General features: G+C 41.1%; 1 protein-coding gene across 1 annotated transcript; it reads left to right on the top strand.

The window, feature by feature from the left end:
- The first annotated feature begins 23,097 nt into the window (after positions 1–23,097).
- Positions 23,098–49,487, top strand: chek1 (checkpoint kinase 1). The gene is made up of 13 exons (XM_036973388.1): positions 23,098–23,457; positions 25,044–25,109; positions 28,030–28,144; positions 29,614–29,722; positions 29,836–29,900; positions 30,513–30,582; positions 31,780–31,968; positions 32,246–32,350; positions 37,208–37,361; positions 37,642–37,804; positions 42,527–42,658; positions 48,573–48,674; positions 48,788–49,487. The coding sequence occupies exons 2-13, from the start codon at positions 25,045–25,047 to the stop codon at positions 48,881–48,883; spliced, it is 1,365 nt and encodes a 454-aa protein (XP_036829283.1). The 5' UTR covers positions 23,098–23,457; position 25,044; the 3' UTR covers positions 48,884–49,487.
- The last annotated feature ends 22,602 nt before the right edge of the window (positions 49,488–72,089 follow it).

The following is a 72,089-nucleotide window of genomic DNA, read 5'->3' as shown; positions in this document are numbered from 1 at the left end:
TGGTCTGTTATAATACAATAGAGACAGTAGATCTAGCTGGTATCTCATAATACAATAGAGACAGTAGATCTAGCTGTTCTGTCATAATATAATAGAGACAGTAAATCTAGCTGGTCTGTCATAATATAATAGAGACAAAGAGAAAGTAGATCGAGCTGGTTTTTCATATTATAATAGAGACAGTAGATCTAGCTGGTCTGTCATAATATAATAGAGACAGTATATCTATCTGGCCTGTCATAATATAATAGAGACAAAGAGACAGTAGATCAAGCTGGTCTGTCATATTATAATAGAGACAGTAGATCTAGCTGGTCTGTCATATTATGATAGAGACAGTAGATCTAGCTGGTCTGTCATAATATAATAGAGACACAGAGACAGTAGATCTAGCTGGTCTGTCATAATATAATAGAGACAGTATATTTAGCTGGTCTGTCATGATATAATATAATAGAGACAGTAGATCTCGCTGGTCAGTCATAATATAAAAGAGACACAGAGACAGTAGATCTAGCTGGTCTGTGATAATATAATAGAGACAGTATATCTAGCTGGTCTGTCATGATATAATATAATAGAGACAGTAGATCTAGCTGGTCTGTCATAATATAACAGACACAGTAGATCAAGCTGGACTGTCATAATTCAATAGAGACAGTAGATCTAGCTCGTCTGTCATAATATAATAGAGGCAGTAGATCTCGCTGGTCTGTCATAATATAGTAGAGACACAGAGACAGTAGATCTAGCTGGTCTGTCATAATATTATAGAGACAGTAGATCTAGCTGTTCTGCCATAATACAATAGAGAAAGTAGATCTAGCTGGTCTGTCATAACATAATAGAGACAGTAAATCTAGCTGGTCTGTCATAATATAATAGAGACAGTAGATCTAGCTGGTCTGTCATAATATAATAGAGACTGCCGATCTAGCTGGTCTGTCATAATATAATGGAGACAGTAGATTTAGCTGGTCTGTCATAATATAATAGAGACAGTAGATGTAGCTGTTCTGTCTTAATATAATAGAGACAAAGAGACAGTAGATCAAGCTGGTCTGTCTTATTATAATAGAGACAGTAGATCTAGCTGGTCTGTCATGATATAACATAATAGAGACAGTAGATCTAGCTGGTCTGTCATGATATAACATAATAGAGACAGTAGATCTCGCTGGTCTGTCATAATATAAAAGAGACACAGAGACAGTAGATCTAGCAGGTCTGTCATAATATAATAGAGACAGTAGATCTAGCTGGTCTGTCATAATATAATAGAGAGAGTAGATGAAGCAGGTCTGTCATAATACAATAGAGACACAGAAACAGTAGATCTAGCTGGCCTGTCATAATATGAGACAAAGAGAAAGTAGATCTAGCTGGTTTTTCATTTTATAATAGAGACAGTAGATCTAGCTGGTCTGTCATAATATAATAGAGACAGTATATCCATCCGGTCTGTCATAACATAATATAGTCAGTAGGTCTAGCTGGTTTGTCATAATATAATTGAGACAGTAGATCAAGCTGGTCCGTCATATTATAAAAGAGACAGTAGATCTAGCTGGTCTGTCATAATATAATAGAGACATTAGATCTAGCTGGTCTGTCATATTATGATAGCGACAGTAGATCTAGCTGGTCTGTCATAATATAATAGAGACACAGAGACAGTAGATCTAGCTGGTCTGTCATAATATAATAGAGACAGTAGATTTAGCTTTTCTGTCATAATATCATACAGATAGCAGATCTAGCTCGTCTGTCATCATATAATAGAGACAGTAGATCTAGCTGGTTTTTCATAATATAATAGAGACACAGAGACAGTAGATCTAGCTGGTCTGTCAAAATATAATAGAGACAGTATATCTAGCTGGTCTCTCATAATATAATATAATAGAGACAGTAGATCTATCTGGCCTGTCATAATATAATAGAGACAAAGAGACAGTAGATCAAGCTGGTCTGTCATATTATAATAGAGACAGTAGATCTAGCTGGTCTGTCATATTATGATAGAGACAGTAGATCTAGCTGGTCTGTCATAATATAATAGAGACACAGAGACAGTAGATCTAGCTGGTCTGTCATAATATAATAGAGACAGTATATTTAGCTGGTCTGTCATGATATAATATAATAGAGACAGTAGATCTCGCTGGTCAGACATAATATAAAAGAGACAACAGTTCTAGCTGGTCTGTTATAATACAATAGAGACAGTAGATCTAGCTGGTATCTCATAATACAATAGAGACAGTAGATCTAGCTGGTCTGTCATATTATGATAGAGACAGTAGATCTAGCTGGTCTGTCATAATATAATAGAGACACAGAGACAGTAGATCTAGCTGGTCTGTCATAATATAATAGAGACAGTAGATCTAGCTGGTCTGTCATAATACAATAGAGACAGTAGATCTAGCTGGTCTGTCATAATATAATAGAGACAGTAGATCTAGCTGTTCTGTCATAATATAATAGAGACAGTAAATCTAGCTCGTCTGTCATAATATAATAGAGACAGTAGATCTAGCTGGTCTGTCATATTATAATAGAGACAGTAGATCTAGCTGGTCTGTCATAATACAATAGAGACAGTAAATGCAGCAGGTCTGTCAAAATATAATAGATACAGTAAATGTAGCTGTTCTGTCATAATGTAGTAGAGACAGTAGATCTAGCTCGTCTGTCATAATATAATAGAGACAGTAGATCTAGCTGGTCTGTCATATTAAAATAGAGACGGTAGATCTAGCTGGTCTGTCATAATACAATGGAGACAGTAGATCTAACTGGTCTGTCATAATACAAAAGAGACAGTAGATCTAGCTGGTCTGTCATAATATAATAGAGACAGTAGATGTAGCTGGTCTGTCAAAATATAATAGAGATAGCCGATCTAGCTGGTCTGTCATAATATAATAGAGACAGTAGATCAAGCTGGTCTGTCATAATACAATAGAGACACATAGACAGTAGATCTAGCTGGTCTGTCATAATATAATAGAAACCACAGTTCTAGCTGGTCTGTTATAATACAATAGAGACAGTAGATCTAGCTGGTATCTCATAATACAATAGAGACAGTAGATCTAGCTGGTCTGTCATAATATAATAGAGACAGTAGATGTAGCTGGTCTGTCAAAATATAATAGAGATAGCCGATCTAGCTGGTCTGTCATAATATAATAGAGACAGTAGATCAAGCTGGTCTGTCATAATACAATAGAGACACATAGACAGTAGATCTAGCTGGTCTGTCATAATATAATAGAAACAACAGTTCTAGCTGGTCTGTTATAATACAATAGAGACAGTAGATCTATATGGTATCTCATAATACAATAGAGACAGTAGATCTAGCTGGTCTGTCATAATATAATAGAGACAGTATATCTAGCTGTTCTGTCATAATATAATAGAGACAGTAGATCTAGCTGGTCTGTCATATTATAATAGAGACAGTAGATCTAGCTGGTCTGTCATAATACAATAGAGACAGTAAATGCAGCAGGTCTGTCAAAATATAATAGATACAGTAAATGTAGCTGTTCTGTCATAATGTAGTAGAGACAGTAGATCTAGCTCGTCTGTCATAATATAATAGAGACAGTAGATCTAGCTGGTCTGTCATATTAAAATAGAGACGGTAGATCTAGCTGGTCTGTCATAATACAATGGAGACAGTAGATCTAACTGGTCTGTCATAATACAAAAGAGACAGTAGATCTAGCTGGTCTGTCATAATATAATAGAGACAGTAGATGTAGCTGGTCTGTCAAAATATAATAGAGATAGCCGATCTAGCTGGTCTGTCATAATATAATAGAGACAGTAGATCAAGCTGGTCTGTCATAATACAATAGAGACACATAGACAGTAGATCTAGCTGGTCTGTCATAATATAATAGAAACCACAGTTCTAGCTGGTCTGTTATAATACAATAGAGACAGTAGATCTAGCTGGTATCTCATAATACAATAGAGACAGTAGATCTAGCTGGTCTGTCATAATATAATAGAGACAGTAGATGTAGCTGGTCTGTCAAAATATAATAGAGATAGCCGATCTAGCTGGTCTGTCATAATATAATAGAGACAGTAGATCAAGCTGGTCTGTCATAATACAATAGAGACACATAGACAGTAGATCTAGCTGGTCTGTCATAATATAATAGAAACAACAGTTCTAGCTGGTCTGTTATAATACAATAGAGACAGTAGATCTATATGGTATCTCATAATACAATAGAGACAGTAGATCTAGCTGGTCTGTCATAATATAATAGAGACAGTATATCTAGCTGTTCTGTCATAATATAATAGAGACAGTAAATCTATCTGGCCTGTCATAATATAATAGAGACAAAGAGACAGTAGATCAAGCTGGTCTGTCATATTATAATAGAGACAGTAGATCTAGCTGGTCTGTTATAATATAATAGAGACATTAGATCTAGCTGGTCTGTCATATTATGATAGAGACAGTAGATCTAGCTGGTCTGTCATAATACAATAGAGACAGTAGATCTAGCTGGTCTGTCATAATATAATAGAGACAGTAGATCAAGCTGGTCTGTCATAATACAATAGAGACACATAGACAGTAGATCTAGCTGGTCTGTCATAATATAATAGAAACAACAGTTCTAGCTGGTCTGTTATAATACAATAGAGACAGTAGATCTAGCTGGTATCTCATAATACAATAGAGACAGTAGATCTAGCTGGTCTGTCATAATATAATAGAGACTGTATATCTAGCTGTTCTGTCATAATATAATAGAGACAAAGAGAAAGAAGATCGAGCTGGTTTTTCATATTATAATAGAGACAGTAGATCTAGCTGGTCTGTCATGAAATAATAGAGACAGTATATCTATCTGGCCTGTCATAATATAATAGAGACAAAGAGACAGTAGATCAAGCTGGTATGTCATATTATAATAGAGACAGTAGATCTAGCTGGTCTGTTATAATATAATAGAGACATTAGATCTAGCTGGTCTGTCATATTATGATAGAGACAGAAGATCTAGCTGGCCTGTCATAATATAATAGAGCCACAGAGACAGTAGATCTAGCTGGTTTTTCATATTTTAATAGAGACAGTATATCTATCTGGCCTGTCATAATATAATAGTGACAAAGAGACAGTATATCAAGCTGGTCTGTCATATTATAATAGAGACAGTAGATCTAGCTGGTCTGTCATAATATAATAGAGACAGTAGATCTAGCTGGTCTGTCATAATATCATAGAGACACAGAGACAGTAGATCTAGCTGGTCTGTCATAATATAATAGATACACAGAGACAGTATCTAGCTGGTCTGTCATAATATAATAAAGACAGTATATCTAGCTGGTCTGTCATGATATAATATAATAGAGATAGTAGGTCTAGCTGGTCTGTCATAATATAATACACACAGTAGATCTAGCTGGTCTGTCATAATATAATAGAGACAGTATATCTAGCTGGTCTGTCATGATATAATATAATAGAGACAGTAGGTCTAGCAGGTCTGTCATAATACAATACACACAGTAGATCTAGCTGGTCTGTCATAATACAATAGAGAAAGTACATCTAGCTGGTCTGTCATATTATCATAGAGACAGTATATCTAGCTGGTCTGTCATATTATCATAGACACAGTAGGTCTAGCTGGTCTGTCATGATACAATAGAGACAGTAGATCTAGCTGGTCTGTCATAATATAATAGAGACAGTAGATCAAGCTGGTCTGTGATAATATAATAGAGACAGTAGATCTATCTGGTCCGTCATAATACAATAGAGACACAGAGACAGTAGATCTAGCTGGTCTGTCATAATATATTAGAAACAGCAGTTCTAGATGGTCTGTTATAATACAATAGAGACAGTAGATCTAGCTGGTATCTCATAATACAATAGAGACAGTAGATCTAGCTGTTCTGTCATAATATAATAGAGACAGTAAATCTAGCTGGTCTGTCATAATATAATAGAGACAAAGAGAAAGTAGATCGAGCTGGTTTTTCATATTATAATAGAGACAGTAGATCTAGCTGGTCTGTCATAATATAATAGAGACAGTATATCTATCTGGCCTGTCATAATATAATAGAGACAAAGAGACAGTAGATCAAGCTGGTCTGTCATATTATAATAGAGACAGTAGATCTAGCTGGTCTGTCATATTATGATAGAGACAGTAGATCTAGCTGGTCTGTCATAATATAATAGAGACACAGAGACAGTAGATCTAGCTGGTCTGTCATAATATAATAGAGACAGTATATTTAGCTGGTCTGTCATGATATAATATAATAGAGACAGTAGATCTCGCTGGTCAGTCATAATATAAAAGAGACACAGAGACAGTAGATCTAGCTGGTCTGTGATAATATAATAGAGACAGTATATCTAGCTGGTCTGTCATGATATAATATAATAGAGACAGTAGATCTAGCTGGTCTGTCATAATATAACAGACACAGTAGATCAAGCTGGACTGTCATAATTCAATAGAGACAGTAGATCTAGCTCGTCTGTCATAATATAATAGAGGCAGTAGATCTCGCTGGTCTGTCATAATATAGTAGAGACACAGAGACAGTAGATCTAGCTGGTCTGTCATAATATTATAGAGACAGTAGATCTAGCTGTTCTGCCATAATACAATAGAGAAAGTAGATCTAGCTGGTCTGTCATAACATAATAGAGACAGTAAATCTAGCTGGTCTGTCATAATATAATAGAGACAGTAGATCTAGCTGGTCTGTCATAATATAATAGAGACTGCCGATCTAGCTGGTCTGTCATAATATAATGGAGACAGTAGATTTAACTGGTCTGTCATAATATAATAGAGACAGTAGATGTAGCTGTTCTGTCTTAATATAATAGAGACAAAGAGACAGTAGATCAAGCTGGTCTGTCTTATTATAATAGAGACAGTAGATCTAGCTGGTCTGTCATGATATAACATAATAGAGACAGTAGATCTAGCTGGTCTGTCATGATATAACATAATAGAGACAGTAGATCTCGCTGGTCTGTCATAATATAAAAGAGACACAGAGACAGTAGATCTAGCTGGTCTGTCATAATATAATAGAGACAGTAGATCTAGCTGGTCTGTCATAATATAATAGAGAGAGTAGATGAAGCAGGTCTGTCATAATACAATAGAGACACAGAAACAGTAGATCTAGCTGGCCTGTCATAATATGAGACAAAGAGAAAGTAGATCTAGCTGGTTTTTCATTTTATAATAGAGACAGTAGATCTAGCTGGTCTGTCATAATATAATAGAGACAGTATATCCATCCGGTCTGTCATAACATAATATAGTCAGTAGGTCTAGCTGGTTTGTCATAATATAATTGAGACAGTAGATCAAGCTGGTCCGTCATATTATAAAAGAGACAGTAGATCTAGCTGGTCTGTCATAATATAATAGAGACATTAGATCTAGCTGGTCTGTCATATTATGATAGCGACAGTAGATCTAGCTGGTCTGTCATAATATAATAGAGACACAGAGACAGTAGATCTAGCTGGTCTGTCATAATATAATAGAGACAGTAGATTTAGCTTTTCTGTCATAATATCATACAGATAGCAGATCTAGCTCGTCTGTCATAATATAATAGAGACAGTAGATCTAGCTGGTTTTTCATAATATAATAGAGACACAGAGACAGTAGATCTAGCTGGTCTGTCAAAATATAATAGAGACAGTATATCTAGCTGGTCTCTCATAATATAATATAATAGAGACAGTAGATCTAGCTGGTTTTTCATAATATAATAGAGATAGTAGATGTAGCTAGTCTGTCAAAGATATAATAGATACAGTAAATGTAGCTGTTCTGTCATAATGTAGTAGAGACAGTAGAACAATCTGGTCTGCCATAATATAATTGAGACAGTAAGTCTAGCTGGTCTATCATAAAATATTAGAGACTAGATCCATCAGGTCTGTCGTAATCTGATAGAGACAGTAGATCTAGCTTTTCTACCATAATATAATAGAGACAGTAGATTTAGAAAGAATGCCATAATATAATAGAGACAGTAGATCTAGCTGGTCTGTCATAATATCATAGAGACAAAGAAACAGTAGATCTAGCTGGTCTGTCATAATCTAATAGATACACAGAGACAGTATCTAGCTGGTCTGTCATAATATAATAGAGACAGTATATCTAGCTGGTCTGTCATGATATAATATAAAAGAGACAGTAGGTCTAGCTGGTCTGTCATAATATAATACACACAGTAGATCTAGCTGTCTGTCATAATATAATAGAGACAGTAGATCTAGCTGGTCTGTCATAATATAATAGAGACAGTATATCTAGCTGGTCTGTCATGATATAATATAAAAGAGACAGTAGGTCTAGCTGGTCTGTCATAATATAATAGAGACAGTAGATCTAGCTGGTCTGTCATATTATCATAGAGACAGTATATCTAGCTGGTATGTCATAATATAATAGACACAGTAGGTCTAGCTGGTCTGTCATAATATATTACACACAGTAGATCTAGCTGGCCTGTCATAATACAATAGAGAAAGTAGATCTAGCTGGTCTGTCATAATATAATAGAGACAGTAGATCTAGCTGGTCTGTCATATTATAATAGTGACAGTATATCTAGCTGGTATGTCATGATATAATATAATAGAGACAGTAGGTCTAGCTGGTCTGTCATAATATAATACACACAGTAGATCTAGCTGGTCTGTCATAATATAATAGAGACAGTATATCTAGCTGGTCTGTCATGATATAATATAATAGAGACAGTAGGTCTAGCTGGTCTGTCATAATACAATAGAGAAAGTACATCTAGCTGGTCTGTCATAATATAATAGAGACAGTAGATCTAGCTGGTCTGTCATATTATCATAGAGACAGTATATCTAGCTGGTCTGTCATGATATAATATAATAGAGACAGTAGATCTAGCTGGTCTGTCATAATATAACAGACACAGTAGATCAAGCTGGACTGTCATAATTCAATAGAGAAAGTAGATCTAGCTGGTCTGTCATAATATAATAGAGACAGTAGATCTCGCTGGTCTGTCATAATATAGTAGAGACACAGAGACAGTAGATCTAGCTGGTCTGTCATAATATTATAGAGACAGTAGATATAGCTGTTCTGCCATAATACAATAGAGAAAGTAGATCTAGCTGGTCTTTCATAACATAATAGAGACAGTAAATCTAGCTGGTCTGTCATAATATAATAGAGACAGTAGATCTAGCTGGTCTGTCATAATATAATAGAGACTGCCGATCTAGCTGGTCTGTCATAATATAATGGAGACAGTAGATTTAGCTGGTCTGTCATAATATAATAGAGACAGTAGAACTAGCTGGTCTGTCATAATATAATGGAGACAGTAGATTTAGCTGGTCTGTCATATTATAATAGAGACAGTAGATGTAGCTGGTCTGTCAAATATATAATAGATACAGTAAATGTAGCTGTTCTGTCTTAATATAATAGAGACAAAGAGACAGTAGATCAAGCTGGTCTGTCTTATTATAATAGAGACAGTAGATCTAGCTGGTCTGTCATGATATAACATAATAGAGACAGTAGATCTAGCTGGTCTGTCATAATATAATAGAGACAGTAGATCAAGCAGGTCTGTCATAATACAATAGAGACACAGAAACAGTAGATCTAGCTGGCCTGTCATAATATGAGACAAAGAGAAAGTAGATCTAGCTGGTTTTTCATATTATAATAGAGACAGTAAATCTAGCTGGTCTGTCATAATAAAATAGAGACAGTAGATCTAGCTTGTTTGTCATAATATAATAGAGACAGTAGATCAAGCTGGTCCGTCATATTATAATAGAGACAGTAGATCTAGCTGGTCTGTCATAATATAATAGAGACATTAGATCTAGCTGGTCTGTCATATTATGATAGCGACAGTAGATCTAGCTGGTCTGTCATAATATAATAGAGACACAGAGACAGATTTAGCTTTTCTGTCATAATATCATACAGATAGCAGATCTAGCTCGTCTGTCATAATATAATAGATACAGTAAATGTAGCTGGTCTGTCAAATATATAATAGATACAGTAAATGTAGCTGTTCTGTCATAATGTAGTAGAGACAGTAGATCAATCTGGTCTGCCATAATATAATTGAGACAGTAAGTCTAGCTGGTCTATCATAAAATATTAGAGACTAGATCCATCAGGTCTGTCGTAATCTGATAGAGACAGTAGATCTAGCTTTTCTACCATAATATAATAGAGAGAGTAGATTTGGAAAGAACGCCATAATATAATAGAGACAGTAGATCTAGCTGGTGTGTCATAAAATATTTGAGGCAGTAGATATTGCAGGTCTGTCATTCTATAAAAGAGACAGTAGATCTAGCTGGTCTGCCATAATATAATTGAGACAGTAAATCTAGCTGGTCTGTCATAATATAATAGAGACAAAGAGACAGTAGATCAAGCTGGTCTGTCATATTATAATAGAGACAGTAGATCTAGCTGGTCTGTCATATTATGATAGAGACAGTAGATCTAGCTGGTCTGTCATAATATAAAAGAGACACAGAGACAGTAGATCTAGCTGGTCTGTCATAATATAATAGAGACAGTATATCTAGCTGGTCTGTCATGATATAATATAATAGAGACAGTAGATCTAGCTGGTCTGTCATAATATAACAGACACAGTAGATCAAGCTGGACTGTCATAATTCAATAGAGAAAGTAGATCTAGCTGGTCTGTCATAATATAATAGAGACAGTAGATCTCGCTGGTCTGTCATAATATAGTAGAGACACAGAGACAGTAGATCTAGCTGGTCTGTCATAATATTATAGAGACAGTAGATCTAGCTGTTCTGCCATAATACAATAGAGAAAGTAGATCTAGCTGGTCTTTCATAACATAATAGAGACAGTAAATCTAGCTGGTCTGTCATAACATAACAGAGACAGTAGATCTAGCTGGTCTGTCATAATATAATAGAGACTGCCGATCTAGCTGGTCTGTCATAATATAATGGAGACAGTAGATTTAGCTGGTCTGTCATAATATAATAGAGACAGTAGATGTAGCTGTTCTGTCTTAATATAATAGAGACAAAGAGACAGTAGATCAAGCTGGTCTGTCTTATTATAATAGAGACAGTAGATCTAGCTGGTCTGTCATGATATAACATAATAGAGACAGTAGATCTCGCTGGTCTGTCATAATATAAAAGAGACACAGAGACAGTAGATCTAGCTGGTCTGTCATGATACAATAGAGACAGTATATCTAGCTGGTCTGTCATAATATAATAGAGACAGTAGATCAAGCAGGTCTGTCATAATACAATAGAGACACAGAAACAGTAGATCTAGCTGGCCTGTCATATTATGAGACAAAGAGAAAGTAGATCTAGCTGGTTTTTCATATTATAATAGAGACAGTAGATCTAGCTGGTCTGTCATAATATAATAGAGACAGTATATCCATCCGGTCTGTCATAACATAATATAGTCAGTAAATCTAGCTGGTCTGTCATAATAAAATAGAGACAGTAGATCTAGCTGGTTTGTCATAATATAATAGAGACAGTAGATCAAGCTGGTCCGTCATATTATAATAGAGACAGTAGATCTAGCTGGTCTGTCATAATATAATAGAGACATTAGATCTAGCTGGTCTGTCATATTATGATAGCGCCAGTAGATCTAGCTGGTCTGTCATAATATAATAGAGACACAGAGACAGTAGATCTAGCTGGTCTGTCATATTATGATAGCGCCAGTAGATCAAGCTGGTCCGTCATATTATAATAGAGACAGTAGATCTAGCTGGTCTGTCATAATATAATAGAGACAGTAGATCTAACTGGTCTGTCATAATACAGTAGAGACAGTAGATTTAGCTGGTCTGTCATAATATAATAGAGACAGTAGATCTCGCTGGTCTGCCATAATATAATTGAGACAGTAAGTCTAGCTGGTCTATCATAAAATATTAGAGACTAGATCCATCAGGTCTGTCGTAATCTGATAGAGACAGTAGATCTAGCTTTTCTACCATAATATAATAGAGAGAGTAGATTTGGAAAGAACGCCATAATATAATAGAGACAGTAGATCTAGCTGGTGTGTCATAAAATATTTGAGGCAGTAGATATTGCAGGTCTGTCATTCTATAAAAGAGACAGTAGATCTAGCTGGTCTGCCATAATATAATTGAGACAGTAAATCTAGCTGGTCTGTCGTAATATAATAGAGACACAGAGACAGTAGATCTAGCTGGTCTGTCATAATATAATAGAGACACAGAGACAGTAGATCTAGCTGGTCTGTCATAATATAATAGAGACAGTATATCTAGCTGGTCTCTCATGATATAATATAATGGAGACAGTAGATCTAGCTGGTCTGTCATAATATAATAGAGACAGTAGATCTCGCTGGTCTGTCATAATACAATAGAGACACAGAGACAGTAGATCAAGCTGGTCTGTCTTATTATAATAGAGACAGTAGATCAAGCTGGTCTGTCTTATTATAATAGAGACAGTAGATCTAGCTGGTCTGTCATAATATAATAGAGACAGTAGATCTAGCTGGTCTGTCATAATATAATAGAGACATTAGATCTAGCTGGTCTGTCATATTATGATAGCGACAGTAGATCTAGCTGGTCTGTCATAATATAATAGAGACACAGAGACAGTAGATCTAGCTGGTCTGTCATAAGATAATAGAGACACAGAGACAGTAGATCTAGCTGGTCTGTCAAAATATAATAGAGACAGTATATCTAGCTGGTCTCTCATAATATAATATAATAGAGACAGTAGATCTAGCTGGTTTTTCATAATATAATAGAGATAGTAGATGTAGCTAGTCTGTCAAATATATAATAGATACAGTAAATGTAGCTGTTCTGTCATAATGGAGTAGAGACAGTAGATCAATGGTCTGCCATAATATAATTGAGACAGTAAGTCTAGCTGGTCTATCATAAAATATTAGAGACTAGATCCATCAGGTCTGTAGTAATCTGATAGAGACAGTAGATCTAGCTTTTCTACCATAATAATAATAGAGACAGTAGATTTAGAAAGAATGCCATAATATAATTGAGACAGTAAATCTAGCTGGTCTGTCGTAATATAATAGAGACACAGAGAGAGTAGATCTAGCTGGTCTGTCATAATATAATAGAGACACAGAGACAGTAGATCTAGCTGGTCTGTCATAATATAATAGAGACAGTATATCTAGCTGGTCTCTCATGATATAATATAATAGAGACAGTAGATCTAGCTGGTCTGTCATAATATAATAGAGACAGTAGATCTCGCTGGTCTGTCATAATACAATAGAGACACAGAGACAGTAGATCAAGCTGGTCTGTCTTATTATAATAGAGACAGTAGATCTAGCTGGTCTGTCATAATATAATAGAGACAGTAGATCTAGCTGGTCTGTCATAATATAATAGAGACATTAGATCTAGCTGGTCTGTCATATTATGATAGCGACAGTAGATCTAGCTGGTCTGTCATAATATAATAGAGACACAGAGACAGTAGATCTAGCTGGTCTGTCATAATATAATAGAGACACAGAGACAGTAGATCTAGCTGGTCTGTCAAAATATAATAGAGACAGTATATCTAGCTGGTCTCTCATAATATAATATAATAGAGACAGTAGATCTAGCTGGTTTTTCATAATATAATAGAGACAGTAGATCTAGCTGGTCTGTCATAATATAATAGATATAGTAGATGTAGCTAGTCTGTCAAATATATAATAGATACAGTAAATGTAGCTGTTCTGTCATAATGTAGTAGAGACAGTAGATCAATGGTCTGCCATAATATAATTGAGACAGTAAGTCTAGCTGGTCTATCATAAAATATTAGAGACTAGATCCATCAGGTATGTCGTAATCTGATAGAGACAGTAGATCTAGCTTTTCTACCATAATAATAATAGAGACAGTAGATTTAGAAAGAATGCCATAATATAATAGAGACAGTAGATCTAGCTGGTGTGTCATAAAATATTTGAGGCAGTAGATATTGCAGGTCTGTCATTCTATAAAAGAGACAGTAGATCTAGCTGGTCTGCCATAATATAATTGAGACAGTAAATCTAGCTGGTCTGTCGTAATATAATTAAGACACAAAGACAGTAGATCTAGCTGGTCTGTCATAATATAATAGAGACACAGAGACAGTAGATCTAGCTGGTCTGTCATAATACAATAGAGACAGTATATCTAGCTGGTCTCTCATGATATAATATAATAGAGACAGTAGATCTAGCTGGTCTGTCATAATATAATAGAGACAGTAGATCTCGCTGGTCTGTCATAATACAATAGAGACACAGAGACAGTAGATCAAGCTGGTCTGTCTTATTATAATAGAGACAGTAGATCTAGCTGGTCTGTCATAATATAATAGAGACAGTAGATCTAGCTGGTCTGTCATAATATAATAGGTGACAGTAGATCTAGCTGGTTTTTCATAATATAATAGAGACAGTAAATGCAGCTGGTCTGTCAAAATATAATAGATACAGTAAATGTAGCTGTTCTGTCATAATGTAGTAGAGACAGTAGATCAATCTGGTCTGCCATAATATAATTGAGACAGTAAATCTAGCTGGTCTATCATAAAATATTAGAGACTAGATCCATCAGGTCTGTCGTAATCTGATAGAGACAGTAGATCTAGCTTTTCTACCATAATATAATAGAGACAGTAGATTTAGAAAGAATGCCATAATATAATAGAGACAGTAGATCTAGCTGGTGTGTCATAAAATATTTGAGGCAGTAGATATTGCAGGTCTGTAATTCTATAAAAGAGACAGTAGATCTAGCTGGTCTGCCATAATATAATAGAGACAGTTTATCTAGCTGCTATGTCATAATATAATTGAGACAGTAAATCTAGCTGGTCTGTCGTAATATAATAGAGACAGATGATCTAGCTGGTCTGTCATAATATAATATAAACATTAGATCTAGCTGGTCTGTCAATACAAAATAGAGAAAGTAGATCTAGCTGGTCTGTCGTAATATAATAGAGTGGGCATCGAGGCAAGTGCCATGAAGCCGGCTCTACGCATCTGGTCTCCAGTGCGTCTCCTTGGGCCAGCTTACATGACACCAGCAGATAGATCTAGCTGGTCTGTCATAATATTATGGAGACAGTAGATCTAGCTGGTCTGTCATATTATAATAGAGACAGTAGATCTATCTGGTCGGTCATGATATAATAGAGACAGCAGTTCTAGCTGGTCTGTCATAATATAATTGAGACAGTAGATCTAGCTGGTCTGTCATATTATAATAGAGACAGTAGATCTATCTGGTCGGTCATGATATAATAGAGACAGTAGATCTAGCTGGTCTGTCATAATATAATAGAGACAGTAGATCAAGCAGGTCTGTCATAATACAATAGAGACATTAGATCTAGCTGGCCTGTCATAATATGAGACAAAGAGAAAGTAGATCTAGCTGGTCTGTCATAATATAATAGAGACAGTATATCTATCTGGTCTGTCATAACATAATATAGTCAGTAAATCTAGCTGGTCTGTCATAATATAATAGAGACAGTAGATCTAGCTGGTTTGTCATAATATAATAGAGACAGTAGATCAAGCTGGTCCGTCATATTATAATAGAGACAGTAGATCTAGCTGGTCTGTCATAATATAATAGAGACATTAGATCTAGCTGGTCTGTCATATTATGATAGCGACAGTAGATCTAGCTGGTCTGTCATAATATAATAGAGACACAGAGACAGTAGATCTAGCTGGTCCGTCATAATATAATAGAGACACAGAGACAGTAGATCTAGCTGGTCTGTCAAAATATAGCAGAGACAGTATATCTAGCTGGTCTCTCATAATATAATATAATAGAGACAGTAGATCTAGCTGGTCTGTCATATTATGATAGCGACAGTAGATCTAGCTGGTCTGTCATAATATAATAGAGACACAGAGACAGTAGATCTAGCTGGTCTGTCATAATATAATAGAGACACAGAGACAGTAGATCTAGCTGGTCTGTCAAAATATAGCAGAGACGGTATATCTAGCTGGTCTCTCATAATATAATATAATAGAGACAGTAGATCTAGCTGGTTTTTCATAATATAATAGAGATAGTAGATGTAGCTGTTCTGTCAAATATATAATAGATACAGTAAATGTAGCTGGTCTGTCATAATGTAGTAGAGACAGTAGATCAATGGTCTGCCATAATATAATTGAGACAGTAAGTCTAGCTGGTCTATCATAAAATATTAGAGACTAGATCCATCAGGTCTGTCGTAATCTGATAGAGACAGTAGATCTAGCTTTTCTACCATAATATAATAGAGACAGTAGATTTAGAAAGAATGCCATAATATAATAGAGACAGTAGATCTAGCTGGTGTGTCATAAAATATTTGAGGCAGTAGATATTGCAGGTCTGTAATTCTATAAAAGAGACAGTAGATCTAGCTGGTCTGCCATAATATAATAGAGACAGTTTATCTAGCTGCTATGTCATAATATAATTGAGACAGTAAATCTAGCTGGTCTGTCGTAATATAATAGAGACAGATGATCTAGCTGGTCTGTCATAATATAATATAAACATTAGATCTAGCTGGTCTGTCAATACAAAATAGAGAAAGTAGATCTAGCTGGTCTGTCGTAATATAATAGAGTGGGCATCGAGGCAAGTGCCATGAAGCCGGCTCTACGCATCTGGTCTCCAGTGCGTCTCCTTGGGCCAGCTTACATGACACCAGCAGATAGATCTAGCTGGTCTGTCATAATATTATGGAGACAGTAGATCTAGCTGGTCTGTCATATTATAATAGAGACAGTAGATCTATCTGGTCGGTCATGATATAATAGAGACAGCAGTTCTAGCTGGTCTGTCATAATATAATTGAGACAGTAGATCTAGCTGGTCTGTCATATTATAATAGAGACAGTAGATCTATCTGGTCGGTCATGATATAATAGAGACAGTAGATCTAGCTGGTCTGTCATAATATAATAGAGACAGTAGATCAAGCAGGTCTGTCATAATACAATAGAGACATTAGATCTAGCTGGCCTGTCATAATATGAGACAAAGAGAAAGTAGATCTAGCTGGTCTGTCATAATATAATAGAGACAGTATATCTATCTGGTCTGTCATAACATAATATAGTCAGTAAATCTAGCTGGTCTGTCATAATATAATAGAGACAGTAGATCTAGCTGGTTTGTCATAATATAATAGAGACAGTAGATCAAGCTGGTCCGTCATATTATAATAGAGACAGTAGATCTAGCTGGTCTGTCATAATATAATAGAGACATTAGATCTAGCTGGTCTGTCATATTATGATAGCGACAGTAGATCTAGCTGGTCTGTCATAATATAATAGAGACACAGAGACAGTAGATCTAGCTGGTCCGTCATAATATAATAGAGACACAGAGACAGTAGATCTAGCTGGTCTGTCAAAATATAGCAGAGACAGTATATCTAGCTGGTCTCTCATAATATAATATAATAGAGACAGTAGATCTAGCTGGTCTGTCATATTATGATAGCGACAGTAGATCTAGCTGGTCTGTCATAATATAATAGAGACACAGAGACAGTAGATCTAGCTGGTCTGTCATAATATAATAGAGACACAGAGACAGTAGATCTAGCTGGTCTGTCAAAATATAGCAGAGACGGTATATCTAGCTGGTCTCTCATAATATAATATAATAGAGACAGTAGATCTAGCTGGTTTTTCATAATATAATAGAGATAGTAGATGTAGCTGTTCTGTCAAATATATAATAGATACAGTAAATGTAGCTGGTCTGTCATAATGTAGTAGAGACAGTAGATCAATGGTCTGCCATAATATAATTGAGACAGTAAGTCTAGCTGGTCTATCATAAAATATTAGAGACTAGATCCATCAGGTCTGTCGTAATCTGATAGAGACAGTAGATCTAGCTTTTCTACCATAATAATAATAGAGACAGTAGATTTAGAAAGAATGCCATAATATAATAGAGACAGTAGATCTAGCTGGTGTGTCATAAAATATTTGAGGCAGTAGATATTGCAGGTCTGTCATTCTATAAAAGAGACAGTAGATCTAGCTGGTCTGCCATAATATAATTGAGACAGTAAATCTAGCTGGTCTGTCGTAATATAGAGACACAGAGACAGTAGATCTAGCTGGTCTGTCATAATATAATAGAGACAGTATATCTAGCTGGTCTCTCATGATATAATATAATAGAGACAGTAGATCTAGCTGGTCTGTCATAATATAGTAGAGACAGTAGATCTCGCTGGTCTGTCATAATACAATAGAGACACAGAGACAGTAGATCAAGCTGGTCTGTCTTATTATAATAGAGACAGTAGATCTAGCTGGTCTGTCATAATATAATAGAGACAGTAGATCTAGCTGGTCTGTCATAATATAATAGAGACATTAGATCTAGCTGGTCTATCATAATATAATAGAGACAGTAGATCTAGCTGGTCTGTCATAATATAATAGAGACATTAGATCTAGCTGGTCTATCATAATATAATAGAGACAGTAGATCAATCTGGTCTGCCATAATATAATTGAGACAGTAAATCTAGCTGGTCTATCATAAAATATTAGAGACTAGATCCATCAGGTCTGTCGTAATCTGATAGAGACAGTAGATCTAGCTTTTCTACCATAATATAATAGAGACAGTAGATTTAGAAAGAATGCCATAATATAATAGAGACAGTAGATCTAGCTGGTCTGCCATAATATAATAGAGACAGTTTATCTAGCTGCTATGTCATAATATAATTGAGACAGTTAATCTAGCTGGTCTGTCGTAATATAATAGAGACAGTCAATCTAGATTATCTGTCATAATATAATAGAGACAGTTGATCTAACTGGTCTGTCATAATATAATATAAACATTAGATCTAGCTGGTCTGTCATTACAAAATAGAGAAAGTAGATCTAGCTGGTCTGTCGTAATATAATAGAGTGGGCATCGAGGCAAGTGCCATGAAGCCGGCTCTACGCATCTGGTCTCCAGTGCGTCTCCTTGGGCCAGCTTACATGGCACCAGCCTTGCGCATGGTGTCCCCGGTTCGCCTGCATAGCCCAGTGCGGGCTATTCCACCTCGCCGCGCTTGCAGGGCGACCGGGAGCATTCAACCAGGTAAGGTTGTGCAGGCTGCACGGTCCGGTCTATCCAGTACCACCTCCACGCATCAGCCCTCCGGTGGTAGCTCCCCGCTCTCGCCCTGAGGTGCGTGTCCTCGGCCCAGTACCACCAGTGCCGGCACCACGCATCAGGCCTATAGTGCATCCCGCCTGTCCAGCGCTGCTAGAGCCTTCCTCCTCTCCAGCGCAGCCGGAGTCTCCCGCCTGTCCGGCGCGCCAGAGCCCCTCATTCCAGAGGCGCCAGAGCTCCTCAGTCCAGCGCTGCCAGAGCCTTCCTCTCCAGCGTTGCCGGAGCTACCCGTCTGCCCGGTGCGTGTCCTCGGCCCAGTACCACCAGTGCCGGCACCACGCATCAGGCCTATAGTGCATCCCGCCTGTTCAGCGCTGCTAGAGCCTTCCTCCTCTCCAACGCAGCCGGAGTCTCCCGCCTGTCCGGCGCGCCAGAGCCCCTCAGTCCAGAGGCGCCAGAGCCCCTCATTCCAGAGGCGCCAGAGCTCCTCAGTCCAGCGCTGCCAGAGCCTTCCTCTCCAGCGTTGCCGGAGCTACCCGTCTGCCCAGCGCCATCAGAGTCGCCAGTCTGCCCAGCGCAGCCTGAGCTACCCGTCTGCCCAGCGCCATCAGAGTCGCCAGTCTGCCCAGCGCCGCCTGAGCTACCCGTCTGCCCAGCTCCATCAGAGTCGCCAGTCTGCCCAGCGCCGTCTGAGCCACCCGTCTGGCCAGCGCCGCTAGTGCCGCCAGTCTGCAGGGAGCCGCCAGTGCCGCCAGTCTGCAGGGAGCCGCCAGTGCCGCCAGTCTGCAGGGAACCGCCAGTGCCGCCAGTCTGCAAGGAGCCGCCAGTGCCGCCAGTCAGCCAGGAGCCGCCAGTGCCGCCAGTCAGCCAGGAGCCGCCAGTGCCGCCAATCAGCCAGGAGCCGCCAGTGCCGCCAGTCAGCCAGGAGCCGCCAGTGCCGCCAGTCTGCCAGGAGCCGCCAGTCAGCCAGGAGCCGCCAGTGCCGCCAGTCAGCCAGGATCTGCCAGAGCCGCCAGTCAGCCAGGATCTGCCAGAACCGCCATTCAGCTAGGATCTGCCAGAGCAGCCAGTCAGCCAGGTTCTGCCAGAGCCGCCAGTCAGCCAGGATCTGCCAGAGTCGTCAGCCAGTACGGAGCTGCCCCTCTGTCCCGAGCTGCCCCTCTGTCCCGAGCCGCCCCTCTGTCCCGAGCCGCCCCTCTGTCCCGAGCCGCCCCTCGTTCCCGAGCCGCCCCTCGTTCCCGAGCCGCCCCTCTGTCCCGAGCTGCCCCTCTGTCCAGTGGGTTCATTTAGAAGGGTTGCCGTGGTTAGGAGGCCACGGAAGCGGACAATGGGGCGGAATAAGACTATGGTGAAGTGGGGGCCACGTCCAGCACCAGAGCCGCCACCGCGGACAGATGCCCACCCAGACCCTCCCCAATAGGTTCAGGTTTTGCGGCCGGAGTCCGCACCCTGGGGGGGGGGGGGGGGGTACTGTCACACCCTGACCATAGTTTGCTTTGTATGTTCTATGTTTTGTTTGGGTGTGATCTGAGTGGGCATTCTATGTTGGATGTCTTGTTTGTCTGTTTCTGTGTTTGGGCCTGATATGGTTCTCAATCAGAGGCAGGTGGTAGTCATTGTCTCTGATTGGGAGCCATATTTAGGTAGCCTGTTTGGTGTTGGGTTTTGTGGGTGATTGTTCCTGTCTTTGTGTTTGTTACACCAGATAGGGCTGTTTTCGGTTTTTCACATTTCTTGTTTTTGTATATTGTTCATTTATCTTCATTAAAGATGTATCAAAATAACCACGCTGTGATTTGGTCCGCCTCTCATTCAACAGAAGAAAGCCGTGACAGCTGCGCCTTGGTCTCATCCATACAACGAACGTGACAAGCTGGTCTGTCACAATATATTAGAGACGGTAGATCTATTAGGTGTGTCATTATATAAAAGAGAAAGTAGATCTAGCTGGTCTGCCATAATATAATAAACACAGTAGATCTAATTGGTCTGTCATATTATAATAGAGACAGTAGATGTAGCTGGTCTTTCATAATGTAGTAGAGACATTAGATCTAGCTGTTCTATCATAATATGTGCGAGACTGTAGATCTAGCTGATCTGTCATTATTTAAAAGAGACAGTTGATCTAGCTGGTCTTCCATAATATAATAGAGACAGTAGATCTAGCTGATCAGTTAGTCAGAATAATATATATGAGGGTGCCTATTTTTACAGATTTAGGGTTGTGCATGGGTAGGTTCCTTGATAATTTGTGTGAGATTGAGGGCATCTAGCTTAAATTGTAGGACGGCCGGGGTGTTAAGCATATTTACCTTTAGCCTTTGCTTTCCTAACTGACTGTGTGTATTGCTTCCTAACTTCCCTGAAAAGTTCAATGCTAGAACTATTCAATGCTAGTACAGTAAGCCATAGTGTGTTTTTGTGCTGGTCGAGGGCCGTCAGGTCTGTATAATTATTTCAAGCAAAGATATCCCAGTTTAGGTCACCTAACAGAAAGAACTCTGAAGATAGATGGGGAGCACAAAAATCACATATGGTGTCCAGGGCACACCTGGGACCTGAGGGGGGTCTATAACAGGCTGCAACAGTGAGAGACTTATTTTTGGAGAGATGGCTTTTTAAAAGTAGAAGCTTGAATTGTTTGGGCACAGACCTGCGGGCTATCTCTGAAATAAACTAAAGTAAAATGTTAAATAAAAAGTAATAAAATAACAATAACGAGGCTATATACATGGGGTACCAGTACCGAGTCAGGATGCAGGGGTGCAGGTTAGTCGAGGTAATTTGTACATGTAGGTAGGGGTAAAGTGACTATGCGTAGATAATAAACAGCGAGTAGCAGCAGTTTAAAAACAAAGGGGGGGTCAATGTAAATAGTCCGGGTGCCCATTTGTAAAATTGTTCAGCAGGCTTGGGGGTAGAAGCTGATAAGGAGCCTTTTGGACCTAGACGTGGCGCTCTGGTACTGTTTCCCGTGCTGTAGCAGAAAGAACAGTCTATGACTTGAGTGACTGTGATATATGTTTCAGTAAGATTGGATTTTTATATAAATATAATTTGTTATCAACTGTACTGCAGGGATGGAATGTAAGTCACAGAAAATTGAGGTGGTGGTTGCAGCTGCAGAGAGGTATTTGGGTGTGCGAGACTTGACATCAGAAGATTTGCAGGGAGTGTCCTATCCTTTCAGGCCTGAGTTTTTTTTTCAACCTTTATTTAACAAGACAAGTCTCGGCAGGGTAGCCTAGTGGTTAGAGTGTTGGACTAGTAACCGGAAGGTTGCAAGTTCAAATCCCTGAGCTGACAAGGTACAAATCTGTCGTTCTGCCCCTGAGCAGGCAGTTAACCCACTGTTCCTAGGCCGTCATTGAAAATAAGAATTTGTTCTTAACTGACTTGCCTAGTTAAATAAAGGTAACATTTTTAAAAGAAAGAATAATTTCTCATTTACAATGACGGGGAACAGTGGGTTAACTCCCTTGTTCAAGGGCAGAACGACATACTTTTACCTTGTCATCTCAGGGATTCGATCCAGCAACCCAACTCTCTAACCACTAGGCTACCTGCCGCCCCAGGACCAAATATATTTAAATAGTGGAATAGTGTGGTTGGGTTTTTAGTGGTAGGGTGTTTGTTTATTTATTAATACATTTATTATTATTATTATTATTTGAAGCAAAGAATAAGGGAGTTATACTCCAGTCTAGTAGGTGGCGGTAATGCAATATTTATTGGATGCTAAAAGCCTTTAAACCTTATCGAAGAAGAAGATTTGTCCACTTGCACATGCGCAGTTCGGCGTGAGAAAACAGACCCGATGACGTGTTCCTACGCATGAGCTTAGCTAGCTAACTTTGCCATGACATCGCCTACAAGTGTTTTGGGGACTTCTATTGGAGAAGCAGTTTTAGCTTCATACTGTACTGTCTTTGGAGGTGTCTATCGATGGTACAAACTCTGTGATTGTTACCTCTGCCTTTTCTCTTCTACTTCCGTAATTATACCGTTTACAGGAAGTGACACTATGGTAAATACCACCGGAACGGAAGTCCATGTAGCGCGCCAAATTTGTTGTGCTACTGCGTTTGAGTTAACTTCGCTTTCAAGATTTTTATATAATATATATATTTTTATATAAATGCTGATAAGGAACCAGGACTGCTGAAAGACTTAAGGTAAACAACACACGGTCATGTGGCCAACACAGACTAGTTTGCGCTTGCTTGACAGGAATTTGGGAGAGCTATTAAAGCCAACGTCATAAAGGTTTAGACAAAGTGTGGTTTTGTTAACAAAGTAACGTTAACTCGACTAGCTAACGTGTTTGGCAAGGCGTATTTTAGCTACCTGACTTGAATTACAATTATTGTCGATATTGTATAGTTTAATACTTCGGTTAGATTTAATGACTTGCCGCGTTTCCGTTCTCCTCGGTACTAGGAAACTCGGGCATTTCCTACTTGCTAATTGGTTGTAGTTATAGGAGATTCTGGTTCACCGTATAACGTTACCTGTCATAGCGTACTAAATTGAGAATGATTTTGCTTCCTATTGTAGTTAGTCATGTTAACGTTGTTTTGGGGACTAGTTGGCTATGCAGCTAGTGACGTTGGCGCAGGTTTGGGCAAACTAGCTAGCCAGTAGCGTTGGTTTTGGTTGGCTTGGTTTAGCTAGCTGCTTTTTTAGTTCATTAAAAGCAGCTAGAACAGATTATTTACAGCCACGGGCTTGGATGGTATACTTATTGGTCATAGTGTGGATATAGTCAGTATGCAGTATACTTATTGGTCATTGTATGGATATAGGATGCCAAACGTTCCTGGATGTCTTACTAAATTCGCCAAAATACGAAGTATACAAACAGTGGACGCTATTTCTGCACTTAGGGCCCATTTTTTTTTTGGTCACATACACATGGTTAGCAGATGTTATTGTGAGTGTGGCGAACAGGTTATGTTGGCTGACAATTTGTTAGTTATGGTATCCTTCTGAACCGCATATCATTACTGCAGTATGTACCGGTAATAAGTAAGCTAGCTACCTAACTACATTTTATCGGTTTGATTATTCACATCATTCTTAGACTAGGTAAGTGGTGGTGTAGTGGTCGTGCGTTTCAATGGACATTGTTAATTCACTCTGGCTATCTACTCCGATTTCGGAGCACTCTCGCCTGTGTGCCAGAGCGCAGAATAACTGATGCATTTCCAAACGCTCAACACCCGTTAAATAACCAGTACCAGTAAACGTCGGCAAAAATTTTTTTTGCTAGCAGCACAGTTAGTCACCAACGCTCTGGATAACATGACAACAGCCTAACCAGCTCTGCTGGGGCGAGTAAAATGGTCAGTGAGGTTCTCGCATTTGTGTCTGGAAGTAGCTAGCCAGCGTTGGCTAGTCAGCTTGGATGCTTGACTGCTGTTGGGAAGTCAACCCTACTCATCGTCCAGTGTGCGGACGGAACGCTCTGAATTTATAACGCACTCTTGCACTCCAGATTGAATTTACGAACACACCCAAAATCGTATAATGTCTAGCCAGTCATTTGTTATGCTATGGTTAGGGTTAGCAAGAGGTTGCATAGCAACAGCATCATCTTCCGGTAGACAGGTGAAGCGCTTGTACACTCAACTGAAAGGATACCTTTCAGATACAGTATACTAAAATGAACTAATAGTATACAGTATGTTAGAATGGGTATTAAAACACAGCTCATGACTTGCTACCAAACATACTTTCTAACGTGTGTGCGCACATGCAGCATGGCGGTACCTTTTGTGCAGGACTGGGACCTGATCCAGACGCTGGGAGAAGGAGCGTATGGAGAGTGAGTACACACACATTGTATGGTTGAGAGGGACGAGGCAATTAAGTCTGGCTGCACAACCGATGGGCAAACGTACTTCAAATTTAGAAATCATGTGACTAAACTGAATAAAAAGAAAACTACACTATGAAACAGATAAAGAATGATAGTAAAAAGCTTTGGAGCACCTTAAATGACATTTTGGGCAAAAAGGCAAACTCCGCTCCATCATTAATTTAATCAGATGGCTCATTCATCACAAAACCCTCTGATATTGGCAATTACTTCAATTATTTTTTCATTGGCAAGATTAGCAAACTTAGGCATGAGATGCCAGCAACAACAGTACACTACCGGTCAAAGGTTTTAGAACACCTACTCATTCAAGGGTTTTTCTTTTAGTTTTTACTATTTTCTATATTGTAGAATAATAGTGAAGACATCAAAACTGTGAAATAACACATGGAATCATGTAGTAACCAAAAAAGTGCTAAACAAATCAAAAATAAATTTCATATTTGAGATTCTTCCAATAGCCACCCTTTGCCTTGATGACAGTTTGTACACTCTTGGCATTCTCTGAATCAGCTTCATGAGGTAGTCACCTGGAATGCATTTCAATTAACAGGTCTGCATTAAGTTAATTAGTGGAATTTCTTTCCTTCTTAATTTGTTTGAGCCAATCAGTTGTTGTGACAAGATAGGGGGGTATACAGAAGATAGGGCGTGGTCTTTTTACCAGATAGGGCGTGGTCTTTTTACCAGATAGGGCGTGGTCTTTTTTACCAGAGAGCTATTTGGTAAAAGACCACGCCCATATTATGTCAAGAACCGTTCAAATAAGCAAAGAGAAATGACAGTCCATTACTTTAAGACATTAATGTCAGTCAATATGGAACATTTCAAGTACTTTGAACGTTTCTTCAAGTGCAGTCGCAACATCCTTCAAGCGCTATGATGAAACTGGGTCTCATGAGGACTGCCACAGGAATGGAAGACCCAGAGTTACCTCTGCTGCAGAGGGCAAGTTCATTAGTTACCAGCCTCAGAAATTGCAGCCCAAATAAATACTTCAGAGTTCAAGTAACAGACACATCTCAACATCAACTGTCACACAGGACACTGTGTGAATCAGGCCTTCATGGTCAAATTGCTGCAAATAAACCACCACTAAAGGACACCAATAAGAAGAGACTTGCTTGGGCCATGGAAATTTGTACTTTGGTCTTGAGTCCAAATTTGAGATCTTTGGTTCTAACCACCATGTCTTTGTCAGGTGTGGTGTGGGTGAACGGACGATCTCCGCAGGTGTATTTTCCACCGTAAAGAATGGAGGAAGAGGTGTTATGGTGTGAGGGTGCTTTGCTGGTGTCACTGCCAGTGATGTATTTAGAATTCAAGGCACACTCAACCCTAATGGCTATCACAGCATGCAGCGATACGCCATCCCATCTGGTTTGGACTTAGTGACCGCAGTGACTCTGGACCGCATAGTGACTCTTAGTGACCGCAGAGTGAAGGAAAAGCAGCCAACAAGTGCTCAGCATATGTGGATACTCCTTCAAGATAGTTGGAAAAGCATTCCAGGTGATGCTTGTTGAGAGAATGCCAAGAGTGTGCAAAGCTGTCATCAAGGCAAGGGGTGGCTATTTGAAGAATCTCTTATAATATTTCAATTTCACACTTTTTTTTGTTACTTCGTGATTCCATATGTGTTATTTCATAGTTTTGATGTCTTCACTATTATTCTACAATGTAGAAAATATTAAACTCTTGAGACACACACACAGGTATTTGGCCAAGGTGTATGTAAACCTCTGACTTTGTTTGTGTGTGTGTATATATATATATATATATATATATATATATATATATATATATATATATATATATATATATATATATATATACATACACACACACACATCAAACACAGGGTGTGTCTATGGAAAAACTTTGTCCAATTGATTGGTTGAATGAAGACTGCTTTTTGTTGTTGTCAGACTGCCCTAGCCATCTTGAATGCTAGGTGTCTTTCTGCAGACTATCAACAGTAGCCAGCATGTTGCTAGTATGTTCACTATTGAAGTTCTCAGCCAGTAGATTGATTATTTTTGCTTCGGACAGCTTACATGTGCTTTTAATTAAGGCATCGCCTCATGTACTGCTCGAAGTTGAGTCTCGGAGTGTGGTCGTGCTTGACTGGCCCATCATATTGCTCAAATGCTAATCGCATGACTTCTGTGTGTAGTCTTCAATGGTAGACTTCGCAGGTAAGTGTTGAACTGGAATGCAAAAATGTGTTGACGTTACTGGCCACGAGATGTTTTTACTGTCCCTGGGCAAGCGGGCAATTAATGTCGGACACTGGATGCTAGCTAGCAGCAGGCAGGCTTCAAGCTAAATCACCGGAGAGCGATTATGTAGAGATGTTGTTTATTTCTTCCATCCATCTCCCTGTCTATCAGTCTGTCTGCCTCCTGTGTTTCCCAGTGTCTGTCTGCCCCCCTGTGTTTCCCAGTGTGTCTGTCTGCCCCCCTGTGTTTCCCAGTGTGTCTGTCTGCCCCCCTGTGTTTCCCAGTGTGTCTGTCTGCCCCCTGTGTTTCCCAGTGTGTCTGTCTGCCCCCTGTGTTTCCCAGTGTGTCTGTCTGCCCCCTGTGTTTCCCAGTGTGTCTGTCTGCCCCGTGATCACTATGGAGCACATCAGCAAGAGGCCACCTCTTCAAGGACCAAGTGTTCAGTTTGAGATTTAGCCTATGGCTGTGGTGGATAGACCTTAATCGCCCTCTAGTGGTCATACTTAATAGGACCATGTTCTGCATTGTGAATTTCTGAGAAAAAAATTATTGTTCTATCGTTTTTTTAATTTTTTTATATAGTTTTTATTTTTTCATTTGTCACTTTCCTAGTGTGTGTGGTACTCATGATGTGTGTGTCTCAGGGTGAGGCTGCTGGTTAACAGACAGACAGGAGAGGCTGTAGCGGTGAAGGTTATTGATACGTCTCAGGGGAAGGAGTGTTCTGAGAACGTCAAGAAAGAGATCTGCATAAACAAGGTACTTATCTGACTGTCTGGTATGTCTGACTGTCTGGGCGGTATGTCTGGTCAAAGTAGCAAACCTTTGCCTTGATGACAGCTATGCACACTCATGACCTTCCATGAGCGTGGTATTTCTTTTTGAACTCAAATCAATGAGCCCAATCACTCCTCCATGACAACACAATCATAAACAGAGTAAGGGTGACTTATAAATCCTCAGGATTGGGGTCATGCTAAGGTAAAACAATTTTGCAAATCCAAGTCCTATTCCTTAAGATTTTTATTTATTTAACTATGCAAGTCAGTTAAGAACAAATTCGTATTTACAATGGCGGCCTACCAGGGAACAGTGGGTTAACGGCCTTGTCCAGGGGCAGAAGGTCAGATTTTTACCTTGTCAGCTCGAGGATTTGATCCAGCAACCTTTCGGTTACCGGCCCAATGCTCTAACCACTAGGCTACCTGCCGGGTTATAGGGGTATAACATTTATTGGAATGACTGTAATTCTGATAGACTTAGCTTTTTAATGAAAAGATAATTTAATCATATGTATGTAGTAGAAAGCAATGGGTTAAAAGAAGCCTACATAACCAACCCATAAAGTAAAATTTAACATCCATATGGCCAGCTATGTAAGCTTTAACATTGCAGGATAAATCAATAGATGTTGTTCAATTGGTAACATACATTTGTCTTCTAATGCCTCTTAAGGGGAAAGTCATCTAAAAGTAACTGAATTTAATCAGATTACGTTACTGAGTTTGGGTCATCCAAAAGTTACGTTACTGATTACAATTTTGGACAGGTAATTGTAACTGATTACATTTAGAAAGTAACCTACCCAACCCTGGTCAGGCATACATGTCTGTCTGTCAATCACATGTATTTATAAAGCCCTTTTTACATCAGCAGATGTCACAAAGTGCTGTACAGAAACCCAACCTAAAACCCCAAACAGCAAGCAATGCAGGTGTAGAAGCATGGTGGCTAGGAAAAACTCCCTAGAAAGGCCAAAACCTAGGAAGAAACCTAGAGAGGAACCAGGCTTTGAGGGGTAGCCAGTCCTCTTCTGGCTGTGCCAGGTGGAGATTATAACAGAACATGGCCAAGATGTTCAAACGTTCATAGATAACCAGCAGGGTCAAATAATAATCACAGTGGTTGTAGAGGGTGCAAGAGGTCAGCACCTCATGAGTAAATGTCAGTTGGGTTTTCATAGCTGAGCATTCAGAGGTTGAGACAGCAGGTGCAAGAGAGAGAGAGTAGAAAACAGCAGGTCTAGTATGCCTGTCTGCCTACCTATCTCTGTCTGCCTACCTGTCCTGCCTGCCTGTCTGACTTATGTCTTTGTCGTTTATTTACCATCTGAAAAAAATATATATTGGTCATTGATTAACATTTTTATTTTTTTAAATCGATGACCAGTATGTCATTTTTTTGTTGTTGCTTTCTCATGGATTTCTTGGTTGTGTGTTTTGTTACAGGTTCTGTCCCACCCTAACGTAGTGCGTTTCTTCGGCCACCGGAGGGAGGGGCCGACTGTCTATCTGTTCCTGGAGTACTGCAGCGGTGGAGAGCTATTCGACAGGATTGGTGAGACTGACAGAGCCAGCAGCCAATCACAACAATGAGATTGGTAGATTGAATCCTATCACAGGCTGGGGGTCATCTAACACTTAAACTCTACTTCTCTCTCTCTCTCTCAGAGCCTGATTTGGGGATGCCAGAGAGAGAAGCTCACAGGTTTTTCCAGCAGTTGATGGCAGCTGTGGTGAGTGACAGTTATCTAGGAGGGTTAGAGGTCGGGGTTAAAGGGTCTACACACGTTAGGGAGTTGTTGCAATGTCCTTTTTGTCAATACGCTCCGGCATTTGATTTGATGTTATTCTGTGCTACCTGAAAAGTGAAACATGCCATATCATTCCATGCGGAGCTGTGAGGGTAGTGTTGTCGCTTGGTTCCTTGATCTATATGCTATTCATTATAGTAGCAGATACAATCTCAGGAGGACGGTCACGTGCGCTAGCAAGGCAGAGGTCCCGAGTTCACACCAGGTATTCTCCGAATCGGGAGGAAGTGGTACTCCCGAAGCAATCAGCATGATGTCCTTTACATAGGCCTAGCTATTCTTTAAATATGCAGGGGCACTAGAGGTCGGGGGCACTAGAGTAGACTTGCAGTCTTGATCATCCATGGTCTTCTGTAACTCAGTTGGTAGAGCATGGCACTTGGGGTTTGATTCCCGGGACCACCCATATGTAAAATGTAATTTTAGATAAAAGCATCTGCTAAATGGCATATAATACATTTAATCTCTCCCACGCGCGCTCTCTCTCTCGCTCGCTCTCTTCCCTGTGCTCCCTCTCCCCCGCTCTCTCTCTAGGAATATCTCCACAGTGTAGGTATCACCCACAGAGACATCAAGCCTGAGAACATTCTCCTGGACGATAAAGGTGTGTGTGTTTTGACTGAGTGGGTGCTAGTTGTGTTCATTTTACTTTGACATAATGGTGTATACTGTGTCAAAATCAAATCAAATTTTATTTGTCACATACACATGGTTAGCAGATGTTAATGCGAGTGTAGCGAAATGCTTGTGCTTCTAGTTCCGACAATGCAGTAATAACAAGTAATCTAACTAACAATTCCAAAACTACTGTCTTGTACACAGTGTAAGGGGATAAAGAATATGTACATAAGGATATATGAATGAGTGATGGTACAGAGCAGCATAGGCAAGATACAGTAGATGGTATCGGGTACAGTATGTACAAATGAGATGAGTATGTAAACAAAGTGGCATAGTATAGTATAGAGTGGCTAGTGATACATGTATTACATAAGGATACCGTCGATGATATAGAGTACAGTATATACGTATGCATATGAGATGAATAATGTAGGGTAAGTAACATTTATATAAGGTAGCATTGTTTAAAGTGGCTAGTGATATATTTACATAATTTCCCATCAATTCCCATTATTAAAGTGGCTGGAGTTGAGTCAGTGTCAGTGTGTTGGCAGCAGCCACTCAGTGTTAGTGGTGGCTGTTTAACAGTCTGATGGCCTTGAGATAGAAGCTGTTTTTCAGTCTCTCGGTCCCTGCTTTGATGCACCTGTACTGACCTCGCCTTCTGGATGATAGCGGGGTGAACAGGCAGTGGCTCGGGTGGTTGATGTCCTTGATGATCTTTATGGCCTTCCTGTGACATCGGGTGGTGTAGGTGTCCTGGAGGGCAGGTAGTTTGCCCCCGGTGATGCGTTGTGCAGACCTCACTACCCTCTGGAGAGCCTTACGGTTGAGGGCGGTGCAGTTGCCATACCAGGCGGTGATACAGCCCGCCAGGATGCTCTCGATTGTGCATCTGTAGAAGTTTGTGAGTGCTTTTGGTGACAAGCCGAATTTCTTCAGCCTCCTGAGGTTGAAGAGGCGCTGCTGCGCCTTCTTCACGATGCTGTCTGTGTGAGTGGACCAATTCAGTTTGTCTGTGATGTGTATGCCGAGGAACTTAAAACTTGCTACCCTCTCCACTACTGTTCCATCGATGTGGATAGGGGGGTGTTCCCTCTGCTGTTTCCTGAAGTCCACAATCATCTCCTTAGTTTTGTTGACGTTGAGTGTGAGGTTGTTCTGCTACTTGTTTGTGTAGATAACCTGAAGTTGTCAGACTTCGGTCTAGCTACGATGTTCCGTCACCGTGGGCGAGAGCGGCGTCTGAACAGGCTGTGTGGAACGCTTCCGTACGTCGCGCCTGAGCTGCTCAGCAAATTAGAGTTCAACGCTCAACCAGCTGACGTCTGGGCCTGTGGCATCGTCCTCACCGCCATGTTGGCTGGAGGTAAGGGTGGTGTGTGTAAACTCAAATACCACAAGGTTCCAGTTTAACAAAGTTTACTCAATCGTATTCGTACAATACATGGTTGCCATTGCACTCAGGCCAGATTCATTGACAACGAGACTCCTGCGCAGGCACACTAATAACAGAGTCATGGCACCGTAATAACAGAAATATAGGGACACGTAAAATATGAACTTAACAGTTTGTGTGACTTTGTCATTGGAAAGTTGCTCTGGAACCTTTGTGTGTGTGTGTGACAGTGTTGCTATGGTTACAGAGTTGCCGTGGGACCAGCCCAGCGAGAGCTGCCAGGAATATTCTGATTGGCTGCAGAAGAAGACCTACCTCTCCCCCTGGAAGAAGATTAAACACACCCCCCTCAGTAAGACCCCCCCCTCCCAGTAAGACACTGAAACTACTATAGGTCAGTCTAGAACAGTGTCTGTGTTGTCTAAACTACTACAGGTCAGTATAGAAGGTTGTCTGTGTCCATACTCCATATTTCTATGTATGTGTGTGTGTATAGATCTATTTCTATATGTCCATGGAGTTGACACATCTATATTTATCTATTGATGTGTCTAAATTCCATGGTTCTATGTACACTTGAAGTCGGAAGTTTACATACACCTTAGCAAAATACATGTTCGGTTTTTCATAATTCTTGACATTTAATCCTAGTAAAAATCCTTGTCTTAGGTCAGTTAGGATCACCACTTTATTTTAAGAATGTGAAATGTCAGAATAATAGTAGTGATTTATTACAGCTTATTTATTTTATCACATTAACAGTGGGTCAGAAGTTTACATTAGAGGTCGACCGATTAATCGGAATGGCCGATTAATTAGGGCTGATTTAAAGTTTTCATAACAATGGGAAATCTGCCATTTTGGACGCCTATTTTTTGTAATGTTTTTCTTTTTTCTTTTACACCTTCATTTAATCTTTATTTAGCTAGGCAAGTCTGTTAAGAACACATTCTTATTTTCAATGACGGCCTAGGAACGGTGGGTTAACTGCCTTGTTCAGGGGCAGAACGACATATTCAATCTTGCAACCTTACGGTTAACTAGTCCAACGCTCTAACCACCTGCCTCACGAGGAGCCCGCCTGTTATGCGAATGCAGTAAGAAGCCAAGGTAAGTTGCTAGCTAGCATAAACTTAATCAATCATAATCACTAGTTATAACTACACATAGTTGATGATATTACTAGTTTATCTAGCGTGTCCTGCGTTGCATATAGTCGATGCAGTGCGCATTCGCAAAAAAGGACTGTCGTTGCTCCAACGTGAACCTAACCATAAACATCAATGCCTTTCTTAAAATCAATACACAGAAGTATATATTTTGAAACCTGCATATTTAGCTAAAATAAATCCAGGTTAGCAGGCAATATTAACCAGGTAAGTTAACTTAAAACAAGTGTTCATTCAGTATTGTTGTAATTGTCATTATTACAAATACATTTTAAAAATCGGCCGATTAATCGGTATCGGCTTTATTTGTCCTCCAATCGGTATCGGTGTTAAAAAATCATAATCTGTCGACCTCTAGTTTACATACACTCAATTAGTATTTGGTAGCATTGCCTTTAAATTGTTTACCTTTGGTCATAAGTTTCGGGTTGCCTTCCACAAGCTTCCCACAATAAGTTGGGTGAATTTTGGCCCATTCCTCCTGACAGAGCTGGTGTAACTGAGTCAGGTTTGTAGGCTTCCTTGCTTGCACACGCTTTTTCAGTTCTGCCCACACACTTGCTATAGGATTGAGGTCAAGGCTTTGGGATGGCCACTCCAATACCTTGACATTGTTGTCCTTAAGCCATTTTGCCACAACTTTGGAAGTATGCTTGAGGTCATTGTCTAGCTTTGACTTCCTGACTGATGTCTTGAGATGTTGCTTCAATATATACACATCATTTTCCTTTCATGTGGCCATCTATTTTGTGAAGTGCACCAGTCCAACCTGCAGCAAAGCACCCCCACAACATGATGCTGCCACCCCTGTGCTTCATGTTTGGGATGGTGTTCTTCAGCTTGCAAGCCTCCCCCTTTTTCTTCCAAACATAACGATGGTCATTATGGCCAAACAGTTCTATTTTTGTTTCATCAGACCAGAGGACATTTCTCCAAAAAGTATGATCTTTGTCTCCATGTGCAGTTGCAAACCATAGTCTGGCTTTTTTATGGCGGTTTTGGAGCAGGTGCTTCTTCCTTGCTGAGCGGCTTCTTCCTTGCTGAGCGGCTTCTTCCTTGCTGAGCGGCCTTTCAGGTTATGTCAATATAGGACTCGTTTTACTGTGGATATAGATGCTTTTGTACCTGTTTCCTCCAGCATCTTTACAAGGTCCTTTGCTGTTCTGGGATTGATTTGCACTTTTCACACCAAAGTACGTAATCTCTAGGAGACAGAACGCGTCTCCTTCCTGAGCGGTAATTTGTGGAGTGGTTGAAAAACGAGTTTTAATGACTCCAACCTAAGTGTATGTAAACTTCTGAATGAATTATTTATTGATGTGTCTAAACTCCATGGTTCTATATAGATAGATCGAGAGGTGTGTGTATATAATACACACTACCTTTTTCAAAGTTTGGGATCACTTAGAAATGTCCTAAAATTGATCAGAAATACAGTGTAGACAAGAGGTCGACCGATTATGATTTTTTTTAACACTGATACTGATACCGATTTTATTGGAGAACAAAAAAAACCCGCTACCGACTAATCGGACGATTTTTAAAATGTATTTGTAATAATGACAATTACAACAATACTGAATGAACACTTATTTTAACTTCAATAAAATCAATTTAGCCTAAAAAAAATAATGAAACTTGTTCAATTTGGTTTAAATAATGCAAAAACAAAGTGTTGGAGAAGAAAGTAAAAGTGCAATATGTGCCATGTAAGAAAGCTAACGTTTAATTTCCTTGCTCAGAACATGAGAACATATGAAAGCTGGTGGTTCCTTTTAACATGAGTCTTAAATATTCCCAGGTAAAAAGTTTTTGGTTGTAGTTATTATTGGAATTATAGGACTATTTCTCTCTACCATTTGTATTTCATATACCTTTGGATGTTTTTTTGGCACTTTAGTATTGCCAGTGTAACAGTATAGCTTCCGTCCCTTTCCTCGCTCCTACCTGGGCTCGAACCAGGAACACAACAACAGCCACCCTCGAAGCAGCGTTACCCATGCAGAGCAAGGGGAACAACTACTCCAAGTCTCAGAGCGTGTGATGTTTGAAACGCTATTAGCGCGCACCACGCTAACTAGCTAGCCATTTCACATCACATCGTTACACCAGCCTAATCTCGGGAGTTGATAGGCTTGAAGTCATAAACGGCAGCGCTGCTGGCAAAACGCACGAGAGTGCTGTTTGAAAGAATGCTTATGAGCCTACTGGTGCTTACCATCACTGTCAGACTGCTCTATCAAATCATAGACTTATAACATAATAACACACAAATACGAGCCTTAGGTCATTTAATATGGTCAAATCCAGAAACTATCATCTCGAAAACAAGACGTTTATTCTTTCAGTGAAATGCGGAACCGTTCCGTATTTTATCTAACGGGTGGCATCCATCAGTCTAAATTTTGCTGTTACATTTCACAACCTTCACAACCAACCTTCACAACCACAACCATTTCACAACCAATGTTATGTCATAATTATGTAAAATTCTGGCAAATTAGTTCGCAATGAGCCAGGCGGCCCAAACTGTTGCATATACCCTGACTCTGCGTGCAATGAAAGCAAGACAAGTGACACAATTTCACCTGGTTAATATTGCCTGCTAACCTGGATTTCTTTTAGCTAAATATGCAGGTTTCAAAATATATACTTCTGTGTATTGATTTTAAGAAAGGCATTGGTGTTTATGGTTAGGTTCACGTTGGAGCAACGACAGTCCTTTTTCGCGAATGCGCACTGCATCGATTATATGCAACGCAGGACACGCTAGATAAACTAGTAATATCATCAACTATGTGTAGTTATAACTAGCGATTATGATTGATTTAAGTTTAATGCTAGCTAGCAACTTACCTTGGCTTCTTACTGCATTACTGTTAACCGTAAGGTTGCAAGATTGAATCCCTGAGCTGTCAAGGTAAAAGTCGTTCGGGCCCTGAACAAGGCAGTTAACCCACCGTTCCTAGGCCGTCATTGAAAAAAAGAAAGTTAAGAACACAGACTTGCCTAGTTAAATAAAGATTAAATAAAGGGATAAAAAAAAAAGACCGATTTTCCAATTGTTATGAAAACTTGAATTCGGCCATTCCGATTGATCATTCGACCTCTAGTGTAGACATTTGTTAATGTAGTAAATTACTATTGTAGCTGGAAATGTTTTTTTTAATGGAATGTCTGCATAGGCGTACAGAGGCCGATTTTATTAGCAACTATCACTCCTGTGTTCCACTGGCATGTTTTTAGCTAATCCAAGTTTATCATTTTAAGAGGCTTATTGATCATCAGAACCCTTTTGCAATTGTTAACACAGCTCAAAACTGTTGTTCTGGCCTTTTAACTAGTTGAGTATCTGGAGCATCAGATACAGTCCCTGCAGGAGGCCTTTTGGTAGGCCGTCATTGTAAATAAGTATTTGTTCTTAACTGACTTGCCTACTTAAATAAAAACACACCCGCAAAACACCAGTCTCAACATCAACAGTGAAGAGGCGACTCCGGGATGCTGCCCTTCTAGGCAGAGTTGCAAAGAAAAAGCCTCATCTCAGACTGGCCAATAAAAAGATTAAGATGTGCAAGAGAACACAGACACTGAACAGAGGAATTCTGCCTCGAAGGCCAGCATCCCGGAATCGACTCTTCACTGTTGACATTGAGACTTGTTTTGCGGGTACTAATTAATGAAGCTGCCTGTTGAGGACCGTCTGTTTCTCAACCTAGACACTGTCCTCTTGCTCAGTTGTGCTCCGTGGCCTCCCACTCTTTCTATTCTGGTTAGAGCCAGTTTGTGCTGTTCTGTACACAGCGTTGTATGAGATCTTCAGTGTCTACACTGTATTTCTGATCAATTTGATGTTACTTTAATGGACAAAAAAATTGCTTTTCTTTCAAAAACAAGGACATTTCTAATTGACCCAAAACTTGAGTGCGTGACACACGCATCAATAGATAGAACCGTGGAGTTTAGACGTACATGTATGTGTCTAAACTCCATGGTTTCATATATATATATATATATTGTATTTATTGATGTGGGTTTAGGCCTCCTATCTAAACTACTCCAGGCCTTGCCAGAAGAGAGGCTGTCTATCTCTGATCTCAAGACTGACCCATGGTTCTGTCAGACCTTCACACCCTTAGCCTCTCACAACAAACTACTACTCTCTGACAGACTACTACTACACAGGAACAACAGGTGGGTTATTTTATAACTTATTATTTGTGTGTGTGTAGTGGTGTTTGTGTCTAATGTTGCTACGGGCGGCAGGAAACCTAGCGCATTGGGCCAGTCACTGAACAGTTGCTAGTTCGAATCCCAGAGCAAACAATGTAGAATTTGCCGATGTGCCCTTGAGCAAGACACGTAACCCTAATTTCTCGCCGTTGATAGTGGCAGACCCTGGCTGTGACCCCACTCTCCGAGGGTGTCTCGGGGAGTTGGGAGCAGTGGATTAATGGTGTGTGTGTGTGTGTAGTGATAGGGTGCAGTTCTCCAGCTCCCAGCCAGACCCAGCGCTCGGTGTGTGGGAGGGAAGTTTGTGTGTCGGAGTGCAAGACCAGGTCAGCTTCTCTCAGCCGGCCAGACCAGACAACATGCTGCTGGGGAGTCAACTACTGGGCACGCCTGGAGCCAGCCAGGTACCACACACACACTGTGTTGCACGGTATACTGAACTTTGGTACATGGAAAAACAGTTCTGTACTAGAATTTAGATACTTATGTCAAAATGTCTTACGTCGTATACTGATTGAGAGGATCAAATCAAATTGTGTTTGTCACATGCACCGACTACCACAAGTGTAGACCTTACCTTGAAATACTTACAAGCCCTTAACCAACAGTGCAGTTCAAGAAATAGTTAAGAAAATATTTACCAAATAAACTAAAGTATTTAAAATAAAAAAAAATGACAATGAGGCTATATAGAGTTCATTAGGTAGGGGTAAAGTGACTGCATAGATAAGAAACAGCGAGTAGCAGCAGTGTAAAAACAAAGGGGGGGTTTCAATGTAAATAGTCCGGGTGATCGTTTTATTAATTGTTCAGCAGTCTTATGGCTTGGGGGTAGAAGCTGTTAACCTCTCTGGGATATGTGGGATGGTAACTTTGATGAAATCACACATTCAATATACCAAATTAAATCTACACTTGTTATGAATCCAGTCAATGTGTCAGATTTCAAAAATGCTTTACGGCGAAATCAAGCGATGCTATTATCTGAGGATAGCACCACAGTAAACAAAGAGAGAAGCATATTTCAACCCTGCAGGCACGACACAAAACGCAGATATAAAAAATATAATTCATGCCTTACCTTTGACGAGCTTCTTTTGTTGGCACTCCAATATGTCCCATAAACATCACAAATGGTCCTTTTGTTCGATTAATTCCGTCGATATATATCCAAAATGTAAATTTATTTGATCCAGAAAAACACCAGTTCCTACTTGCGCGACGTGACTACAAAATATCTCAAAAGTTACCTGTAAGCATTGTCCAAACATTTCAAACTACTTTTGTAATACAACTTTAGGTATTTTTTTACGTAAATAATCAATAAAATTGAAGACTGATGTACTGCGTTCAATACCGGAGGAAAACAAAGTGGAGCGTGCTTTCAGAGTGCACTTCCCTCACTTCCCTCGAGCCTCATTCTGAACAGTGTTACTTAATTTCTCAAAGGAAAAACCTCATCCAATTTCTAAAGACTGTTGACTTCCAGTGGAAGCGATAGGAACTGCAGGAAAGTTTATTAGAAATCTAGATTCCCAATGAAGACCTATTGAAAAGAGTGACCTCAAAACAAAACAAAATTCTGAATGGTTTGTCCTCTGGGTTTTGCCTGTCAAATAAGTTTTAGAAACTTCAGTGTTTTCTATCCAATTGCATATTATTAGTCGATATCTTCTGGGTCTGAGTAGCAGGCCGTTTACTTTGGACACGCTTTTAATCCGGATGTGAAAATACTGCCCCTGTCCCAAAGAAGTTAAGGAGCCTTTTGGAACCAGACTTGGTGAACAGAGAACAGGCTGTAACTTGGGTGACTGGAGTCTTTTGACAATTTTTGGGGCCTTCCTCTGACACCGCCTAGTATATAGGTCCTAGATGTCAGGAAGCTTGACCATAGTGATCTACTGGGCTGTATGCGCTACCCTGTATGCCGAGCAGTTGCCATACCAGGCGGTGATGCAAACGGTTGGGATTTTCTCGATGGTGCAGCTGTAGAACTTTTTGAGGATCTGGGGAGCCATGCCAAATCTTTGCATTCTCCTGAGGAGGGAAAAGGTGTTGTCGTGGCCTCTTCATGACTGTCTTGGTTTGTTTGGACCATGATAGTTTGTTGGTGATGTGGACACCGAGGAACTTGAAACTCTCGACCCGCTCCACTTCAGCCCCATCGATGTGAAGGGGGGGCGTGTTCGGCCCTCCTTTTCCTGTAGTCCAAGATCTGATCCTTTGTCTTGCTCACATTGAGGGAGAGGTTGTTCTCCTGGCACCACAATGCCAGGTCTCTGACCTCCTGCCTATAGGCTGTCTTGTTGTCTGATCAGGCCTACCACTGTTGTGTCGTCAGAACTTAATGATGGTGTTGGAGTCGTGCTTGGCCACGCAGTCTTGGGTGAACAGGGAGTACAGGAGGGGACTAAGCACACACACCTGAAGGGCAAATGTTTTTCTGATGTGTTGGCTGACTTCTTTTGATTATCCCTTGATGTCAAGCAAAGAGGCACTGAGTTTGAAGGTAGGCCTTGAAATACATCCACAGGTACACCTCCAATTGACTCAAATTATGTCAATTAGCCTATCAGAAGCTTCTAAAGCCATGACATCATTTTCTGGAATTTTCCAAGCAGTTTAAAGGCACAGTCAACTTAGTGTATGTAAACTTCTGACCCACTGGAATTGTGATACAGTGAATTATAAGTGAAATAATGTCTAAACAATTGTTGAAAGATTTACTTGTCATGCACAAAGTAGATGTGTTAACCGACTTGCCAAAACTATAGTTTGTTAACAAGAAATTTGTGGAGTGGTTGAAAAACTAGTTTTAATGACTCCAACCTAAGTGAATGTGAACTTCCAACTTCAACTGTACCTTCCTCCTATAACCCTTAACTTCTGGTGTAGACCCTTCAACCTTAGCACTCCATCAGTGACATGAATAAGTAACATTTCATATTCTCAGAACCCAACACAGGTTAGTCTCACGATACCATCTCGATACCAAAGCGATGCCAAAACGAAATCATCTCGATACTCAATACCAAATCAATTCCTACTCGATACCAAAACCATCTCGATACCGGAATGATACCATCACAATACTCAACACCACAATGATACCATCTCGATACTGGAATGATACCCTCATAGAGTAGGACTTGATACAGACAGATCTGTAGAGTTCAATATCATTACCTTTGACATTACTTGAATGTATGCATTTAATTAATCAATCATACAATTAATTTGACTTTGTTTTTACTAATCTGTTTCCCTTCATTTGGAATAAGATTGCTGTCCCACGAGTCAAAAATGCACCTTGACTAACCGGTGCCCCCTATATATAGCCTCACTATTGTTATTTTACTGCTGCTCTTTAATTATTTGCTACTTTTATTTTTGTTATTTTTCTCAACTCTTGGTTAAGGGCTTTCACTGTTGTATTTGGTGCATGTGACAAATTACTCGAGCAAAGATGAGCTTGACTGGTGAGCCAGATGTGAGCCAGGGGGGAGAAAGTGAATTAACATTTTTGGTGACAATCAGCTTTGAAATCAGCAATATTTTGTGTTTGTGATACCCTAGTACCTTGTTATGATACACACGGTATGTGAATTGATGTTAGCTTCAGCTGTATACTAGCAAAGGAAGTTAGCCCACAAAGCTGGAAGCTACAGTTGTCGTCTTGCATTGTAAAGTGTTGTGGCACTAATGTAACAGTAATGAACAGTTTAACATGTCTGTGCATTATTCAAATGTGTTAACTTCTGTGCAGCATGAGTGGAGATAAATCCCAGACTCCCAGTGAGTTCAGTGGTTCCTCAGGACAGACTAGAGACAGTGAGAGGGGATCTAACATGATATGGTCCAGACTCCCAGTGGTTCCTCAGGACAGATGAGCCAGAATGAGAGGGATCTAACATGATACGGCCCAGACTCCAAGTGACTTCAGTGGTTCCTCGGGACAGGCTAGAGCTAGCGGAGCAGGCACGGCGCTCTGGCACTTTAAGGAGACATGGGCTGTGTTGAAAGACAGACTTGATCCTCAATCAGGGGAGATGTGAAGCACATTTTGACAGAGGTACCAAAAGTAACACAGCACTCCTAGTGGCCGGGGACTTTAATGCAAGCAAACTTACTTCTGTTTTACCAAATTTCTACCAGCATATCACATGTGCAACCAGATGGGGAAAAACTAGACAAATTTTACTCCAAACACAGAGAAGTGTACAAAACTCCCTCGCCATCCATTTGGCAAATCTGGACATAATTCTATCCTCCAGTATCCTGCTTGCGAGCAAAAACAAATGCAGGACGTACCGGTGACTCGTTCAATACGGAAGTGATCAGATGATGCGGATACTACTATGCAGGACTGTTTTTTGCTAGCACAGATTGGATGAATCCCAGAACATATTCCAATGACATTGAGGTGTATACCACCTCAGTCACCGGCTTTATCAATATATGCATTGATGACGTTGTCCCTACAGTGACCGTACGTACATTTCCCAACCAGAAGTCATGGATTACAGGCAACACCCGCACCGAGCTAAAGGCTAGAGCTTCCGCTTTCAAGGAGTGGGACACTAATCTGGGCGCTCATAAGAAATCCTGCTATACCCTCAGACGAGCCATCAAACAGGCAAAGTGTCAATACAGGACTAAGATTGAATCGTACTACACCGGCTCTGACGCTCGTCGGATGTGGCAGGGCTTAAACTTTTACGGACTACAAAGGGAAACACAGCCGTGAACTGCCCAGTGACGAGAGCCTACCAGATGAGTTAAATGCCTTTTTTATGCTCGCTTTTAAGCAAGAAACACTGAAGCATGCATGAGCGCACCAGCTGTCCTGGATGACTATGTGATCACGGTCTCTGTAGCCGATGTGAGCAAGACCTTTTTAAGCAGGACATTTACAAAGTCGCAGGGTCAGACAGATTACCAGGACGTGCACTCAAAGCATGTGCGGACCACCTGGAAAGTGTTTTCACTGACATTTTCAACCTGTCCCTGACCGAGTCTGTAATACCGAATATGGGACTTAACATGAAATAATTTGTGTTTTTATGTTCAGGTAATATTGCTGGTTTTAAACATATCTCGTCTCTTGCTCGTGTGTGTGTGTGTAGACCCCGTGGCAGCGGCTCGTTCGGAGGATGACGAGGTTCTTTACGACTCTGGACTCTTCAGCTTCCTGCTCCGCTCTGAGGGACATCTGTATCGACCTGGGCCACACCTTCAAACACACCTGCACCAACCAGGTACACACACACACACACACACACCCCTTCAGACATACCTGCACCAACCATTTTTACATTACACACCAGGTACACCCACACACACACACACACCCCTTCAAACACACCTGCACCAACCAGGTACTCACCCACTTTCAAATACACCTGCACCAAATACTAGTTTTGTCTGACTCCGCACAGCTATAAATTTAAAACATTTTGTTGGTAGCATTGGTGCTCCCAATTCACAGAAGTTATGAGAACAATAAGAGTTCGGAGCACCAGAAAATATTTGAGGGATGCAGCCTATATTGATTCTAGCTACTTTTGAAACATCTGTTGTGCCCTAGAAATGAGTATCTAACCCTGTAAAGACATTCTTTATAAACGCTAAAATGTTGCTTTATGAATGTAAAATGCGGCCCGCCAATGGAGATGCATCCAACTGCAGTGACAATTTGCAATAGAAATAAAAATAAATGTAGAGCCGGTAATATGGGTTACAACTGCGAGTGTAGCGAAATGCTTGTGCTTCTAGTTCTGACTGTCCAGCAATATCTGACATGTAATCTAACAATTCCACATCAACTACCTAATAGACACAAACAAGTAAATTAATGGAATAAGAATATATAAATACATGGATGAGCAATGACAGAGCAGCATAGGCATGATGGTATAAAGTATATACATGTGAGATGAGTAATGCAAGATATGTAAACATTATTAAAGTGACTAGTGATCCATTTATTAAAGTGGCCAATGATTTGAGTCAGTATGTAGGCAGCAGCCACTGTGTTGGTGATGGCTGTTTAACAGTCTGACGGCCTTGAGAGAGAAGATGTTTGTGCCGCCTTCACCACACTGTCTGTGTGGGTGGACCATTTCAGTTTGTCCGTGATGTGAACGCCGAGGAACTTTAACTTTCCACCTTTTCCACTGTTGTCCGTCAATGTGGATAGTGGGGTGCTCCTTCTGCTGTTTCCTGAAGTCCACGATCATCTCCTTTGTTTTGTTGACGTTGAGTGAGGTTGTTTTCCTGACACCACACCTCCTCCCTGTAGGCCGTCTCGTCGTTGTTGGTAATCAAGCCTACTGCTGTTGTCGTCTGCAAACTTGATTGAGTTGGAGGTGTGCATGGCCGCGCAGTTGTGGGTGAACAGGGAATACAGGAGAGGGCTGAGCACGCACCCTCGTGGGGCCCTAGTGTTGAGAGTCAGCGAAGTGGAGATGTTGTTTCCTACCTTCACCACCTGGAGGTGGCCTGTCAGGAAGTCCAGGACCCAGTTGCACAGGGTGGGGTCGAGACCCAGGGTCTCAAGCTTGATGATGAGCTTGGATGGTACTATGGTGTTGAAGGCTGAGCTATAGTCAATGAACAGCATTCTAACAGTCTGATGGCCTTGAGATAGAAGCTGTTTTTCAGTCTCTCGGTCCCAGCTTTGATGCACCTGTACTGCACCTCGCCTTCTGGATGATAGCGGGGTGAACAGGCAGTGGCTCGGGTGGTTGTTGTCCTTGATGATCTTTATGGCCTTCCTTTGACATCGGGTGGTGTAGGTGTCCTGGAGGGCAGGTAGTTTGCCCCCGGTGATGCGTTGTGCAGACCTCACTACCCTCTGGAGAGCCTTACGGTTGTGGGCGGAGCAGTTGCCGTACCAGGCGGTGGGTGATACAGCCCGACAGGATGCTCTCGATTGTGCATCTGTAGAAGTTTGAGTGCTTTTGGTGACGAGCTGAATTTCTTCAGCCTCCCGAGGTTGAAGAGGCGCTGCTGCGCCTTCTTCACGATGCTGTCTGTGTGGGTGGACCAATTCAGTTTGTCTGTGATGTGTACGCCGAGGAACTTAACTTACTACCCTCTCCACTACTGTCCCATTGATGTGGATAGGGGGCTGCTCCCTCTGCTGTTTCCTGAAGTCCACAATCATCTCCTTAGTTTTGTTGACGTTGAGTGTGAGGTTGTTTTCCTGACACCACACTCCGAGGGCCCTCACCTCCTCCCTGTAGGCCGTCTCGTCATTGTTGGTAATCAAGCCTACTGCTGTTGTCGTCTGCAAACTTGATTGAGTTGGAGGTGTGCATGGCCGCGCAGTTGTGGGTGAACAGGGAGTACAAGAGAGGGCTCAGAACGCACCCTTGTGGGGCCCCAGTGTTGAGGATCAGTGGGGTGGAGATGTTACCTACCCTCACCAGGGGGCGGCCCGTCAGGAAGTCCAGGACCCAGTTGCACAGGGCGGGGTCGAGACCCAGGGAGCTTGATGACAAGTTTGGAGGGTACTATGGTGTTAAATGCTGAGCTGTAGTCGCTGAACAGCATTCTCACATAGGTATTCCTCTTGTCCAGATGGGTTAGGGCAGTGTGCTGTGTGGTTGAGATTGCATTGTCTGTGGACCTATTTGGACAGTAAGCAAATTGGAGTGGGTCTAGGGTGCCAGGTTGGGTGGAGGTGATATGGTCCTTGACTAGTCTCTCAAAGCACTTCATGATGACGGAAGTGAGTGCTACGGGGCGGTAGTCTTTTAGCTCAGTTACCTTAGCTTTCTTGGGAACAGGGACACTGGTGGCCTTCTTGAAGCATGTGGGAACAGCAGACTGGGATAAGGATTGATTGAATATGTCCGTAAACACACCAGCCAGCTGGTCTGCGCATGCTCTGAGGGCGCGGCTTGGGATGCCGTCTGGGCCTGAAGCCTTGCGAGGGTTAACACGTTTAAATGTTTTCTGTGCACAGAGATGTTAAGCCTTCATTACAGCAGACTAAAAACGGTTGCATGCATTTGTGAATTGCGTTTTATTTATTGTTTAGGCTAATTGTTCAAAGCTCCCTTTGTTATTTAAATTCAACTAAAATGCTTAATTGTATTTCAAAGCATGAATGTCTCGCATGTGCTGTGATGGCATAAACGAATGATTGATAGATACAGTAGCCTATATATTGAAATATAGGCCTAAGTTACGGTATACTAAACAGGATGCGCTCTTAGGCCTACAGCTCAATGGTGGTTATACAAGGCTGCTATACAGAACCTACTAATGATAATGACATGGTGGTTCTATACAGAGTCTACTAATGATAATGACATGGTGGTTCTATACAGAGTCTACTAATGATAATGACATGGTGGTTCTATACAGAGTCTACTAATGATAATGACATGGTGGTTCTATACAGAGTCTACTAATGATAATGGCATGGTGGTTCTATACAGAACCTACTAATGATAATGGCATGGTGGTTCTATACTGAGTCTACTAATGATAATGGCATGGTGGTTCTATACTGAGTCTACTAATGATAATGGCATGGTGGTTCTATACAGAGTCTACTAATGATAATGACATGGTGGTTCTATACAGAGCCTACTAATGATAATGACATGGTGGTTCTATACAGAACCTACTAATGATAATGACATGGTGGTTCTATACAGTCTACTAATGATAATGGCATGGTGGTTCTATACAGAACCTACTAATGATAATGGCATGGTGGTTCTATACTGAGTCTACTAATGATAATGACATGGTGGTTCTATACAGAACCTACTAATGATAATGGCATGGTGGTTCTATACTGAGTCTACTAATGATAATGGCATGGTGGTTCTATACTGAGTCTACTAATGATAATGACATGGTGGTTCTATACAGAGTCTACTAATGATAATGACATGGTGGTTCTATACAGAACCTACTAATGATAATGACATGGTGGTTCTATACAGTCTACTAATGATAATGACATGGTGGTTCTATACAGAGTCTACTAATGATAATGACATGGTGGTTCTATACAGTCTACTAATGATAATGACATGGTGGTTCTATACAGTCTACTAATGATAATGACATGGTGGTTCTATACAGAGTCTACTAATGATAATGACATGGTGGTTCTATACAGTCTACTAATGATAATGACATGGTGGTTCTATACAGTCTACTAATGATAATGACATGGTGGTTATACAAGGCTACTATACAGAGCCTACTAATGATAACGACATTACTAATTATTTTAATGATCATCATAATTGTAATAACAATTAGAAGGAGATCAAGAAAAGGAAGTTACATGAGCAAGCGCAGCGTGCATATGTGCAAACAGATGGTGGTAGATTACGATATGTTTTTTTTCCCCGTTTGGAACAGTGTAAACACTAAATAAGTAATACCAGGCTGGTTAGTAGGTACCAGGCTGTTTTAATGAAGAAAAACATGTGAAGCCTTTTACAGCATATCGAAGATTAAAAACATCTGCATCTGTGAAATTGCTCTGTCCGACATTTTGCCGTTGCATGAGGCTTGATGTTCACTGAATCAGTGGCCCCCACAATGGATTAGTCCACTGAAACAGGTGCAAATCAGATAAGTGTGTTGTGCCCCATTAATTATTTTGTATTTTCTTTACGCGACTGCTCGACTGAAGATATCTCGGTCGACCAACAGCCTAAACAATCGACCAGTCGACGGAATGGGGTCCTCCCTATGTTCAACATGGGAAGGCCAAGCACAGGAAGTAGCTCTTTCAGTAGTTTAGTTGGAATAGGGTCCAGTAGGCAGCTGCAAGGTTTAGAGGCCGTGACTATTTTTGTGAATGTGTTGAAATACTGGATAAACAATCTTGAGTGTCACCATTGATTCTAGGTCCTGGCAGTTCTGTGCTGAATCAGGACAACTGAGTTTTGGAGAAATACGCAGAATCAAAGCGGAGTCTGTAATTTGCTTTCTAATGATCATGATTTTTTTGTCAAAGAAGTTCATGAATTCATCACTGCTGAAGTGAAGGCCATCCTCACTTGGGTAATGCTGCTTTTAAGTTAGCCTTGAGACTGTCAAAAATACATTTTATTTTTTATTTTTCTCAATCAGGTCTGAAAAGTAGGCTGATCGAGCAGCAGTGAGGGCAATTCAACATTGTACGCAAATTTCATCTTTATTTAACTAGGCAAGTCGGTTAAGAACAAATTCTTATTTACAATGACTGCCTTCCAAAAGGCTTCTTGCTGGGGCTAGGATTAAAAATATAGGACAAAACACACATCACAACCAGCTAGACACCACAACATAGAGACTTAAGACCACAACAAAGCAAGGCATCACCACATGACAACACAGCATGGTAGCAACACAACATGACAACAACATGGTAGCATCACAACATGGTAGCAGCACAAAACATGGTACAAACATTATTGGGCACAGACAACTGAATGAAGGGCAAGAAGGTAGAGACAACAAAACATCACACGAAGCAGCCACAACCGTCAGTAAGAGTGTCTTTGAAGGAAGAGATTGTCCCTTAACTGACCTGACTGAGCTGAGCGTCTACCATAAATGAAAACATATTTCCTAATGTTTGATATCCCTGTGCTCTCGCATGACTCCATTAAATAGGCAGAATAACTAGCTAAATTATTCTAAATGTTGTGACCGTGATTTAAAGATACATTATGCAGAAATCACTCCATTTTCTGGTTGCAAGTTAAATGACATGTCGGCCATGTGGCCCCGTCCTAGTTCATATCCCACCAGTTATATAACATTTCAGCCATGTGGCCCCGCCCTAGTTCATATCCCACCAGTTAAATGACATGTCGGCCATGTGGCCCCGTCCTAGTTCATATCCCACCGGTTATATGACATGTCGGCCATGTGGCCCCGCCCTAGTTCATATCCCACCAGTTAAATGACATGTCGGCCATGTGGCCCCGTCCTAGTTCATATCCCACCAGGTATATGACATGTGGTCCCGCCCTAGTTCATATCCCACAAGTTATATGACATGTCGGCCTTGTGGTCCCGCCCTAGTTCATATCCCACCAGGTATATGACATGTGGTCCCGCCCTAGTTCATATCCCACCAGTCACACACATCTTATCAAACCAGGTGCACACCCCTTTAACCCTTGTTGCGTGTCTGTTTCCCAGGTAACGGTCAGTACTCTGGATAGACGGAACAATAAGTTGATATTCAAGGTTCATCTGATGGAGCTGGACGAGAGAGTTTTACTGGACTTCAGACTATCCAAGGTAGGGGATACGGACGTGTGTGTAATACAACTGTGAATGTACTCTGACTATATCTGCCGATCTTTGCAGTATCCTGCATCACTTCATGGATACTGATAGTGTGTGTGTTATAGGGCGATGGTCTGGAGTTTAAGCGTCTCTTCCTGAAGATCAAACAGAAGCTAAGTGACATCATCAGTACCCAGAGAATACCACTTCCTGTCACATGATCAGTTGCCATCTACGTCATGGAACACACACCAGAAGACATCAGGCAGTGTGCGTGTGTTTTACTATCCTCATGCGTACCGGAAATCCCCAAAATTCCCCACCAGGATAATTCTCATTCACGGGGACATATCCCAGGTCCCTGTGAGGATGGCTTAAAATGGTCTAGGGGAAAGGATTTCGAATGAAATACATTTCAGGTCCCCACAAGGATAGTAACACATATGGTGTGTGTAGTTGCAGTAGCTGCTACAGCTGGGACCATAAACAAATGATCCTCACCGACCATACTGATAACTAATCACAGGCATTTTGTTGAATTGATTCATTATAAGTAGCCTTTTTACTAGAGAAATGTCAAGTTTGAAATGAAGTGTGTTAATATGGGTGATTGTCAATTGTCCCAATTGATAACTACAACCATCAAACTAGTAGTTTAAATGAGAATTAAAAAAGATGGTGGTGCACAATGTTATGAACGTTTCTGTACTTTATTATTATCACATCAATTCAGGAAATGTCTCGGTAAAGGTCTCTGTCGGTATAGGTCTGTCTCGAGTTGTTGTGTAACCATTATTTTGTATCAAATAAAATGATTTGTGGTAAGAACTGTACTTTATTTCAACCTGGAAGGCAGAACAGACAGGTGCTTAGGCTGCATTCACACCATCTCCTATATTTGTAAATACCAGCATATGACTTGGAAAAATACACATGCACGCCCTTCCAACTGGTAATTACTAGTGGGAAACTCGTCTATCATCTCTGAGCTTCGACTTCTCCCACATGCTGAACTCTGACATCACATACTAAGGAAATTACCTTGATAACAGCATTTTTGGAAGTTAAATGCAACAGCAAAAGATTATTCATGAAAAATGATCTATTAGTATAGTATTTGAACACTATAATGTTTTTGAGCATGATAGCTGTACTTTTAATACAAATTGTATTTGCCGAGTTTCCCACTTGTTATGAACGCAGCATTATCCAGTATGTATGGATGTGTGAAATCTTCAGCCTGTTGCCATGACAGTGATGGTGACGTTGACAGGTTCGTTGTCCTCAGCGGGTAGAGGGGAGACTGGGGAGGCAGCCCTAGGAGAGGACATGGATGGACCTAGAGAACAGAAGATTAATTTATCATAGAACTGATTGGATTTATTAACGTGTTAAAGATATGTGCCCAATAGGGCCTTTACCTATAGCCTATCATAATCACATCAATAAATTGGTTATAACGAACTCCAAACCCAGTAACTTCCAGAATATAACTTTTTGGGTTAAGTGACCAAAATTCACAGAAATGTTAGTTATAGATCTGTTATTCTCATTGTAAGCAAGTCTAAGAAGAGGTAGATCTGTTCTATGTGCTCTATATGTAAATTTGGTTTTGTCTTAGTTTGTGTTTGATACATCAGCTTCAAACACAATATTTTAGGTTATTGAAAATATATTTCACAGCGGTTTGGGTATACAATGATATGCTCTGAATTAGAGCATCTGCTAAATGACTACAATGTAAATATTCTACACTTGTTTTGTTCTGTCTCAAACTGAAATTAGACAAACATTATAGAATTGTGGCAACCAATCACGGAGCGATTACTACTTTGGGGCTGAAGGGTAGCCTAGTGGTTGCGAGTTCAAACCCCCGAGCTGACAAGGAACAAATCTGTCGTTCTGCCCCTGAACAGGCAGTTAACCCACTGTTCCTAGGCTGTCATTGAAAATAAGAATTTGTTCTTAACTGACTTGCCTAGTAAAATAAAAAAAAATGACATAGGCCTGTTGGGAGATTGTCTCGTTATGTTAATTAGACATTAGGTTACCTGGGCTAGGGGAGGGGCAATGTTCTGTAGCTCCTCCCTCTCCGTCAACTCCTGCCATCACCTCATCATCAGGGAGGTTGATGTTCTCCCTGGACCGGCTGTGCTGCCTACACACGCACACATTATTTAAATATATATATATATACACATATTATATACACATTATACATACATTATATATATAAACTCAAAAAAACACAACCCTGTCTTTCAAAGAGAATTCGTAAAAATCCAAATAACTTATACATATCAAATATCTTCATTGTAAAGGGTTTAAACACTGTTTCCCATGATTGATCAATGAACCATAAACAATTAATGAACATGCACCTGTGGAACAGTCGTTAAGACACTAACAGCTTACAGACGGTAGGCAATTAAGGTCACAGTAATGAAAACTTAGGACACTAAAGAGGCCTTTCTACTGACTCTGAAAAATACCAGAAGAAAGATGCCCAGCGTTCCTGCTCATCTGCGTGAATGTGCCTTAGGCATGCTGCAAGGAGGCATGAGGACTGCAGATGTGGCCAGGGCAATAAATTGCAATGTCCGTACTGTGAGACGCGTAAGACAGCGCTACAGGGAGACAGGACGGACAGCTGATCGTCCTCGCAGTGGCAGACCACGTGTTAAAACACCTGCACAGGATCGGTACATCTGAACATCACACCTGCGTGACAGGTACAGGATGGCAACAACAACTGCCCAGGTTACACCAGGAACGCAGAATTCCTCCATCAGTGCTCAGACTGTCCGCAATAGGCTGAGAGAGGCTGGACTGAGGGCTTGTAGGCCTGTTGTGAGACAGGTCCTCCCTCACCAGACATCACCGGCAACAACGTTACCTATGGGCATAAACCCACCGTCGCTGGACCAGACGGGACTGGCAAAACGTGCTCTTCACTGACAAGTCGCAGTTTTGTCTCACCAGGGGTGATTGTCGAATTCTTTTTAATCGTCGAAGTAATGATCGTTACACCAAGGCCTGTACCCTGGAGCGGGATCGATTTGGAGGTCATGGTCTGGGGCGGTGTGTTACAGAATCATTGGACTGAACTTGTCATTGCAGGCAATCTCAAAGCTGTGCATTACAGGGAAGACATCCTCCTCCCTCATGTGGTACCCTTCCTGCAGGCTCATCCTGACATGACCCTCCAGCGTGACAATGCCACCAGCCATACTGCTTGTTCTGTGCGTGATTTCCTACAAGACAGGAATGTCAGTGTTCTGCTATGGCCAGCGAAGAGCCCGTATCTCAATCACATTGCGCACGTCTGGGACCTGTTGGATCGGAGGGTGAGGGCTAGGGCCAATCCCCCCAGAAATGTCCGGGAACTTGCAGATGCCTTGGTGGAAGAGTGGGGTAGCATCTCACAGCAAGAACTGGCAATTCTGGTGCAGTCCACGAGGAGGAGATGCACTGAAGATACTGACTTTTTTCTGACTTTCTTTTGATTTTGACCCCCCCTTTGTTCAGGGACACATAATTCCATGTCTGTGGAACTTGTTCAGTTTATGTCTCAGTTGTTGAATCTTATGTACATACAAATATTTACACATGTTAAATTTGCTGAATATATACACAGTGCCTTGCGAACAGTATCTCGGACCTGCCTGGTGTGTTCCTTGTTCTTCATGATGCTCTCTGCGCTTTTGACGGACCTCTGAGACTATCTTAAGTGCAGGTGTAAACTTCCGACTTCAACTGTATACAGTGCCTTGCAAAAGTATTCGGCCCCCTTGAACTTTGGGACCTTTTGCCACATTTCAGGCTTCAAACATAAAGATATAAAACTGTATTTTTTTGTGAAGAATCAACAACAAGTGGTGCACAATCATGAAGTGGAACGACATTTATTGGATATTTCAAACTTTTTTAACAAATCAAAAACTGAAAAATTGGGCGTGCAAAATTATTCAGCCCCTTTACTTTCAGTGCAGCAAACTCTCTCCAGAAGTTCAGTAAGGATCTCTGAATGATCCAATGTTGACCTAAATGACTAATGATGATAAATACAATCCACCTGTGTGTAATCAAGTCTCCGTATAAATGCACCTGCACTGTGATAGTCTCAGAGGTCCGTTAAAAGCGCAGAGAGCATCATGAAGAACAAGGAACACACCAGGCAGGTCCGAGATACTGTTGTGAAGAAGTTTAAAGCCGGATTTGGATACAAAAAGATTTCCCAAGCTTTAAACATCCCAAGGAGCACTGTGCAAGCGATAATATTGAAATGGAAGGAGTATCAGACCACTGCAAATCTACCAAGACCTGGCCGTCCCTCTAAACTTTCAGCTCATACAAGGAGAAGACTGATCAGAGATGCAGCCAAGAGGCCCATGATCACTCTGGATGAACTGCAGAGATCTACAGCTGAGGTGGGAGACTCTGTCCATAGGACAACAATCAGTCGTATATTGCACAAATCTGGCCTTTATGGAAGAGTGGCAAGAAGAAAGCCATTTCTTAAAGATATCCATAAAAAGTGTTGTTTAAAGTTTGCCACAAGCCACCTGGGAGACACACCAAACATGTGGAAGAAGGTGCTCTGGTCAGATGAAACCAAAATTGAACTTTTTGGCAACAATGCAAAACGTTATGTTTGGCGTAAAAGCAACACAGCTGAACACACCATCCCCACTGTCAAACATGGTGGTGGCAGCATCATGGTTTGGGCCTGCTTTTCTTCAGCAGGGACAGGGAAGATGGTTAAAATTGATGGGAAGATGGATGGAGCCAAATACAGGACCATTCTGGAAGAAAACCTGATGGAGTCTGCAAAAGACCTGAGACTGGGACGGAGATTTGTCTTCCAACAAGACAATGATCCAAAACATAAAGCAACATCTACAATGGAATGGTTCAAAAATAAACATATCCAGGTGTTAGAATGGCCAAGTCAAAGTCCAGACCTGAATCCAATCGAGAATCTGTGGAAAGAACTGAAAACTGCTGTTCACAAATGCTCTCCATCCAACCTCACTGAGCTCGAGCTGTTTTGCAAGGAGGAATGGGAAAAAATGTCAGTCTCTCGATGTGCAAAACTGATAGAGACATACCCCAAGCGACTTACAGCTGTAATCGCAGCAAAAGGTGGCGCTACAAAGAATTAACTTAAGGGGGCTGAATAATTTTGCACGCCCAATTTTTCAGTTTTTGATTTGTTAAAAAAGTTTGAAATATACAATAAATGTCGTTCCACTTCATGATTGTGTCCCACTTGTTATTGATTCTTCACAAAATACAGTTTTATATCTTTATGTTTGAAGCCTGAAATGTGTCAAAAGGTCGCAAAGTTCAAGGGGGCCGAATACTTTCGCAAGGCACTGTATACACACACACACACACACAAAATACACATGATACCCACATTATATATATATGCACACACCTGTGTTACATACACAAATAATGTATACTCATGTTTTACACATGGCCTGTGTGACTCCATACTCACATTCCAAACAGCATGTCATGGAGTCCTGTTTAGAGACAAGAGAGTTAAGGTCAGATATTAAACTGTTGTTGTATCCTGATAACTCCTGGTCAGGGTCAGATTAAACTGTTGTTGTATCCTGATAACTCCTGGTCAGGGTCAGATTAAACTGTTGTTGTATCCTGATAACTTCTGGTCAGGGTCAAACTGGACAGTTTTATTCGAATCTCTTCATTCAAAGACTCAATCATGGAAACTCCTGAACTGTGTCAGCATGCTAGTCAGGGTCATAATGTATTTGTATTTACTATGGATCCCCATTTGCTTCTGGCAAGGCAGCAGCTACTCTTCCTAGGGTCCAGCAAAACATTACAATACATTCACAAATTTCACTACACAATGTGTGCCCCTGGGGTCAGGGTCATCATACTAGTTAAGGTCAGGTTCTTCATGGTAGTTAGTTTCAGGGTCATCATGCTAGTTAGGGTCAGGATCAGCATGCTAGTCAGGGTCAGGATCAGCATGCTAGTCAGGGTCATCATGTTAGTCAGGGTCAGCATGCTAATTAGGGTTAGAGTTTACATTAACTGGATGGTTAGGTTAGAGTTTACATTAACTGGATGGTTAGAGTTAGAGTTTACATTAGCTGGATGGTTAGAGTTAGAGTTTACATTAACTGGATGGTTAGAGTTTACATTAACTGGATGGTTAGAGTTTACATTAACTGGATGGTTAGGGTTAGAGTGTACATTAACTGGATGGTTAGAGTTTACATTAACTGGATGGTTAGAGTTTACATTAACCGCATGGTTAGAGTTTACATTAACTGGATGGTTAGAGTTTATATTAACTGGATGGTTAGAGTTTACATTAACTGGATGGTTAGGGTTAGAGTGTACATTAACTGGATGGTTAGAGTTTACATTAACTGGATGGTTAGAGTTTATATTAACTGGATGGTTAGAGTTTACATTAACTGGATGGTTAGAGTTTACATTAACTGGATGGTTAGAGTTTACATTAACTGGATGGTTAGAGTTTATATTAACTGGATGGTTAGAGTTTACATTAACTGGATGGTTAGGGTTAAAGTGTACATTAACTGGATGGTTAGAGTTTACATTAACTGGATGATTAGAGTTTATATTAACTGGATGGTTAGAGTTTACATTAACTGGATGTTTAGAGTTTACATTAACCGCATGGTTAGAGTTTACATTAACTGGATGGTTAGAGTTAGAGTTTACATTAACTGGAGGGTTAGGGTTTACATTAACTGGATGGTTAGAGTTTACATTAACTGGATGGTTAGAGTTTACATTAACTGGATGTTTAGAGTTTACATTAACTGGATGGTTAGAGTTTACATTAACTGGATGGTTAGAGTTTACATTAACTGGATGGTTAGAGTTACAGTTTACATTAACTGGATGATTAGAGTTTACATTAACTGAATGGTTAGAGTTCACATTAACTGGAGGGTTAGAGTTAGTGTTTACATTAACTAGATGGCTAGTGTTAGAGTTACATTAACTGGATGGTTAGAGTTTACATTAAATTAATGGTTAGACTTTACATTAACTGGATGATTAGAGTTTATATTAACTGGATGATTAGAGTTTACATTAACTGGATGGTTAGAGTTTATATTAACTGGATGGTTAGAGTTTACATTCAATTGACGGTTAGAGTTACCATTAACCGGATGGATAGGGTTAGAGTTTTCTTGGGTCCTGCAACATTAAGGCAGTTATATGCAATTAAAAATGTTACATTACATTTCGACACACTTTTCACAACACATTAAGTGTGTTCCCTCAGGCCTTCAACCAGATATCTACAATACAAAATCCATGTGTACATGTGTGTAAGCGTGTTTCTGTGCGTGTGTGTCTCTTCACAGTTCCGCTGTTCCATAGGGTGTATTTTTATCTGATAAATCTGATTCTACTGATGTGGAAAAGAGTTCCATGTAGCCAAGGGCTTTACATAGTACTTTGCGCCCACCATAGTCTGTTCTTGAGTGTTGCAGTGATTTCACTCGCTGTAGTAGCTGGCGTGTATAGTGTTGAGTCATCCGCATACATAGACACACTTTACTCAAAGCCAGTGGCAGGTCATTTGTAAAGATTCAAAAATGTAAGGGGCCTAGACAGCTGCCCTGGGGAATTCCTGATTCTACCTGGATTATGTTGGAGAGGCTTCCATTAAAGAACACCCTCTGTGTTCTGTTAGACAAGTAACTCTTTATCCACAATATAGCGGGGTGTAAAGCCATATCACACGTTTTTCCAGTAGCAGACTATGATCGATAATATCAAAAGCCACACTGAAGTCTAACAAAACAGCCCCTACAATCTTTTTATCATCAATTTATCTCAGCCAATCATCAGTCATTTGTGTAAGTGCTGTGCTTGTTGAATGTCCTTCCCTATAAGCATGCTGAAAATGTGTTGTCAATTTGTGTACAGTAAAATAGCATTGTATCTGATCAAACACAATATTTCTTAAAAGTTTACTAAGGGTTGGTAACAAGCTGATTGTTTGGCTATTTGAGCCAGTAAAGGGGTCTTTACTATTCTTGGGTAGCGGAATGACTTTAGCTTCCCTCTTGACCTCAGGGCACATACTTTCTACTAGGCTTAGATTGAAGATATGGCAAATATTATCCTAGGTAATTTTCCATCCAAGTTGTCAGACCCCGGTGGCTTGTCATTTTTGATAGACAACGGAATTCAAAATTACAATTCTTGTCTTTCATAATTTGATCAATTATACTTGTGAAGTGTTTGTTGCTTGCATGTCATGTCTAAATTTGCTAATCTTGACAATGAAATTGGCAATATCAGTGGGTATTCTGATGAATGAGCCATCTGATTCAATGAATGATGTATCTGAGTTTGTGTATAGTGTTTGTGTGTGTGTGTAGTGTTTGAGTATTTAGTGTGAATTTGTAGTGTTTGTGTACGTACGGGGGTTGTTATTGCGGTTGCGGATGATGTACATGAAAAGCAGAACGGTTGCTATGGCAGCGATGAGCATCCCTCCAATGGCTGCTCCAATCACAGCAGGGTACGCACTGAAGGGAGGGTCCGCTGCAAAACATACACATTTCACACACACACACACACACACACACACACACACACACACACACACACACACACACACACACACACACACACACACACACACATAGTCAGAAATGTATACCTTCTACCATTTACAGCGAGCTTGACAGATTCCGATTGCGCTGACATCTGCAGCATTTACGTTAATGTGATCTTCGCAAACATTGGGGAAAACGCCCTTAAAATCTGCATTGTCTGCTCGAAGGTGACCTGCACAATAGCACAGCTAGGAGAATTCATCTCTAACAGAATAGACAGAGCTAACAGGTTCAGAACTAATCTCTAACAGAATAAACAAAGCTAACAGGTTCAGAACTATTCTCTTTCAAGATAGAGATTAGATCTGAACCCGTTAGCATTGTTTTACAGAATAGACAGAGCTAACAGGCTCAGAATATATCTTTGGTAGAATATAGAGAGCCAACAGCTTCAGAACTAATCTCTAGCAGAATAGTCCAAGCTAACATTTTCAGAACTAGTCTCTTAAAATAGAGATCAGGTCTGAACTAGTTAGCATTGTCTATCTTGAAGGAGATTAGCTTTGTCTAGTACTGTCTTTTACCTATCTAGGATCATTTCTTTAAGTGACGCCTTTCTTCCCAGTCGCCTATTTGGTGTGTGATATTCTGACTGCTATCAACTTGCTTTGTTGATAGTTGATACATCAACCAGGATTAAGTGGCATGCCAATTTGTGACTGTTGTTATTTTGGTAATACGTTTCTGTATAACCTTTATTTAGCTAGGCAAGTCAGTTAAGGCCAAATTCTTATTCACAATGACAACCTAGGAAGAGTGGGTTAACTGCTTTGTTCAGGGGCAGAATGACAGATTTTTACCTTGTCAGTTCAGGGATTCGATCTAGCAACCTTTCAGTTACTGGACCAACGCTCTGACCACTAGTCTACCTGCCATATTGGAGGGGGGAGTGGTTTCTTCTCTCCTAGGCAATCAGCAGTTAATACAGGGAGGTGTGCTCTTCACCTTTGCAAGTCAATTAGCAATTGTTATTAGTACTTCAGTCTTCCCTGTTTTCACTGCGGCAGCTGTAAGCGGCGGTTTCGTCGCATAACTAAGACTGTTACCAAAACGTTTCTGATGAGTTATTTGAGGAAGGAAAGTAGGAAGGCTCCACAACACTCTCTCACTTTAGTATCTTACCTAGTAATTTACAGATGATCTCATTTTACTCTTTTGTAGCTTTGTGAACTGTGTGTGTTTTCTATCCCAGTTCTTCTCCCTTTAAGCTTTACAGATGCTCCCCACCTCTTGACTGCAACCCTTCTAATTTCGTGTACCCTGCGTGCACAACCCATGTGGAATCCCTAGTTTCTGGAAGCGTTTAGAACTGCCGATCTGTGGTCAACAATACTGAGTTCATCTCAGCCTAAGTCCCTTGACTTCTTGGCACTGACAGTGACATGGGTCACCCCAGAGAATCAAAACAAATCAACGTTTATTTGTCACGTGCGCCGAATACAACAGGTGTACACCTTACAGTGAAATGCTTACTTACAGGCTCTAACCAATAGTGCAAAAAAGGTATTAGGTGAACAATAGGTAGGTAAAGAAATAAAACAACAGTATAAAGACAGGTTACATACAGTAGAGAGGCTATATACAGTAGAGAGGCTATAGACAGTAGAGAGGCTATAGACAGTAGAGAGGCAATAGACAGTAGAGAGGATATAACAGTAGAGAGGCTATATACAGCAGAGGCTATAACAGTAGAGAGGCTATAACAGTAGAGAGGCTATAGACAGTAGAGAGGCTATAACGGTAGAGGCTATATACAGTAGATAGGCTATGGACAGTAGAGAGGCTATATACAGTGGAGAGGCTCCAGCCCGCTGATCCTCAACACTGGGGCCCCACAAGGGTGCGTTCTGAGCCCTCTCCTGTACTCCCTGTTCACCCACGACTGCGTAGCCATGCACGCCTCCAACACAATCATCAAGTTTGCGGACGACACTACAGTGGTAGGCTTGATTACCAACAACGACGAGACGGCCTACAGGGAGGAGGTGAGGGCCCTCGGAGTGTGGTGTCAGGAAAATAACCTCACACTCAACGTCAACAAAACTAAGGAGATGATTGTGGACTTCAGAAAACAGCAGAGGGAGCACCCCCATATCCACATCGATGGAACAGTAGTGGAGAGGGTAGTAAGTTTTAAGTTCCTCGGCGTACACATCACAGACAAACTGAATTGGTCCACCCAAAAAGACAAGCGTTGTGAAGAAGTAGAGAGGCTATAGACAGGCTATAGACAGTAGAGAGGCTATAGACACTAGAGGCTATATACACTAGAGAGGCTATATACAGTAGAGATGCAATATACAGTAGAGAGGCTATAGACAGTGGAGAGGCTATAGACAGTAGAGAGGCTATATACAGTAGAGAGGCTATAGACAGTAGAGAGGCTATAGACAGTAGAAAGGCTATATACAGTAGAGATGCTATATACTGTAGAGAGGCTATAGACAGTAGAGAGGCTATAGACAGGCTATAGACAGTAGAGAGGCTATAGACACTAGAGGCTATATACACTAGAGAGGCTATATACAGTAGAGATGCAATATACAGTAGAGAGGCTATAGACAGTAGAGAGGCTATAGACAGTAGCGAGGCTATAGACAGTAGAGAGGCTATAGACAGTAGAGAGGCTATATACAGTAGAGAGTATATAGACAGTAGAGAGGCTATAGACAGTAGAGAGGCTATAGACAGTAGCGAGGCTATAGACAGTAGAGAGGCTATAGACAGTAGAGATGCTATATACAGTAGAGAGGCTATAGACAGTGGAGAGGCTATAGACAGTAGAGAGGCTATATACAGTAGAGAGGCTATAGACACTAGAGAGGCTATAGACAGTAGAAAGGCTATATACAGTAGAGATGCTATACACTTTAGAGAGGCTATAGACAGCAGAGAGGCTATAGACAGGCTATAGACAGTAGAGAGGCTATAGACAGTAGAGAGGCTATAGACACTAGAGAGGCTATAGACAGTAGAGATGCTATATACAGTAGAGAGTCTATAGACAGTAGAGAGGCTACATAGAGTAGAGAGGCTATAGACATTATAGAGGCTATATGCAGTAGAGATGCCATATACAGTAGAGAGGCTACAGACAGGCTATAGACATTAAAGAGGCTATAGAAAGTAGAGAGGCTATAGACACTAAAGAGGCTATATACAGTAGAGATGCAAAATACAGTAGAGAGGCTATAGACACTAGAGAGGCTATAGACACTAGAGAGGCTATATACAGTAGAGATGCAAAATACATTAGAGAGGCTATAGACAGTAGAGAGGTTATATACAGTAGAGAGGCTATATACAGTAGAGAGGCTATAGACAGTAGAGAGGCTATAGACACTATGAGAGGCTATAGACACTAAAGAGGCTATATACATTAGAGATGCAAAATAGAGTAGAGAGGCTATAGACAGTAGAGAGGTTATATACAGTAGAGAGGCTATATACAGTAGAGAGGCTATAGACAGTAGAGAGGCTATAGACAGGCTATAGACAGTAGATAGGCTACATACAGTAGAGAGGCTTTAGACAGTAGAGAGGCTATATACATTAGAGAGGCTACATACAGTAGAGAGGCTATAGACAGGAGAGAGGCTATAGAAGTAGAGAGGCTATATACAGTAGAGATGCTATAGACAGTAGAAAGGCTATATACATTAGAGATGCTATATACTGTAGAGAGGCTATATACAGTAGAGATGATATATACAGTAGAGAGGCTATAGACAGTAGAGAGGCTATATACAGTAGAGATGATATATACAGTAGAGAGGCTATAGACAGTAGAGAGGCTATAGACACTAGAGGGGCTATAGACACTAGAGAGGCTATATACAGTAGAGATGCAATATACAGTAGAGAGGCTATAGACAGTAGAGAGGCTATAGACACTAGAGAGGCCATATACAGTAGACACAAAATACAGTAGAGAGGCTATAGACAGGCTATAGACAGTAGAGAGGCTATAGACAGTAGAGAGGTTATATACAGTAGAGAGGCTATAGACAGTAGAGTGGCTATAACAGTAGAGTGGCTTTAGACAGTAGAGAGGCTACATACAGTAGAGAGGCTATAGACAATAGAGAGGCTATGTACAGTATAGAAGCTATAGACAGTAACAAGGCTATATACAGTAGAGAGGCTATAAACAGTAGAGAGGCTACATACAGTAGAGAGGCTACATACATTAGAGGGGCCACATACAGTAGCGAGGCTATATACAGTAGAGAGGCTATAGACAGTAGAGAGGCTATAGACAGTAGAGAGGCTATAGACAGTAGCGAGGCTATAAAAGTAGCGAGGCTACATACAGACAGCTGTTAGTCAGGCTGATTGAAGTAGTATGTACATGTAGATATGGTTAAACTAACTATACATATATGATGAACGGTGATCAGGCCTACCACGGTTGTGTCGTCTGCAAACTTAATGATGGTGTTGGAGTCATGCCAGACCATGCAGTCGTGGGTGAACAGGGAATTAGCGTGGCAGATGTGTTGCTACCTACCCTCGCTACCTGGGGGCGGCCCGTCAGGAAGTCCAGGATCCAGTTGCAGAGGGAGGTGTTTAGTCCCAGGATCCTTAGCTTAGTAATGCGCTTTGAGGGTACTATTTTGAACACTGAGCTGTAGTCAATGAATAGCATTCCCACATAGGTGTTCCTTTTGTCCAGGTGGGAAAGGGCAGTGTGCAGTGCAATAGAGATTGCATCATCTGTGGATCTGTTTGGGTGGTATGCAAATTGGAGTGGATCTAGTGTTTCTGGGATAATGGTGTTGATGTGATTCATTACCAACCTTTCAAAGCACTTCATGGCTACAGAAGTGAGTGCTATGGGTCTGTAGTCATTTAGGCAGGTTGCCTCTCTGTTCTTAGGCACAGGAACTATGGTGGTCTCCTTGAAACGTGTTGATATTACAGACTTAATCAGGGACATGTTTAAAATGTCATTGAAGTCACCTGCCAGTTGGTCAGCACATACCCGGAGCACACGTCCTGGTAATCAGTCTGGCCCCGCAGCCTTGTGTATGTTGACCCGTTTAAAGGTCTTACTCATGTCGGCTACGGAGAGCGTGATGCTGATGCTCTCATGCATGCCTCAGTGTTGCTTCCCTCGAAGCGAGCATAGAAGTGATTTAGCTCGTCTGGTAGGCTTGTGTCACTGGGCAGCTCGCGGCTGTGCTTCCCTTTGTAGTCTGTAATAAGCCCTACCACATAAGACGAGTGTCGGAGCCGGTGTAGCATGATTCAATCTTAGCCCTGTATTGACGCTTTGCTTGTTTGATGGCACAGCAGGATTTCTTGTAAGCTTCCGGGTTAGAGTCCCGCACCTTGAAAGCGGCAGCTCTACCCTTTAGCTCAGTGCGAATGTTGCCTGTAATCCATGGCTTCTGGTTGGGGTATGTACGTACAGTCACTGTGGGGACGACGTCCTCGATCCACTTATTGATAAAGCCAGTGACTGATGTGGTGTACTCCTCAATGCCATCGGAAGAGTCCCGGAACATGTTCCAGTCTATGATAGCAAAACAGTCCTGTAGTTTAGCATCTGCTTCATCTGACCACTTTTTTTATAGACAGATTCACTGGTGCTTCCTGCTTTAATTTTTGCTTGTAAGCAGGAATCAGGAGGATAGAGTTGTGGTCTGATTTACCAAATGAAGGGCGAGGGAGAGCTTTGTATGCGTGTGTGGAGTACAGGTGATCTAGAATGCTTTTCCCTCTCGTTGCACATTTAACATGTTGATGGAAATTTGGTAGAACTGATTTAAGTTTCCCTGCATTAAAGTCCCCGGCCACTAGGAGCGCCGCCTCTGGGTGAGTGGTTTCCTTTTTGCTTATTTCCTTATACAGCTGACTGAGTGCGGTCTTTGTGTCAGTATCTGTCTGTGGTGGTAAATAAACAGCCACAAAAAGATAGCTGAAAACTCTCTAGGCAAGTAGTGTGGCCTGCAATTTATCACAATATACACTTCTTCAGGTGAGCAAAATTTAGAGACTTCCTTAGAATCCGTGCATCAGCTGTTGTTTACAAATATGCATAGACCGCCCCCCCCCTCGTCTTACTGCTGTTCTATCTTGCCAGTGCAGCGTGTATCCCGCTAGCTGAATATCCATGTCGTCATTCAGCCACGATTCCGTAAAACATAGGATATTACAGTTGTTGATGTCCCGTTGGTAGGATATTTGTGATTGTACCTCGTGTCCCTGCATCGCTCCCTCTTGCAAATAACATGGATGTTGGCCCTGCCGGGTTTTTGGAGAATGTCTTGTGCATCTTGTAAATTGAAAAAAAATCTTTGTCTAATCCGAGGTGAGCAATCGCTGTCCTGATATCCAGAAGCTCTTTTTTTGCCGTAAGATACGGTTGCAGAAACATTATGTACAAAATAAGTTACAAATAACGCAAAAAAAACCCACATAATAGCACAAGTGGTTGAGCGCCCGTAAAACTGCTGCCATTTCTTCCAGCTGTTCTTCCAGCTGCAATCTCTTCATCTGACTACATTTTCTCTCATAGTCCGAGAGCATCTGGTCGTTGCGGTGGTGGCGCATGGCTACTTGTTTCTGCTAACTGGAGATTTTCTCTTTTCTCCCTCTCTAACCTGTCCATCTCTTCTCTCACCTGTCCATCTCATTTGAATTCCATGCTGTCACTGTCACTTGTCCACTAAAGCTTAACACTGTTGTCATCTGTCACCCACCAGGTGGCCTTGGACAGTTCCTCAATGAGCTTGGAACCTTGATAGGCTCATTTCCTTGACGATGGCTCTCCGCTCTTCGCACTTGGCGACTATAATCTCCCAACGTCTGCCTTCGATTAATTTATTTTCAACTCTCTTTCCCCTCGCCTCTTTTGACCTCTCCCTTTCCCAATCGCCTCCAACCTGGCTGCCCGAAAATCTGCCCGCTCGAAACCATCTCCTCATCACTTCAGACCATCTCTGGAGACCTTCTCACTTCCCTCACCAACTCATCCCTGATCACTGGCTGTGTTCCTTCTGACTTCAAAATGCCCCTAGTCGCTACCCTCCTCAAGAAACCAACACTCGACTCATCTGACGTCAAAAACTACCGACCTGTATCCCTTCTATCTTTTCTTTCCAAAACACTTGAGCGTGCTGTCTCTGACTTAATCTCTCGCGATCTCTTTCCAAACAATTTTCTTGACCCTATCCAGTCAGGCTTCAAGACGGGTTGCTCAACCGAGACTTCTCTTCTCTATGTCACTGAGGCTCTCCTTACTGCCAAAGCTAAATCGCTGTCCTCTGTTCTCATCCTCCTACATCTATCCACTGCCTTCGGCACCGTGAACCATCAGATCATCCTCTCCACCCTCTCAGGGCTGGGCGTCTCAGGCTCTGCACACTCTTGGATTGCATTGTACCTGGCAGGCCGCTCCCACCAGGTAACGTGGAGAGGATCTGTGTCTGCACCATGTACTCTCCCGACTGGTGTCCTTCAGGGGTCAGTTCTAGGCCCTCTCCTCTTCTCTCTATTCACCAAGTCACTAGACTCCATCATATCCTCACATGGTCTTTCGAATAACTGCTATGAGGATGACATTCAACTACTTTTCTCCTTCCGCCCTTCCAACACCCAGGTGGCGTCTCTGAGTGCCTGGCAGATATCTCAACTTGGATGTCGGCCCACCACCTTAAGCTCAACCTCGACAAGATGGAGCTGCTATTCCTCCCGGGGATTGGCTGCCCGCTCTCCATCACGGTTGACAACTCCACTGTGTCCCCCTCCCAGAGTGCAAAGAACCTCGACATGTCACCCCGCTCCTCCGCACACTCCACTAGCTTCCAGTCGAAGCTCACATCCACTACACTTCTCTGTCCTGGCACCCCAAATGGTGGAAGCAGCTTCCCCCTGTGGCTTGGACAACAGAGTCCCTGCCCATCTTCCAGCAGAACCCCCCCCCCGACATTGCTGATAGCTAATTTATTGAGGACTTACTATGACTGATATGCGGTTGTCCCACATAGCTATTTTAAAATGAATGCACTAACTGTAAATCGCTCAGGATAAGAGTCTGCTAAATAACTTAAATGTAAAATGTTGACAAAGCTAACATGTTCTGAACTAATCTCTAACAGATAGACAAATATAATGGGTTCAGAACTAATCTCTAAGAGAATATACAGAACTAACGGGTTCCGACGTAATCTCTAACAGAATAGAACTAATCTCTAACCGATAGACAAAGTTAACGGGTTCAGAACTATTCTCTAACAGAATATACAGAACTAACGGGTTCAGAATTAATCTCTAACAGAATAGACAAAGCTAACATGGGCAGAAGTAATCTCTAACAGAATATAACTCATCTCTAACAGAATAGAAAAAACTAATGGGTTCAGAACTAATCTTTAACAGAATCGACAGAGCTAACAGGTTCAGAATCGCCCCTAATAGAATAGACAAACCTAACGGGTTATTAAGTGACTGATAAATACTGAAGAAATGCAACTGTTATTAACACATTAATTGATAGCAAGCCAGGCTTCTTTGTTGAGTTCCTCTCCTCATCTCCTGCTCATATTTCCTCTCATCTTGTACATCTCTTCACCTCTCTTCATTCTCTCTGTTTTCTACTCTCCTCTCTTTGTTGCACATGTAAAATAGCTGTTTGGAAACTCTATAGAATAATGAGAAACACCAATCAAAGTTTTCTATCAGCTGCAGGATAAATCTTATTGGCCATCACAATGGAGAAATTTGCTTAGCTATTCAGGACAAAACAGTTTCTATACAGACAGACAACTGAGAGGGAGGGAAGGACAAAGCTTGAGAGAAGGAGAGGAAGGGATGGAGAGATGAAGGAGGGGTAGGGTTATTGGAAGGCCATGTGTGTGTGGTGTGTCTGTGTGTGTGTGTGTGTGTGTTTCACCTGAGAGAAAAAAACAAAAAGGGAAGAAGTTTAGGGTTAGTCTCGCATCAGTCTGTCAACAAGCTGCATCATGGGAATGTTTTAACTCATGGCCAATCAATGGAACGAATTGCAAAAATCACTGAACCTGGAGACTTACAGTGGGGCAAAAAAGTATTTAGTCAGCCACCAATTGTGCAAGTTCTCCCACTTAAAAAGATGAGAGAGGCCTGTAAATTCATAAAAAAATTCTACAATGTGATTTTCTGGATTTTTTTCTCATTTTGTCTGTCATAGTTGAAGTGTACCTATGATGAAAATTACAGGCCTCTCTCATCTTTTTAAGTGGGAGAACTTGCACAATTGGTGGCTGACTAAATACTTTTTTGCCCCACTGTATATCTCCCTCTAACTTTAAGCATCAGCTGTCAGAGCAGCTTACCGCTCACTGTTCCTGTACACAGCCACTCTGAAAATAGCACACCCAACTACATCATCCCCATACTGTTATTTATCTTCTTTCTCTTTTGCACCCCAGTATCTCTACTTGCACATCATCATCTGCACATCTATCACTCCAGTGTTAATGCTAAATTGTATTTATTTTGCCTTTATGGCCTATTTAAAAAATAAATAAAATCAATGACCTCTGGATCTTTCTCAATTTGTCTTTCTGTGATTCCCTCACATCCTGTCTTCTTCTCAACCGTATTGGAGGAGAAGATCCATTGCCCCTGCCTTCTGATCTTCTTCTCCAGTGTGTGAAAGAGGAGATAAGGAGAGAGGATACTAGGAATGGAGATATGTCTCTATCTCTCGCTGTCTCTATCTCTTTCACTGTCTGTCTCAATCTCTTTCGCTAGCTGTCTCAATATCTTTTGCTGTCTGTCTCAATCTCTATCTCGCGGTCTCTTACTATCTCTCTCTCTCGCCATCTTTCAATTCAATTCAAAGGGTTTTATTGGGAAACAGATGTTTACAAACCAAAGCAAGTGAAATAATTAATAAACAAAAGCGAACTGAAAACAATAAAAAATGAACAGTAAACATTACACTCACAAAAGTTCCAAAAGAATAGAGACATTTCAAATGTCATGAACTCAGCAAAAAAAGAAATGTCCCTTTTTCAGGACCCTGTATTTCAAAGATAATTCGTAAAAATCCAAATAACTTCACAGATCGTCATTGTAAAGAGTAAAAACACTGTTTCCCATGCTTGTTCAATGAACCATAAACATGCAACCCCCCCCCCCCCCCTCGAACGGCCATTAAGACACTAACAGCTTACAGACGGTAGGCAATTAAGGTCACAGTTATGAAGACACTAAAGAGGCCTTTCTACTGACTTTGAAAAACACCAAAAGAAAGATGCCCAGGGTCACTGCTCATCTGCATGAATGTGCCTTAGGCATGCTGCAAGGAGGCATGAGGACTGTAGATGTGGCCAGAGCAATTAATTGCAATGTCCGTACTGTGAGACGCGTAAGACAGCGCTACAGGGAGACAGGATGGTCAGCTGATCGTCCTCGCAGTGGCAGACCACGTGTAACAACACCTGCACAGGATGGGTACATCTGAACATCACACCTGTGGGACAGGTACAGGATGGCAACAACAACTGCCCGAGTTACACCAGGAATGCACAATTATGCTTGTCATTGCAGGCAATCTCAAAGCTGTGCGTTACAGGGACAATATCATGTAGTACCCTTCCTGCAGGCTCATCCTGACAATGCCACCAGCCATACTGCTCATTCTGTGCGTGATTTCCTGTAAGACAGGAATGTCAGTGTTCTGCCATGGCCAGCGAAGAGCCCGGATCTCAATCCCATTGAGCACGTCTGGGACCTGTTGGATCGGAGGGTGAGGGCAAGGGGTTTTCCCCCCAGAAATGTCCGGGAACTTGCAGATGCCTTGGTGGAAGAGTGGGGTAACATCTCACAGCAAGAACTGGCAAATCTGGTGCAGTCCATGAGGAGGAGATGCACTGCAGTACTTATTGCAGCTGGTGGCCACACCAGATACTGACTGTTACTTTGGATTTTGACCTCCCCCCTTTGTTCAGGGCCACATTATTCAATTTTTGTTAGTCACATGTCTCTGGGACTTGTTCAGTTTATGTCTCAGTTGTTGAATCTTGTCATGTTCATACAAATATTTACACAGCTGTTGCAAAATTAAGGCAGTTTATACAATTTTAAAAACATTACAAAACATTCACAGATTTCACAACACACTGTGTGCCCTCATGCCCCTACTCCACCACTATCACAAATCTACAGTACTAAATCTACAGTGGGCCAAAAAAGTACTTAGTCAGCCACCAATTGTGCAAGTTCTCCCACTTAAAAAGATGAGAGAGGCCTGTAATTTTCATCATAGGTACACTTCAACATACAATGACAGACAAAATGAGAAAAAAAAAAGAAAATCACATTGTAGGATTTTTAATGAATTTATTTGCAATTATGGTGGAAAATAAGTATTTGGTCACCTACAAACAAGCAAGATTTCTGGTTCTCACAGACCTGTAACTTCTTCTTTAAGAGGCTCCTCTGTCCTCCACTCGTTACCTGTATTAATGGCACCTGTTTGAACTTGTTATCAGTATAAAATACACTTGTCCACAACCTCAAACAGTCACACTCCAAACTCCACTATGGCCAAGACCAAAGAGCTGTCAAAGGACACCGGAAACAACATTGTAGACCTGCACCAGGCTGGGAAGACTGAATCTGCAATAGGTAAGCAGCTTGGTTTGAAGAAATCAACTGTGGGAGCATTTATTAGGAAATGGAAGACATACAAGACCACTGATAATCTCCCTCGATCTGGGGCTCCACGCAAGATCTCACCCCGTGGGGTCAAAATGATCACAAGCACGGTGAGCAAAAATCCCAGAACCACACGGGGGGACCTAGTGAATGACCTGCAGAGAGCTGGGACCAAAGTAACAAAGGCTACCAACACTACGCCACCAGGGACTCAAATCCTGCAGTGCCAGACGTGTCCCCCTGCTTAAGCCAGTACATGTCCAGGCCCGTCTGAAGTTTGCTAGAGAGCATTTGGATGATCCAGAAGAAGATTGGGAGAATGTCATATGGTCAGATAAAACCAAAATATAACTTTTTGGTAAAAACTCAACTCGTCGTGTTTGGAGGACAAAGAATGCTGAGTTGCATCCAAAGAACGAACACCATACCTACTGTGAAGCATGGGGGTGGAAACATCATGCTTTGGGGCTGTTTTTCTGCAAAGGGATCAGTACGACTGATCCGTGTAAAGGAAAGAATGAATGGGGCCATGTATCGTGAGCTTTTGAGTGAAAACCTCCTTCCATCAGCAAGTGCATTGAAGATGAAACGTGGCTGGGTCTTTCAGCATGACAATGATCCCAAACACACCGCCCAGGCAACGAAGGAGTGGCTTCGTAAGAAGCATTTCAAGGTCCTGGAGTGGCCTAGCCAGTCTCCAGATCTCAACCCCATAGAAAATATTTGGAGGGAGTTGAAAGTCCGTGTTGCCCAGCAACAGCCCCAAAACATCATTGCTCTAGAGGAGATCTGCATGGAGGAATGGGCCAAAATACCAGCAACAGTGTGTGAAAACCTTGTGAAGACTTACAGAAAACATTTGACCTCTGTCATTGCCAACAAAGGGTATATAACAAAGTATTGAGATAAACTTTTGTTATTGACCAAATACTTATTTTCCACCATAATTTGCAAATAAATTCATAAAAAATCCTACAATGTGATTTTCTGGATTTTTTTTCTCATTTTGTCTGTCATAGTTGAAGTGTACCTATGATGAAAATGACTGGCCTCTCTCATATTTTTAAGTGGGAGAACTTGCACAATTGGTGGCAGACTAAATACTTTTGTGTGTGTGTATAGTGCGTATGTTATCGTGTGTGTGTGTATGCATGTGTCTGTGCCTGTTTGTGTTACTTCACAGTCCCCGCTGTTCTATAAGGTGTTTTTTATCTGTTTTTTTTATCAAATTTTACTGCTTGCATCAGTTACTTGATGTGGAATAGGAATAGCCATGTAGTTATGGCTCTATGTAGTACTGTGCACCTCCCATAGTCTGTTTTGGACTTGGGGACTGTGAAGAGGCCTCTGGTGGCATGTCTTGTGGGGTATGCATGATTGTTCAAGCTGTCTGAGCTGTGTGCCAGTAGTTTAAACAGACCGCTTTTGTTCATTCAGCTTGTCAACACTTATTACAAAAACAAGTAGTGATGAAGTCAATCTCTCCTCCACTTTGAGCCAGGAAAGATTTTAATGCATATTATTTATAATAGCTCTCTGTGTACATTATCACACAGTCATCCAGAACAGCTGGTGCTCTCGTGCATGCTTCAGTGTTGCTTGCCTCGAAGCGAGCATAAAAGGCATTTAGCTCGTCCGGTAGGCTCGCGTCACTGGGCAGCTCTCATCTGGGTTTCCCTTTGTAGTCCGTAATAGTTTTCAAGCCCTGCCACATCCGACGAGTGTCAGAGTCGGTGTAGTAGGATTCAACCTTAATCCTGTATTGACGCTTTGCCTGTTTGATGGTTCGTCTCAGGGCGTAGTGGGATTTCTTATAAGCGTCCGGATTAGTCTCCCGCTCCTTGAAAGTGGCAGCTCTAGCCTTTAGCTCGATGTGGATGTTGCCTCTATCCATGGCTTCTGGTTGGGAAATGTATGTTCGGTCACTGTGGGGACAACTTCGTCAATGCACTTTTTGATGAAGCCGATGACTGATGTGGTGTACTCCTCAATACCATTGGATGAATCCCAGAACATATTCCAGTCTGTGCTAGCAAAACAGTTCTGTAGTGTAGCATCCGCGTCATCTGATCACTTCCGTACTGAGCAAGTCACGGGTACTTCTTGCTTTAGTTTTTGCTTGTAAGCAGGAATAAGAAGGATATAATTATGGTCAGATTTGCAGAATGGAAGGCAGGGGAGAGCTTTTTATGCATCTCTGTGTGTGGAGTAAAGGTGGTCTAGGATCTTTTCCCCCTCTCGTTACACATGTGACCTGCTGGGAAAAATGTGGTAAAACTGATTTAAGTGTGCAGCTGTAAAACCTTTTGAGGATCTGAGGACCCATGTCAAATCTTTTCAGTCTCCTGAGGGGGAATAGGTTTTGTCGTACCCTCTTCACAACTGTCTTGCCGCTCTGACATTGATCGTCCATATATTTGTATATTCTTAAATACATTCCTTTACTTGGATATGTATGTAATGGGTATATGTTGTGAAATTGTTAGATGATACTTGTTAGATATTACTGCAATGTCGGAGGTAGAAACACAAGCATTAACATCTGAAAAGATGGCGCCGAAGAGCATGGCTGACGTTTTACATTCTCCCAACTAATTGTGCTATTTTGTTGATTTTTGCATTTTGTGTGACTTATTTTTTTACTTATTTTGTACATAATGTTGCTGCTACCGTCTCTTATGACCGAAAATAACTACTGGACATCAGAACAGCGATTTCTCACCGCGTAAACCTTTTACTTTAATGAGTCCAACGAGAAGGATATACTGCTTTCACTGGAACAGGCCCAGATCCCCTCGATTTGCTTGAAGAAAAGACACAGGAAAAGGGGCCGCAGATTGGGATGCCTTCTGAGAATCCACAGGCGAGCGAGGAAACTCCCACTGCCATTCATTCTTCTTGCTAACATGCAATCATTGGAAAATAAAAATGATGATCTACGATTAAGATTATCCTACCATCAGGATATTAAAAACTGTAATATCTTATGTTTCAACGAGACGTGGCTGAACGATGACACGGATAATATAGAGCTGGCTGGATTTTCCATGCACCGGCAGAACAGAGAAGCTACATCTAGTAAGACAAGTGGTGGGTGTCTATTTGTTAATAACAGCTG

Source organism: Oncorhynchus mykiss, unplaced genomic scaffold (assembly GCF_013265735.2).
Source record: "Oncorhynchus mykiss isolate Arlee unplaced genomic scaffold, USDA_OmykA_1.1 un_scaffold_245, whole genome shotgun sequence".
NCBI classification, from domain to species: domain Eukaryota; kingdom Metazoa; phylum Chordata; class Actinopteri; order Salmoniformes; family Salmonidae; genus Oncorhynchus; species Oncorhynchus mykiss.
Note: the sequence above shows the minus strand (reverse complement) of the source record. Positions and strands in the feature narration are given on the sequence as shown.

Bases quoted from the DNA above. Each gene is read 5' to 3' on its own strand.
- chek1 (XM_036973388.1), top strand. From the start codon at position 25,045: ATGGCGGTACCTTTTGTGCAGGACTGGGACCTGATCCAGACGCTGGGA. The intron at 31,969-32,245 runs GTAAGGGTGGTG...CTATGGTTACAG, and splicing joins CACCGCCATGTTGGCTGGAG to AGTTGCCGTGGGACCAGCCC. The intron at 37,805-42,526 runs GTACCACACACA...GTGTGTGTGTAG, and splicing joins GCACGCCTGGAGCCAGCCAG to ACCCCGTGGCAGCGGCTCGT.